Raw genomic sequence first — 72089 nt, forward strand, 5'->3', positions numbered from 1 at the left:
TGTTGTAGGGCTTTACGATCCCTGACCGTGCAGTTTCCAAACCAGACAGTGATACAGTTGCTCAGGATGCTCTCTATGGTTCCTCTGTAGAATGTTGTTAGAATAGCTGGTGGATGATGGGCTTTTCTCAGCCTACGCAGGAAGTAGAGCCGCTGCTGGGCTTTCTTGGCTAAAGAGTTGGTGTTGTAGGACCAGGTGAGGTTCTCTGCCAGATGGACACCCAGGAATTTGGTGGTATTGACAGCCTCCACAGTTGAGCCGTCAATGTTCAGTGGCAGATGATCACTCTTAGTCTTCCTAAAGTCAAGTGAAGAATCAGATATCAAAAATATTATCATTATTTGTGATCAGCAACCTCAAAATAGTATAAAACAACATCCGATGTGTCTATATTACTGAAGTTTCATGAAAAGGAGTAACTTTGATCCCTCGTATCCCATTAGGGGTCAAGGGTGTAGACGAAATGGAACTGCCCAAGATCCAAAGCAGACTACATTTCTTAGACATGGTGGTGGTCAAGAGGGGGTTTGTTATGGCTTTGGCATGTATGGCTGCCACATTATTGATAATAGGACTGCTTACAGCAGTAGAACAATGAATTCTGAGGTGCATAGAAATGTCTGATCAGCTTGAATTCCAGTAAATGCTTTCAAACTCATCGAATACAACAGGATAATAATCCCAAATATACTGCTGAGCCAACACAGGAGTTTTGCAAAAGCTAAAAAATGGAAAATTCTTGAATGGCCAAGCCAGCCACTCGATGTAAATGCAATTGAGCAGACCTTCCATATGCTGATAAGAAAACTTAAGGGGAAAAGCCCCCCTGAAATAAGCAGGAGCTTAAGATGGCAGCATTCGAGGCCTGGCAGAGCATCATCAGAGAAGACCCTCAGTATTGGGTGATGTCTATGAATCGCAGACTTCAAGGATACCCTAATTTCATCATCACACCTCCAATTTGCAGTTTCGTAATCATTACTCTGTCTGACACTCTTTTCACTTCCAAACACTCCTGATGTGCTGTTCCTTCAGAATAACTTCTACTCCATTTCTCCTCCCATCCACACCATGATAGAAGAATTTGAATCGACCTCCAATCCACCTGGCCTTACTCCCATTCCATCTAGCCTCTTGCACGCACAACCAACCTTCCTTCTCTCCATCATATCTGCTAACTCTCTCCTCTTACCAGTCATACTGCCAACATCCAAAGTTTCTACCCTCAGTTCCACTCTCTTTACATTCCTCCTCTCCTCCTGCCTCCGGACACGTCTTCCCCCTCTTCTTCTCCTTCTTCTTCTTCTTTGCCCAACAGTAGCCCAATTTCCACCAGCACCGTGTTGGCTAACAGTACCGGTGGCGGTCATTGTTAACTCAGGGCTCGACCGATCCGGTATGGAAATTTGTATTGTTGTCCGTATTTCGATTTGGCAAGATTTTACACCGGATGCCCTTCCTGACGTAATCCTCCCCATTTATCCGAGCTTGGGACCGGCACGAAGAAACACACTGGTATGTGCATCCCCTGTGGCTGGGTTGTGACAAAGTCCTAAATATGACGGCCCTTAAAAGACCTGCCATTGTTATGTCCCAGACATTAAGGTGCCCTGAAGTGGGGGACCATGTAGAGAAAGTGTGTGACTGTAATGTTGGCAAATCCCCTTAAATGAAAGTCTGTCATGTTCACTTTAATCATGATGTCTGAATTAGAGACAGTAGAGAAATAAATTAAAAGAAACATTATGGAGGGCACTGTATATCTCATGCAATTTATACCGTAAATGATAAAGGGATTTCTCATAGATGGAGTGCTTTCAGGATGAAGGACTTACTCAATGCCATAGGAGCCGCTGACTGAACCAACAGGCATATAATTTAATAATAATAATAATAATAATAATAATAATAATAATAGTAGCAGACAACTTTCCATTTCGTTCCTTTTTTGTTTCACTGACAGGATTGGCTAGAGAAGCAGATTTGTTAAGCTGGGCAGTTTATTAAGAGGGCATCGTGCCATTGTCATAATTTAAACTCTGCAGTGCTCACCATACACAGTGACAGCGGGAGCTCATCGCACGGCAGGAATGCGAGCACAGCAGTTGTTTCATTCGTTTCTCTCCTTGTGAAGTGTTAAGGCACCGAGAGCCATGCAACAGATGAAAGCCACACAGCTCAGCTGGAAGACCCCCAAAACGGCATGCACTCCCCCCACCCGCTCCTTTCATGTAAGTGAAGCCGTAGCCTGAGTCCATCTGTCTAACGTGAAGTCCTGCTACTCAGTCAATGTTCCTTGGGAATGTATTGGAGATTTTTTTTTTTTTTTCCCCTGATGCAGCAAACGGGCTGACAAGAGTCGGAGGTCCTGTGCCTGCAAAAAATATGCAAACTAAAGTGGAATAAGTCCCTGTGCGGGTCGGAGAAGTGACCTGAGCAAGTAGAGACCGAGCTGTTAAGCTGCCTGGGGAGAAGACACAGCAGACTGTCAAGAATGTCAGACGGAAGTGGCCTACAAGGACATGTGGATGCTCTGTATATCTCAGTGGAAGCTGTCATCGCCTTAGCGTCTGTCCTGGGAAACACACTGGTGGTGCTGGTGGTGAAAATAAACCGAGCCTTAAGGGATACCACATTCTGTTTCATCGTCTCCTTGGCCATGGCAGACATTGCAGTGGGAGCCCTGGTCATTCCGCTGGCCATCGTGATAAACATTGGATTCCGAACTCAGTTCTACACCTGTCTCTTTTTGACGTGCCTGCTGCTGATTATCACGCAGAGCTCCATTCTCTCCCTAATGGCCATCGCGATAGACCGCTACCTGAGAGTCAAGATACCCACGAGGTAAGGGGTCCGCACTTCATCAAGTTAGTTTGATTTTGATGATTCAGATGAGAGGGGGTTTAGGCATTAAAGCCTATGACTTGACGCTTCTGCGAGTCTCGACACTTTAAGGGGAAAGGTACTATATTTAAAAAAAGAATTGATTTGAAAATGGAATGAATACATAATTAATACAAAGTGCGTAGACCGCGTCCTTCTGAGAAAATTATTTTATGCACTTTTGTTATGTAAGAATAACTGCATTGAAATTGGATGACTACCGTAACAGTTTTTACAGTCCATTTGTGCTAAAACCACTTTTGTCATTTCAGTGAGTTTCAGCACTGTGGTAATGGTATGCTGTAAGAAAGCCATAATTCATTTTAATAAGTATTTAAATAGCATTTGTTCTCAACATGAAAGTTTTTTTTTTTTTGTGATGTAGAAATGTTCATATCTCTAAGTGCCCTACTGGGAAAGGTGCTATATAGTAAAGATTGATGACATTAACAAAGTTCTTAGTTTGGTTGAGACCAGGTGGCGCAGTGGTTAGTGCTCTCCATGCCTGCATGGGGTTTCCAACTCTTCTTCTTTCCATGTTTATATGACTTTTCTATTTTATTTTTACTAGACTTCTCCAATGGAGGTTTGATTTTTACAGCCCGATGCCATTTCTGGAGTCAACCTTCTCATTTATCCAGACTTGGGATTGGCTCCAAAATGGAGACTGGGTTTCTGCATGGGTTTTCCACTGAATAATCTTAATTTTGTACTCCCACGTTCTAAAAGATGCCCATGTTATGCAGATTTGGGATTCCAAGGTGTTCCTGTGTAAGTGCTAGCATATGCAGGTGCGTGAGCAAGTCCTGCTGCAGATGAGTCCTCCTTAAAGCCCAAGTTCCTGCCTTGCACCTAATGCTGCTGGGATGAGCGCCAGTCTCCTGCAGTGTTTTAGATCCATATCTATGACTGTACGATTTAACATTCTGTGGTGTGTTGATTCTGACTTTGGACTTCAAGCTCGGAGGCTGTGGAGCTCAAATCCCACTACTGACACTGTGTGATCCTGAGCAAGTCACTTCACCTGCCTGTGCTCCAATTGGAGAACCAATACAGAAATGTAATGAATTGTATCTCATAATCAGTAAGTCACCTGGGATAAAGACATCATTTTTAACAATGGGAAGGGTTCTACAGGGTGGCCCAGATCTAATTATGCAGATCTAGATTGTCACGATGACTTTGATTTATGCGGGGACGATTCCAGTTCGGCGCAAAGACGATTCTTCATGTCGTCAGTTCGCACACTTCTCGATGGTCCGGGATTTTTCGGGTGATTTTCTATGTAATAAAACCTAATAAGTTATAGCGTAATTAAAATTGCATAATTAGATCTGGACCACCCAATATATGAGAATAGCGGACCAGAAATGCAATGAATACGTGTAAAATGTTATCATTTATCATGCTTTGTGACAACAATGTTTATGGGTCCGACAGGAAGAGATTCTACACAAGAAGCGCTGATCTGAAATTGAATGAATATCTGATGTTGTTTATTTGTCATTTCATGTGATTTGTTCATTCCTGTGAGTTTGAAAAGGAAAGGCGCTATATAAGAATATGGGTTGAAACTGAATGAGTGTATCCATTCAAAATCAATAGGGATGGATGAGGCTGTTTTCGCATCAGGAGGACATGGCTTCAAAATAAAATTCATAATTTTCAAATCTTTTACGTTTCTCCATATACTGCTAAAAGGTTCTACTTATTTCTAATTGTTGCAGTTGTTTAATTATAGTAATGGGGAAGCTTTAGTATCCGACGTGTGCCTTTCTCTAATTGCATTTTGGGCCTCACGTGTCTCATATTTCTGCGCAGCTTAAACTCAGATCAATGGTCAAGACGGAGAAAGCTTTTAGGCAAATTAAAACTCTTCCCATCCAGATCTGCAAGGCCATTTAAACAAGTTGATGGCTTGGCATTTTTGGCAGCGCTGTACGAAATTCGATTTAACTAAGTACAAGTCAGAGTGAACTTTCACAGACCAAGAAATGAAATCTTTTCATTTAGATCTTAAGGCACAGTGGGTAGTGCTGAAGGCTCACACCTCAAGTGCCCAGGGTTCCACTTCAAGGTCTACATAGTACGTGCATGTTCTCCCTGTGCCAGTGGGCTCTGATTACCACCCACATCTGAAACACGTCCAAGAGAACCTAAATGTTTCAGGCTCAGTCAATATGGCAATGTGTCTGAGTTTTACGGGGTGCTGGACCAACATCTCGCCCAGGCTGGCTTCTATGAGGATGTTCAAAAAGTTTCTGTACTTTTATATTTTCATTGGAAACGGGGAAGGCAGGAGGAGTAGTAACTGGGCATTAAAAAGATGGTACAACTCTGGGAAAATAGCATCACAAACGAAGGTGACTATGTAGAAAGTGATGTCATTTGTTTTTGAAATTCTTAATAAATAGAGTTAAAAATAAGTGCAGAAAAGTTTTTGAACGTCCCTCGTATCTTCTCTGCCATGCTGTTGAGATGTATTTGGGGTCTCACACAACACAATACAGCCAAACGTTCATAACTATGGGTGGCAACAAACTTTGGGTTGCATGTTGTGTGAGTCTGAGTTATGATTCACACTAGTACTCAACGGGAAAGAGTCGCGTGTGGTTTGTGGGTTGTCTTACATTTTAAACAAACATCATTGCTCCCAGGACCCCTCCACCCCTGACATGATGACTGTCATCGGTGATTCTCCAAGACGGACTCTAGCGATTCTAGGTCTCGAAGACACAAAAAAGATGCAAAATTGGGTGACAAGAAAAGAAGGTTTAAGAACCACAGCACTACTGGAATCTTTCATTTCAGAAAACTAATGGATGGGTGGTTGTATTTTTTATCCAAAGTAGTGTGCAAAAGTCTGGACACTTTGGCCAAATTAAATGTATTGTTTATTTCTGAAGTAGAAAGTTAACGCTGTTATTAAGGTCAAGTCAGACGTCAGAACTGGCCGATGTTAAGAGTGGTGTTCCACAGGGGTCAGTGCTAGGGCCGCTGCTATTTTTAATATATATATATAAATGATTTAGATAGGAATATAAGTAACAAGCTGGTTAAGTTTGCAGATGATACCAAGATAGGTGGATTAGCAGATAATTTGGAATCCATTATATCATTACAGAAGGACTTGGATAGCATACAGGCTTGGGCAGATTTGTGGCAGATGAAATTTAATGTCAGTAAATGTAAAGTATTACACATAGGAAGTAAAAATATTAGGTCTGAATACACAATGGGCGGTCGGAAAATCAAGAGTACACCTTATGAGAAGGAGTTAGGAGTCATAGAGGACTCTAAGCTATCAACTTCCCGACAGTGTTCAGAAGCCATTAAGAAGGCTAACAGAATGTCAGGTTTTATAGCGTCTTGATCTGTGGAGTACAAGTCCAAAGAGGTTATGCTCAACCTTTATAATGCACTGGTGAGGCCTCATCTTGAGTACTGTGTGCAGTTTTGGTCTCCAGGCTACAAAAAGGACATAGCAGCACTTGAAAAGGTCCAGAGAAGAGCGACTAGGCTGATTCAGGGCTACAGGGGTTGAATTATGAGCTGAGCCTTTACAGTTTAAGCAAAAGAAGATTAAGAGGAGATATGATTGAAGTGTTTAAAATCATGAAGGGAATCAGTCCAGTGGATTGAGACTGGTATTTTAAAATGAGCTCATCAAGAACACGGGGACACAGTTGGAAACTTGTTAAGGGTAAATTTCGCACAAACATTAGGAAGTTTTTCTTTACACAAAGAACGATAGACACTTGGAATAAGCTACCAAGTAGTGTGGTAGACAGTAAGACGTTAGGGACTTTCAAAACTCGACTTGATGTTTTCTTGAAGGAAACAAGTGGATAGGACTGGCGAGCTTTGTTGGGCTGATTGGCCTGTTCTCATCTAGAGTGTTCTAATGTTCTAATGTCTTTGCTTGGCTCTTGTTTAAAGTGCTTCCTTTCGCCTTCTTTGTGTTCTTTTCATTAATGATCATCTCTGACGAAAATGAAATATATGTTAAATATCTCTCTATTATAATAAAATAATCTTGGGTCGAGACGTGATCTTCTCGGAAAGACACTTTGATGTCCCGTCTCTTTACAACCTTTGGAAGTAAGACCCGTGAGACGGTGACTTTTGCACATCACGCCCTACTTACAAACCATTTAAAACAAGTTCACGGACATCTAACCTCGCAGTTGTTGGAATGCTTTTGGCAAACACACTTCATGTGCTCTCAGCTCTTAAAAATTGTATGCGTTCTAGATGGCACGTCAACGACTAAGCGAAGAAGAAAGGGCAGCTACTGTATGTGCAAATTCTGACAATAAGGAAAATAATAATCAGCCCGGGCCAAGTGGAGTTGAAAACCTCGTAGGTCCAACCAGTGTCAGAAATAAAAGGCTTCATAAAGACATTCAAAAATGTTGGCACGATACACATGTAGAGCAGGTTAGAGATTATGAAAGTACTAAAATTCGAAGAATCAAAAAAAGAAAGTAAAGATCGAATTAGCACAAACAAACGGTGAAATAATGGAACAGTGAAAACTGATTGAATATATGGACATAGGTGATATGTCAGAAGTTTGTAGATATTGTAAGGCTTTAAAGTTTAAGTCGGAGACTTGTAGATCGTCTAATTCGTGTTGCCATCAGGGAAAAGTAGTGTTGCCTCCCAATGAAGAGGTGTATCCGCGAGAATTAAAAGATTTGTTGTTTGGTGAAAGTGAAATCCACAAACACTACAGGTAAAATATCTCAGTCTACAATAATCTGTTTGTGTTCACATCATTCAATGCTCAAGATTTACACAATAATGGACCATACGCTATGAGAATCTGTGGTACCGCAACAATTACACCTACGACAAGTTTAAAATCGAAGAAACCACAATTCGGTCTGATATAATTTTTACAATACGAGGGTAAATCAAAATGTAAAGGCAATTTAAATATGATATGGTAATCATAATGGATAGAAAGTAAAACAATGCACCATGTTTCTTGATGGCTTATGGGTAGTTCGAGCATACACAGCTTAACACTCTGTTATTAGTCAAATTGAAGCAAAGGTCAACTGAACATGGACGATGCGTTGCAGGATTGCACCATTGTTCAACAACATGCCATAGTGAAATTTCTTTGAAAATCACCAAACAGTATGTCGTATCTGTTAAAATTTTTCTATTTATCTATTATGTAGTACCTATGTGTGTTATTCAGTTCTTTTATGTTCCTTGTATTTTGTGGGTGGACACTCACTCATCACCAATAAGACATTGCATCAGGTCAGGTCAGGTTGGGAAGCATACATTGGTACAGTGCATTGACACCCCACAACGAAACTTCTCATGATCCCAGTTGGCAACCCCACCAGGCAGACATGCAGCCCAAACCCAACCTCCAGAAATGACCATCTATCTGCCACAGCCAGGTGTTACGTGGACGTCCCCTTGGCCTGGCCCAGCTGTGCGGGTCCTCAACAATCAGGGTCCTGCAAGCTGGATCACCCTTAGGGAATCATGCCACATGGCCGTAGTGACGTAACTGACACTCCCTCACAATGCAGGTGTGTGCCTCATTCGGGACTCCGTCAGCAACATAAAGTCAAACTAGTGGTACAAAAGGATTCCCTGCACCAAAGGAGTCCAGCCTTTGTCTCAGGTCACTGGATAGTGTCCATGTCTTGCAACCATGTAGCAAAGCAGGAAGCAAGAAGACTCTAAAGACTTGGAACTTTGTACTTTTGCACTGGTATCAGGAGCCCCACACAACCCTTTCCAGTGACCTCATGACCCCCCATGCTCTCCCAATCCATCTGATTTTATTGGAAGTGCCACAAGAGACATGAATGTCACTGCCGAGATATTTAATCCTCTCGATGAGGTCGACACTCTCTCCGCAGACAGACACACTGCTGATGGCCGTGCCCAAGAGGTCATTAAAGGCCTGGCTGTTGGTGTTTATCAGGACATTCGCCAACCCAGACACTCAGACTCCTCACTCAGTCTCTCTCTCTGCCTCCGTCCCTATAAAAATAAAGCTCAGATGGTTCTTGTGAATGCCTGCTGGTGGATTTTAGTGGGTCTCCTAAGTGTTGTGCTTCCCCGGATTCAGGCTCTGGTCTTCAATTTTTCCTGCTCTGTTACTTAGATAGTTCTAGTAGATTTCCATTTTTTGGCAACTCTTTTTTACATTTTGCTCTTGTTTTAAAAATTAACATCCACATTTATAAACTCTTTTATTGGCGTTTTTCATGGTTCCCCCTCTGCTATGAGATACTTGAAGTTTTTTTTTGAGATTCCTTATTATTGATTTTTTTAATTTAAGAAACCTGACCTCCCTCTCGAAGTCCAATCAGGTCTGAGGACCCCCTGTTTTCTTTGAGGTCAGGTTTGCCTTTGGGGTGAGATTTGTCTTGTGTGATATTTTGGATGCCTCACCCCCTTTTGCTCTTTTGTGCTTCACTTTGCTCTAAGGACCCAATCTATCCATTTATCGTGTTTGTTAATCTTTCAAGCCCCACTTCCCCTCTCAGAAAGCCAGTTTTAGCTCTCTACTCATTTTTAGCACTTCTGCTTCTCTGTTTTAGTCACGGCACCCTTACGTTTGTGGTGGGATGCCATCTACTGAAATATGAGACGCTCCTTTAAGAATACTAATTATCAGATTAAAATTTGTAAATAAGCTTAATGCCACATCTACTTATTGAACTTTGCCTTGATCGCTCATCTTTTCCCTCTTGGTGGTCCCAGTGCATTTGGGCACATGTATTCATTTTGTTTTTCTGTTTTGGCTTTCCGGTCTCTAATTTCTTGCTCAGTGTCAGTTACAATCCCTCCTTCACCACAACTTCTAATTCTGCTACGCCTTTCTGGCTTCAATCTCTCTGTGTCACAATGTAAGTTCATCTACAGGGTGAGCCAAAAAGAAGTACCACATTTCAAACATTTATTCTACAAAAACACTATAAGATAAAATACATTTCATTGCGACACAAGGAATGGTATACAAAATAGATTTTTTTCACTGTGTTTTAAAAATGAGGTCTTCAAGGTGGTGGCCATCATTAGTGATACTCTCTTCGAGACGATTTCTGAACACTCGCATGACCTGTTCAGCCATTTCAAGGGTAATAACAGCAATTTCATGCTGAATAGCGTCCTTGAGGGCTTCAGGGTTTTGTGGCCAGTGTGTGTATACCTTCGACTGGAAGAAATCGCAGAGAGCAATATCAGCCGAACGTGAAGGCCACCCGACATTACCGCTCAGCTTCTCCGGAAACATCTCCTGCAAAACTTGCATGAATCTCCACGCCGTATGAGCTGTTGCTCCATCTTCTTGAAACCAGGCATCCACCACATCCATTTCTTCCAGTTGGGGCCACTAAAAGTTCTCTAGCATTTCAGTGCAACGTTTTGAAGTGACGGTGACCGTTGCTCTGCCCTCCTCAAAAAAGTAAGGGCCTACAACGCCAAATTCTGCAACGCAGCACCAAACTATAACACGCTAACTGTGCAGGGGTCTCTGATGAAGTTCACAAGGGTTGGTTTCAGCCCAATAGCAAAAGTTTTTCTTATTTATGCAAACATCCAAATGAAAATGTGTCTCATCGCTGCACATGACGATGACATCTTGATGAACGGTCTGCAGAATGTTCAGCACAACTCTCTACGGCTCTCCCAGTCTCTCTCAGTGAGTTCCTGCACCATCATCATTTTGTATGGATGGAAATTAAGGTCCTCATGCAAAATCCTCCTCAGAGACGTGTTGGAAATGCCAACGGCAGAAGTGGACTGAACGTCTAGGAGACTGCAAAATTGATGCCCTTACAGTTTGTATGTTTTCAGGCGTTCGTACAGTTCGAGGATGGCATGGAGATTTTCTATTCAATGTTGTACCCGTCTGTCTAAATTTAGTGCCCAACTGAAAAATTGTTTTCCGATTTGGGATGTCACCATTAGAAGAAATGCTGAAGTGCGTTCGGAAGGTGAGTTGTGTAGTGATGACGGATTCGTTGTTTTTGAAAAACGCTTTGACAGCGAAATCATGGTGTGCACTGGACCAAGGCATGTTGCTGACTGAAAACTACAAGGGATCGCCAATCAAAGGACCCCCCCTCACTCCAACCCACTCGGCTGACTCTACGTCATGCAATGACCTTGAGAAATGTGGTACTTCATTTTGCCTCACACTGTATTAGGCCCAGGGGCTGCTAAATTGCTTCTTCCTCCCTGATTGAAGACCCTTGACTTAACCCCTCTGAGCACTCGGCTGTCGTCACTCTTTCATTTAACTTGCCTGGAGATATTTGCATTGACGGTTAATGGTGCGCCCAGCGAGTTCATGCAAGACTAGAAATTTGCTTTTCTAGTTATTAGCAGAAATTTGTGTCCCAGTGGCACCAGATTTAGTGGGTGGTGATGTGCAGAGCTGGTGCCACCAACATCTCCAGTGGCACAGTGCAGTATTTGGGACAGTGTTAGCATATGGGTATGTTAGGAGAGGGGTGGGTGATTTATTATTTCTTGCAATAATTTTTTGCTGCTATGTATTGTCTGTTCACTAATTAAATAAAAAAAAATGATGATAGAGGAAAACAATCTCCTTGCTGTAAGATGGCCTGCTGTCATGTCCAGCCATGCCCTTGATACCATTTAGGTAGACTGCCAACCCCTATGACCTAAAAAAATGGAAAGGGATGGATGGGCTCATTCAAAAATCTTCTCATTAATTCCCAAAAGGCAATGTTCCCTCTGTCAAAAGAAATACACACTACTCTGTAAGTCGCTCTGAAACAAATAAATACGTACCCAAAAAAATCAACATGATGGACTGCCTGGCCAGAGACCCAGATTACTCATGGAAGTTAAAATCTGCTACTTTAGCTGAGTGATTGTTTTTGGCAAATGTTTCACATGCAGAAAGAACATCATGACAAACTCGCAGTAAATAAATCTTTTAACCTTGCAATATTCTTTATGGAATTTATGGAACTACAGAATTTTAACCCAAAAAAGCATGGAGCCTTTAAAATGCTTTATCCACACATACTGCCGAGTGGAGTACATTAAAAAGAATGAGGTCCTAGTCCGAGAGATACAGTGGATCTGGAAAATATTCAGGCCCCTTTACTTTCTGCACACTTCATAGTGTTGTAGATTAAATTTTAAATGGACACATTTACCATTCTTGCCAATCAATACACACTAAACAACCCATAATAACAAAGTGAAAACATGTTTTTACAAAGGTTTGCAAATCTCTCCATCATTTATGTATTTAGACTTCTCATTCAGTGCTTAATTGAAGATCCTTTAGCAGCGGTAACCACCTGCAGTCTTCTCAGGTGAGTCTTTATAATTTGGATTTGAACAGTTCTTCGCATTGAGGAAGAAGTTCTCAAGCTCCATTAGTTTGGATGGGAAGCATCTGTAAAATGGACATCTTCAGGTCTCTCTACAGATGTTCAAGTCTGGGCTTTAGCTGAGGCACTCAAGGACACTTACAGAGTTGTCCCAAGGCCACTGCAGCACAGGGACGTGCGGTCTCACCTGTCATCATGAAAAGAGTAAAAATAATAATAATAATAATTATAACATAAAATAAATGTGTCCACTGGTCTTTGCTATAAATTTGTTTCAATAATTGTGATAATTTTTATGGTCAAAATCACTGAATGTGCGCATTTCCTGTTAGAAAATAGAGGAGAGAAATGCGAGGAACGGAAGCGATGAGCCTCACCTCACCTCGGACTGTGCTCTCCCTCACACACGGGGTTGATGCCTGCGATTGGTGCGTGCCTGTTACTGTCTCTCTGTATGTCGCCAATATAATGTTTGCAGACATGTTTATTATACACGCTGACTTTCCACAGTCTGCCTAATATCTTTAATGAATGTGTGTGACATATTTAGTCTTGGTGATCGGACATAAAACTGCAGTGAAAAGGCACAAGGTGAGGCAGACAGCACCGTGATGCACTGAAGGGGGCGTATGTGAGCCCAACAAGAGCTCGTTCCTGCTGTTCTTCAACTCAGAGACTCTGGCCGTCGATAAGTTAGCAATATCAGAATGTCAAGTGCACTGCAGCAGTCCGTTATTTTTTATTTTTTGTTCTGACTGACTGCCAAAATGGAAGATAAAGACTTTTAAAACTAAAGGAAAATAAGGAGGACTTTTACAAAAAAGCAATGGAGATTTTCATGGAGAAGGACAGGTGCATGGACTTCATTTACAAATAAAGGTAAGAATAAACAGCTTTCAATTTTATTAAAAAAATGGGATCAAACTAAGAAAAACAATCCAATATTTAAAAACTAAATCTTGACCTTAAATAAAATATTTTTCTGCTTTTCTTTTTATTCTTTTTTTAAACAGTCTGTATTAAAATTGATTAAAGCATAAGAATTAAAAGCTTTTAAAAACAAGTAAATATTTCAATTAAGGTCAAAATTGAAAAATGTTTTTTTTTATTCCCCACTCTATACTTTCATTTGTAGTAAATGAGTGTGAATTGTGGAATTGCAACGGCAAATTTAGAACACATGGAGGGTGTGGAGCAAATGTGCTCTCTCCGCTCTCTCTCACTGCTATAAATGTAATGTTCTTTCTCAGCCAAATATTTACCGTACCTATGTGGGTGTAATGAATGCTGATGAGATATGAAACATAACTAGTAGTCAGTGTGCAAGCTGCCAATTGAATAGTGAATGAATAAGCTACCCTTTTGGGTTCATATATTTGTAAATCAGACTCTGAAGGACTCAGTGCCTCACCAGCCATGAACATCACCACACGTTACTGTCGCAGCATTGTCTTGGCTGTATGCTGCAGAACACTGACAGAAGCGGAGACGGAGAAACTATCTATTCAGACAGATGGATATCTGAATTTGTATGACATCTTTAATAAAAGCATCTGTCACATGTAACCTAGTATCGATGAATAATATGGCGTTTTATTTTATAGTAAACTAGCTGTCCGTCACGGCTCCGCATGAAGTAGTGAAACAGGACAACCTTTAAAAATCATAACAAAATTAAAAAAGAAACGTTCTGGGCAAGCAGAAGGTAGATGCACTCCAACGTCAAACGTTGGCACTGTATCTGATCGTGTTTAGCTCTGATGGGTGAGCGTCCTCCGTGTGGGGAGAAAAGCACATGGTTGTGATTTCTCAAGCAAATCACCAGAGCCCCGCCCACTTCCCCCTCCCCTCAGCTCAAAGCATCTGTCAGATTTGTGCAGATAAATTGGTTCCGCAAGCGAACTATAATAATTAGTGATAATGAGAGAAGTTGCAAAATCAGAAAATCAGAAAAAACCTGATATAAATCCGTAGTCATGCAGACAGACAAAATTTGGATTATATACTGTATATATATATATATATATATATATATATATATATATATATATATATATATATATTGTCACGCGTGCGAGTAGGAGGCCGCGGACGGACCTTAAACTGCTTCAAAAGACGTTCGCCGGCAGGGAGTGGCGGGTACTAACCTTTCTCCTTTGTCTTCCAGGAAAAAAGACGCTCCGCCATTGTAACCTTCCCGCAGTACGTCCACTTCCGCCCTTCCTCCGCCATCTTCCTTGACGAAAGCAGTCCCATCCTCCCTCACGGTTCCTTCCCAGCATTCCTCCACTTCCGGCTCCTCCCCTATAAAATGGCCGCCGACGCCTCTGAACGGCGTCGCGCATATGAACTGTTTTTGTTTATATCTTTGACCTGTTTTTTCATTGTGGAGTGTCCGCAATATACGGGGCCGGAAAACCCCAAAACTTTATGCTGTTTGTTGCCTTTTCTTTTACAATATATATATATATATATATATATATATATATATATATATATATATATATATATATATATATATATATATGTTGTTTATACATATATATTATGATTTGGTTTATGTATAATTTATTTGTCGAACTGTTCCAAGAGACTGAGTTCGAATAGCAGCACAGTCAAGTGTCTGTGTGTGAAATTCAAATTTTCTCACCTTGTTACAGTGCTTTGCTCCCACATGTATGCATGCTAGGTTACCCTGTGACTCTGAATTTGACTGGTACCCACACAGTATATGGGTATGTGCATGAATGTGCCAAGCAATAGACTGGCCATCCACCATACACTTATAAAGATTTCCTCCACTTTTTCAATTAGCCATAACCCTCCACATATCATTGGCATTCCTGGCCTGGTGCCCGCAATGTCAATTTAACTGGGTTTTAGAATAATTATTAATCTGTAAATAAGGTGAATACCGAATGCAGCGTGATAAACTCGGTGTCGCTCAGTCACACATCTCAATTGTGCTTTTGTCATGGGATTTCCACTCAATTAATGTGTAACAGGCCAGGCCACCACAGAATGTGCCTTCAGTGCCCTCAGGTGACAACGTCCTATTCATTCAAAGCAAGGCACTCGCACCGCATCATGTCGCAAGTTAATCATTACATTCAGTTGGTAACTTTTTTTTTTTTTAACTTATCAGTTGACCCATAATTTATTTGAAGTTGGGGGGGTGGGGGGTGGGGGTTATAATTTGAGGAGTTGATTATTAATGCTGACAAAATATCATAGACTCACTCACTCATCAAGAAACACACATTTCCCATTTAGCAGGATGGAATGCTAAATTTTAGGTTTGTAGGTGTTCACTAAGTAAAACATTTCAAAATATTAATAATTAATATTTAGGGGTAACCCCCACAATATGAAAAAAACACCCCAAAATATCAAAAATGCTTTGAATGATTTGATCGATTTGGTGACATTTTAGAAAAATAAAGAAATTGCCCCATGAATGTTTTTTTTGTTTGTCAATATTTATTTCTATTATGCTGCACTAAGACTGTCCTTTATGCAAATGAGGTACGCAACACAAGTGATTGACGGGCCATGTGAATGGCAGCAGTAACCAATAGGGTGGAGGTACAACTGAAGGAGGAGATGCGTACTGGACAGGAAAAAAGAGACCTGATCACATTGTGAAAATGGAAAAAGAAACGTTAGTGAAACTGACTGAAGGAAAACTTTATTGCTTAAAGGTTGATCTTTGATGGCACATGAGACTTAAAAGAGATTCTCATTTATGTTTCCTTTAAGTATTAACTTTATCACAGAGGTTTCCCCTAAAAACAGCTTTAAACAAAAAGGAAACATGAGGTACAACTGAGGTAAAAAGAGTCAAAATTGAGAATTTGGTTTGAAAAGCATGTGATCTCTTTCTAGTTTTATTTTAATCTCTTCTATGACTTCATCATTTTTTTACTGATTATTCGAGTGATGCATTTTATCCAATGTGACATATAACTTTTGAGACAACTTTTTACTATTGGACCACAGGCAGATGAAGGGACTTCCTTCTCATCATGCACGGTGTCAGTAGAGGGATTTTAACCCACAAGGCTTGAAATCCAAAATCTTAACCACTATGCCACACTGCATGCCTTTATTTCAAGAATGTGTATGATCTACCTGGAGCACAGAAATATAAATCAGAGCGACTAATAGTATTAATCAAAAGCAAGGACTACATTTTTGTAATCATACTTAAGAGTTTTATTACCACAAATAACTGTCCACACATTTCAACATTTAATGCAAATACATTCAAATTTAAAAAAATAAATAAATAAAAATGTTAACACAGTGCTTTGAAAATCGGAGCCCATTGTGTGACTTTGCTGAGACCTTTGCTGAATCTCAAGAAGAGACACTTGTGAGAAATCCTTCTAAGGAGAAAAATCTGAGCAGTAGAAGAGCAGAAGAAAATATCTCCATTTTAGAAAATTTGAACAATCTAAATGAGAACAGGCCATTCAGCCCAACAAAGCTTGCCAGTCCTATCCAATTAATTCTTCTAAAAAAATATCAAGTTGAGTTTTGAAAGTTCCTAAAGTCTTAATGCCTACCACACTAATTGATAGCTTATTCCAAGTGTCTGTGGTTCTCTGTTTAATTTCAAATGTTTGTGTGAAATTTCCCTTCAACAAGTTTCCAGCTGTGTCCCTGTGTTCTTGATGAACTCATTTTAAAATACAAGTCTCGATCCACTGTACTAATTCCCTTCAGAATTTTAAACACTTCAATCATGTCACCTCTTAATCTTCTTTTGCTTAAACTGTAAAGGCTCAGCTCTTTTAATCTTTCCTCATAATTCAACCCCTGTAGACCTGGAATCAGCCTAGTCGCTCTTCTCTGGACCTTTTCTAGTGCTGCTATGTCCTTTTGTAGCCTGGAGACCAAAACTGCACACAGTACTCAAGATGAGGCCTCACCAGTGCATTATAAAGGTTGAGCAGAACCTCCTGTGACTTGTACTCCACACATCGCTATATAACCTGACATTCTGTTAGCCTTCTTAATGGCTTCTAAACACTGTCTGGAAGTTGATGGTGTTTAGTCCACTATGACTCCTAAATCCTTCTCATAAGGTGTACTCTCAATTTTCCGACCACCCAATGTGTATTCAAACCTAATATTTTTACTTCCTATGTGTAATACTTTACATTTACTGACATTAAATTTCATCTGCCACAAATCTGCCCAAGCCTGTATGCTATCCAAGTCCTTCTGTAATGATATAACGGATTCCAAATTATCTGCTAATCCACCTATCTTGGTATCATCTGCAAACTTAACCAGCTTGTTACTTATATTCCTATCTAAATCATTTATATATATTAAAAATAGCAGCAGCCCTAGCACTGACCCCTGTGGAACACCACTCTTAACATCGGCCAGTTCTGATGAGGTTCCTCACACCATCACCCTCTGCTTCCTGTGTCTGAGCCAATTCTGCACCCATCTAAAAACATCACCCTGAACTCCCACTTCTTTTAACTTGATGCCCAACCTCTCATGTGGCACCTTATCAAATGCTTTCTGAAAGTCCAGATAAATAATATCATAAGCTCCACTTTGATCGTATCCTTTTGTTGCCTCCTCATAGAATTCCAGCATGTTAGTAAAACACGACCTCCCTCTTCTGAACCCATGCTGACTGTTCAGAATAACTCCTGTCCTTGTCATGTGTTGCTCAATCTTATCCTTAATAATTCCTTCCATTAATTTTCCTGTGATGCTTGTTAAGCTTACTGGCCTATAGTTGCTTGGATCTGCCCTGTCACCCTTTTTATATAATGGGATGATATTTGCCATTTTCCAGTCCTTCAGAATCTCTCCAGTGCACAGTGACTTCCTAAAAATATGTGCCAAGGGTTTATATCTGTACTCACTAGACTCCATAAGAATTTCAGGGTAAATATTGTCTGGCCCCGTTAATTTGTTTGATTTCAGCCTATTTAATCTGAGCAGCACTTCTCCCTCTACATTCTCCAAATCCTTCAGTATCTCCTTAGTAATCCCATTTACCGCTGGGAGGTTATCTACTACCTCACTTGTGAAGACCTCAGAAAACTGTGAGTTAAGAGCATCAACTACAGTATTTCACTGTTCACTGTTCACTATTTCTGATGCATTTCACCTCCTCCTTGACTGTTCTTTTACTACTAAAATACTGAAAGAATCTCTTTGGGTCATCTTTCTCCTTCTCTGCTATATTCCTCTCTAACTGTTTTTTAGCCTCCCTCACATCCTTCTTAATGGTTGCCCTCATGTTCTCCTATGCCCTTCGGTTCACATTGGACTTACTAGTCTTTTATGCCTTATTCAGCTGTTTTTTTTTCCTTTGTAACTTCTTTTTTATCTCTTTATTAACCCACTGTGGAGTTTTTTTTTTTAAATTTCCCATAATTTCCAAATGTAGGTATGTACCTGTCTTGCATTAAACCTGGCCCACTACTCCTCATCTGTCTGTAAAGCGTATCCCAGTCTTTTCTCTTTAGACTTTGCCGCATTTGCTCAAAATGTGCCCTACCAAAGTTAAATGTAACCGTTTTAGTCTTTGCATCTTACAAAATACTGAGAACTGTATTATTGTGTATTATGGTCACTTGACCCCAGTGGTTCAATCACCTCTATGTCCTCAATTCTATCCTGATTATTAAAAAATACTAAATCCAGAAAGGCTTCACCCCGTGTTGGTGCTTTAACATGCTGTGTTAAAAAACAGTCACTGATTACTTCTAAAAACTAACGCTCTCGTGCCTCCGCCATTTGTAAGGTTATCGCAGTTAATATTCGGATAGTTAAAGTCCCCCATGACTATAATATCCCCTTGTAAATTTGCCTTTCTAATATTACTAAAAAGATGTGCATTGGAATTACTGTCTACATCGGGTGGTCTATAACACGCTCTCATTTTGGTTATCTGTTCTGTTCTATCAACTTCCATCATCCAGCATAATAGTTAACAAGCGCTTGCCTTTTGCTGTTGACTGCCGGCACTCTCAGACGGGCACCAGCTCTCATTTTGGTTATCTGTTCTGTTCTATCAACTTCCATCATCCAGCAAATCAACCATCGCTCTTCGACTAAGTTGCACCCACCCCAAAGCCCCTGAAACAGGCTCCTCGATCACAGTGCTGCAAACTCCAAGGGGAAAACGCTGGTCTTAGAGAGTGGCGCTTGAAATGCTCCTCGATCTTCACTTTAACACTTCAGTATAACTCACAGGGCATCGTCACGTTACGTATGTCCATTTCAAGCACTGCTTTGCCTTCACATTCACATCTGTGGACTTTAAATGAGAACTCCATACAACTGATCAAAATCACAAAAAGAAATGCTGTACCTGAGAGAATGGCATAAACAAGTGAAAATCGTAAACATCTAATAGTGATAATAATGCTGTATATACTCAAATGTCATACTATTCCTGATGATCTAAGCCATTTCCATTCAAAACAATACACTGTTGGCACGGTGGTGCAGTGGTAGTGCTGCTGCCTCGCAGTAAGGAGACCTGGGTTCACTTCCTGTGTGGAGTTTGCATGTTACAATACAATACAGTTTATTTTTGTATAGCCCAAAATCACACAGGAAGTGCCGCAATGGGCTTTAACAGGCCCTGCCTTTTGACAGCCCCCCAGCCTTGACTCTGAGAAGACAAGGAAAAACTCCCAATAAAAACCTTGTAGGGAAAAATGGAAGAAACCTCGGGAAAGGCAGTTCAAAGGGAGACCCCTTTCCAGGTAGGTTGGGCGTGCAGTGGGTGTCAAAAGTAGGGGGTGAATACAATACAATACACAGAACCGAACAATTCCTTAATACAGCATAATAATAAAAATTTTAGAAGTACGGTTTAACAGTAGATGATATGACATAATTAGGTTTGGATATTTTTAGAGTCCTGGAGACCTCATCCATCAAGCTGCCTCTCCATTTGGCCATGCCACAGTTGAAACGTTGCTCCGATGAAAGGACCCCTCTTTCCCATGATACCTGTGATCCTCCATCAGGGATGACTTTACCATAGATGGAACATAGATGTTCTCCCCGTGTTTGCGTGGGTTTCCTCCCACAGTCCAAAGACAGACAGGTTAGGTGCATTGCTGATCTTAAATTGTCCCTGGTGTGTGTGTGTGTGTGTGCCCTGCAGTGAGCTGGCACCCTGCCTGGGGCTTGTTCCTGCCTTGTGCCCTGTGTGGGCTCCAGCAGACCCCCGTGACCCTGTAGTTAGGATATAGCGGGTTGGATAATGGATGGATATTGAGAATAGCACCAATTAAGATGTACTGTATGGCCCAGCGTACATGAGAGCTTGTAGTATTATGGGATGTCAGGTGAGAGAAATAGATGCATGTGTACTAGTAATAGTTTGTATTTGTATTATACTGAATCAATAAGAAAGTGAGTGTTTATTGGCCAGAAGTAAGTTCATTTGTATTTACCTTGCATTGCTCATTTGTTTTACACTTAAGATATAACATTGTTCAAAGTGTACTTTTTAGTGTTTAGAATGTTTGCCTCGGTGTTATCAATTTAACTTTGTTGAATCTGTATATTGATAAACTTTATTGCTTTAATTTTCATACTGCTGACAAGTTAGTAACTAGACTCATTTGAGAATTATACTGACATCTAGTGGAATTGTATGTGTAATTTACTAATAGGTTTTTCTGTATCCTTTCTTTATTGCAGAGCACACACACACGCACACACACGCGCGCACACTCAAATACATGTACTGTATACGTCTTTATGTACCAGTCAGTAAATTAGCCTTAATGTCCTTCTGAGCAGCAGTGTAGCGTACTCTAAGTCCTTCACAAGTGTTCTGACTGACACCCCAGAGTGAACACCACATGTCCTGAGCGCCTCAAAGATACACCGTCATCCTTTGCTACAAATAGTTTTTGAACTTTGATTTAGAAGTTCATTTTGACTCTGGTGTAGGATGAAGCCTGGCAGTAATAGTGGATCTCAGGCTACCTTTATGCGCGACCCCTCTGGGTAAACAACAACAACAACAACATTTATTTATATAGCACATTTTCATACAAACAGTAGCTCAAAGTGCTTTACATATTAAAGAATAGAAAAATGAAAGACACAATTATAAAACAAAATAAATCAACATTAATTAACATCGAATAAGAGTAAGGTTCAATGGCCAGGGGGGACAGAAAAAACAAAAAAAAACTCCAGACAGCTGGAGAAAAAAATAAAATCTGTAGGGATTCCAGACCATGAGACCGCCCAGTCCCCTCTGGGCATTCTACCTAACATAAATGAAACAGTCCTCTTTGGATTTAGGGTTCTCACGGAAGGGCTTGATGATGATGATGGTCACGTAGACTTCTGCCTTTTAATCCGTCCATCATTGTTGGAGCATCATGAAGCTTTGAGTAGGTTGGTGGTGGCGCAGGCCACCACCACAAAGAAACCGGAAAAGAAACAGAAAAGAGAGTAGGGGTCAGTATGGATTTTAGAGCCACCATGAATAGTTATTTTGAGGAAATTGAACATATGGAGTATCAGGATTAAGTTAAATTACGATTAAAATGAAGTTATAAAAAGGCCATGTTAAAGTAATGTGTTTTCAGCAGTGTTTTAAAGTGCTCTACTGTATCAGCCTGGCGAATTCCTATTGGCAGGCTATTCCAGATTTTAGGTGCATAACAGCAGAAGGCCGCCCACCTCACCACTTCTTTTAAGTTTTGTTCTTGGAATTCTAAGGAGACACTCATTTGAGGATCTGAGGTTACGATTTGGAATATAAGGTGTCAGACATTCCGATATATAAGATGGCGAGATTATTTAAGGCTTTATAAACCATAAGCAGAATTTTAAAGTCAATTCTGAATGACACAGGTAACCAGTGTAGTGACATTAAAACTGGAGAAATGTGTTCGGATTTTCTTTTCCTAGTTAGGATTCTAGCAGCTGCATTCTGCACTCGTTGCAAATGATTTATATCTTTTTTGGGTAGTCCAGAGAGGAGTGCGTTACAGTAATCTAGTCGACTGAAAACAAACGCGTGAATTAATTTCTCAGCATCTTTCAGTGGTATAAGCGGTCTAACTTTACTTATGTTTCTTAAGTGAAAAAATGCTGTCCTAGTGGTCTGATTAATATGTGATTTAAAATTCAGATTACAGTCGACAATCACCCCAAAGCTTTTTACCTCCGTCCTGACTTTTAATCCTAATGTATCCAGTTTATTTCTAATAGCCTCATTGTATCCATTATTGCTGATCACGAAAATTTCAGTTGACGTTCCTGGCCATTTTGGAGGCCTCAAACCACTGTGGTCATTTTGAGTGAGTGAATCACTACTGCACTGAAGTAGGAGAGTAAATCAAAAAGTAAATGCAATTTGAAAATGACTCTGTAAGTGTAATGAATAGAAGCTGACGTAATACAACGCTTTCACGCTGGCTTATGGGTAGTTTGAACAAACGCAGCACAACACTCTGCTGTTAGTGTAGTTGAAGCCAAAATCAAATGACCATTGTGGAATTGCACCTTTGCTGTCGATTTCTTTGGGCAGATAGAGTGAGACCTGCTGAAATTCAGGGAAGAATGTTGCCTTGTACAGATCAGTAAGTTTTTCGGTAGCAATCTTGTACGAACTTTGCTGTTGTACACCAAATCATGATGCACTATGGTGTCTGCAGATCCGTCACTGATATCCAAATGTGCAGAAACAGCAGACAACGTAATCCATCGGTTTTCTTTGATGAAGGCAATCACCATGTTAAGGGTACGTTTGTGTGCACAGCATTGATGGTCGACAAGATTGAGCTTTGTCGGTTACGCTTGTACTTCATGCTTTTAAATCTTTCTACCCATTCAGAAACTTTTTGTTGAGTCTTGCAGTTTTCATTTCCATATTGAGCCAACACCCTTTGGTGAATCTCAGCAGGTTTCACTCAACCTGCCCAAAGAAATCTCACTACAGCGCATTGTTCAACACTAGTGAAATCAAACAGCAGGGCATCCATGCTCATTCAACCTTGGCTTCAACTAGACTCATGGCAGAGTTATGTACAAACTACCCATAAGCCATTGTGAATGTCTTGCATTGCATCAGTTTCTATCTGTTGTGGTTACCACGTCATTTTTAAACTGCCTTTTTGATTTACCACTATAATTCCTTTATGTTTTTTTTAGTTTTGTCCTATAAGATTTGATGTAGTGGGTCTCATTGACAGCTGTAGTATTGGCTTTTATTCTAACATCACAGGTGGCTGCAGAGGACTTTGATCAGGAAAACCTACTGCAGCCCACTACTGTGATGTGAGCGAGAGACGTAAATCTAAACGATTTTACCGATGTAATACGGATTAAATGCTTTACGCAGCAGCAGAAAAGATCATATGTGAACAAAGAATTAGGAACGAGGCTTTAGGGAGCAGTATTCCTTGTTTTCCACTGTAACGGCCAACCAAAGGCCTATGGGCATATCAATAGGCCTCACACAAGTGAAAGACAGAGAGGGAGACAAAACACAGGAAGAAAATAAACCAGCTAACAAAAATAGACTCCATTTATTGTCAGTCAATCAGTTTCCAACCCGCTATATCCTAACACAGGGTCACGGGGGTTTGCTAGAGGCAATCCCAGCCAGCACAGGGCACAAGGCAGGAAACAAACCCCGGGCAGGGCACACACCCGCACACCAAGCGAAAATTTAGGAACTCCAATACACCTAACCTGCATGTCTTTGGACTGTGGGAGGAAACCCACGCAGACACTGGGAGAACATGCAAACTCCACGCAGGGAGGACCCGGGAAGCAAACCCGGGCCTCCTAACTACGAGGCAGCAGCACTACCCACTGTGCCACCGTGCCGCCCATTAAGTAAAATCAATGAAATAGAATATAAAGGTAAATATATCAGCCTCTTAAACAATACACAATTCACAGTATTAGGAAAAAATACATTTGCTAAAACTGAACAAAGATGTCGGGGCTCCCTCATAACACGATGCAACAGTTCTGTTGGTTCTTAACAGAATATGAAATACTTTATGAAAATGTATACATAAAATTAATTTTTTAAAGGCTGAATCAACTTAATACTACTGTCGGTCAGTCAGTCATCTTCCAACCCACTATATCCTAACTACAGGGTCACGGGGGTCTGATGGAGCCAATCCTAGCCAGCATAGGGCACAAGTCAGGAACAAACCCCGGGCAGGGCACCAGCCCATCGCAGGACGTACACACACACACCAGGGACAATTTAGAATCACCAATCCACCTAACCTGCATGTCTTTGGACTGTGGGAGGAAACCCACGCAGACACTGGGAGAACATGCAAACTCCACGCAGGGAGGACCCGGGAAATGAACCCGGGTCTCCTTCCTTGGCTTGCAGCATTCATTTGTGTTGAAAATGACTTTTGAAGGGTGATGTTTCTTACCAAAATCTATTGACCAGTTGAACAAAAAGACCCGAATAGTTCAAATTACAAGTCATCTTGTGTTTTGCTCTTTCTACAGGTACTGCATCATCGTCACTCAGCAAAGAGCGTGGATGGCTGTCAGCCTGTGTTGGCTGCTCTCCATGCTGACAGGCCTGGTCCCTATGCTTGGCTGGCACAACGAGGAGGTGCTCCACTCCAAGGAAAGGAATGTCAGCTCAGGAAACATCATCTGTCATTTTTCCACGGTGATGCGAATGGACTACATGGTTTACTTCAATTTTTTCGGGTGGGTGGTCCTACCCTTGACCATCATGGTAGGGCTCTACATCGAAATCTTTTACGTGATCAGAAAACAACTGAACAAACGGGCCCAGTCGTCCAGCGATGCTAGCAAATACTACGGCAAAGAACTCAAGCTGGCCAAGTCCTTGGTACTGGTGGTCTTCCTTTTTGTCATAAGCTGGATGCCCCTGCATATAATGAACTGCATCAGTTACTTTTGTCCACAGTGTCAAGTACCAAAGAGCGCCTTATACATTGGCATTTTCATGTCGCATGCCAACTCGGCCGTGAATCCTTTGGTGTATGCTTTCAGAATAAACAGATTTCGAAGCACGCTCATCCAGATTTGGAAGAATTATGTGTTGTGTGAAAATGTCAGTGCAAGTTCATGCAATGTAATCTTGGAAAATGCCGCAGAGAAAAAAATAAACCAAAAACCTTAATATCTGGTCATGCTTGTTATTAAGGGACTGAATGGTCATGGAGAACCAGAATAAAGTCTCTATGCCACCACACCAACACCTACTAAAAGTAGAGGCCAGCCTCAGAGCCAAATGTTGGTTTATTGGTTTACTTATTGAACAACCTAGAAGTTTAGGAATCCTCAGGCATTTGGAGGCCAATTGTTTCTCACTTTACCGCCATTCCCATGGGTTCAGTTTATGAAGCTGGGCTGATGAGCCATTTCATAGATGGAGCAGGAGACCTGCTGTGCAGTATCTTTAACATTTTGATTATTAAAAAAAATATCTTGCAAAAACACAACATACAGTATTTTATCCTGGTGGTCCCAGTTTACTAACTTTGGCACAAGCAGGGGCTCTTTGTTACTCATTTTGGTGTGATTTCTTCTCTAGATCTAGAGAGGGAGCAGAGAGAGCCAGAGATAGGCAGGAGAAGGTGCCTGCTGGTCTTGCAAACACCAGGGTGGGAATGGCAAGGCCTCTATGGGGGGGCAATAAGCCATGCATGTGTGAGATATACCCAGGATAGTCATTAGTATCAGTGTAAGAAACCAACATGGAAACAAATGGTTCTAGAAGGTCCAGGGGTGCAGAAGCACTAGGGTCCTCATGGAGAGGACTTCTACAACTCAGGAAGTACAGTCATTCCAGGGCTTTGCTCTGATGTTTTAAGTATCTTGACAGCCATATACATATGGAGCACCACGACAGAAGGAGAGTGAGTGAACAGTCAGCTGACACATGTAGGAGAGTCCATGATCAGCTAGAGAGAGAGCTTTGGTGCGTTACTACAGCAGGAAAGTGTGAGAGCTAACACGTCAGCTTGACTGCAGTTCAGCAGCTACTAAACAAGGGGCTGTTGGTTTGCTTGTTTCGACTTTGTATGCTCCCTGTGTCCATTAGAACATCAGAAAAACTGTGACAGGACAGGCCATTCAGCCCAACATCTCTAGTTGGTTGTTAAAAGCAGAATGGATCCCTGGATACTTCACCTCAGTTTTGGTTGCTGCTGCTGCTGCTTGCTTGAAACATTGGGATCTTCCATGAAATCTGAAGACCTCCTGCTGAAACTGTATGGTATAAATAATAATAATAATAATAATAATAATAATAATAATAATAATAATAATAATAATATTAACAACAGCAGTTGAACTTATTAATCCATCCATTTCCTGAAGCCAATTTTCTTTATAATTACTTATGAAGAAATAGGAATGTGTTATTCATGTACCCATTTTGTAAACTCACTTTTCCATTAAAATGTCATAGCTGGCTGATCCATATACCTTCATCAATGGGCAAATGACAGGAGCCAACCTTGGCCAAGATGTCAGTCATTGCTAGACACCCTTGCTTCCAATTAACACCACACTCATCTTTATGGTATGAGAGAAAACTGGACCACCAGTAGAAAACTCAGATGAATGTGAGGACAATGTCCAAACTCAAACAACAACAACACAATGAGAATGATGAGATGGTTGGCATCCTTCAACATCTGCAATAAGATGCTGCAGATGTTCTACCAGACGGTTGTGGCGAGTGCCCTCTTCTACGCGGTGGTGTGCTGGGGAGGCAGCATAAAGATGAAAGACGCCTCACGCCTGGACAAACTTGTTAGGAAGGCAGGCTCTATTGTAGGAGTAAAGTTGGACAGTTTAACATCTGTGGCAGAGCGACGGGCACTAAGCAAACTCCTGTCAATTGTGAAGAATCCACTACATCCACTGAACAGGATCATCTCCAGACAGAGGAGTAGCTTCAGTGACAGACTTTTGTCACCGTCCTGCTCCACTGACAGACTGAGGAGATCGTTCCTCTCCCACACTATGCGACTCTTCAATTCCACCTGGGGGAGTAAATGCTAACATTACTCAAAGTTATTGTCTGCTTTTTTTATTTTTATTTTTTTCATTTTTTCATTTTTAATACTATTTAATTTAATATTGCTTCTTTGTATCAGTATACTGCTGCTGGATTATGTGAATTTCCCCTTGGGATTAATAAAGTATCTATCTATCTATCTATCTATCTATCTATCTATCTATCTATCTATCTATCTATCTATCTATCTATCTACTTCTATAGATCGTTTCTGTACAAAAAAGAGAGAATGACAAAGCCAGGAACTGAACTCAGACCACAGGAGATGTGAGGTGGCAGTGCAGGCCACTGTGCCACTAAGCTGCACCTGCGGTCAACACTGTGCCAGTGCAAGTGCAGTACAAGCAAATGAAAATATGCACAGAATAATGTACAGCATAATATTTAATCCAAAAAAAAGGCAGTTTTGTTCACTTTCGTAAATTATTTTCAGAAGAGTAAATCAAATAAAGTAGCTCCTATGTGAATCAGTCCTGTGAATGCTGGGCAAAAATGTCTTGAAATTCTGAAGTCCCACCCAGATCCATCAACCGAAGTCAGGCAGTTAATCACTCGATTGCCCTTCAATTACCTAGTTAGGGGGTACCTTAGGAATGGCAATTGCTGAGTATCTGGTGCCATCTAGTTAAATTTAACAAAATGACATCTTTGTCACTTTTACTATACCTTACACATTCCAGAAGCATGTGGTTTTGGTTAAATGACCATTCCAAATGTCCCTGTTTGATTGGATGTGAGTGTGAGTAGGTCCTGTAATGGGCTTGTGGCTGATGCTCTCATAGTAGGCTGCACCTCTCCGCAACCCAGATTGGAATAACTGAGTCTGACACTGTCATGATTTGTCACCTTACTATCAGCACACTACAAGCTGTGCTGCCCATCTAAGAAGGTTTGAAATCAAAGTAATAAAAGTAGAACTTAGTATTAACAGCCATTGGAATGTATTTTGTAATGCATGTTTTAATAGAGCAGATTGCATTTGTCACTCCAACAGATGTAACATCAGAAACATTTGTAGTTATAAAAGTCATTACTGCAAATGTTTGTCATGCGCCATCTGTTGGAGTGATAATTGCAATGCACATGTCTCTGTTAGGGTGGCGCAGTGGTAGCGCTGCTGCCTCGCAGTTAGGGGACCTGGGTTCGCTTCCTGGGTCCTCCCTGCGTGGAGTTTGCATGTTCCCCCCGTGTCTGTGTGGGTTTCCTCCCACAGTCCAAAGACATGCCGGTTAGGTGGATTGGCGATCCTAAATTGGCCCTAGTTTGTGCTTGGTGTTTGTGTGTGTCCTACGGTGGGTTGGCACCCTGCCCAGGATTGGTTCCTGCCTTGTGCCGTGTGTTGGCTGGGATTGGCTCCAGCAGACCCCCGTGACCCTGTGTTCGGATTCAGCGGGTTGGAAAATGGATGGATGGATGTCTCTGTTATATGCCACTTGGTATGGGCTTCAAAGAAGCAGTGTTAATGTTTGTATTGCGGCATCTGTTGGAATGACAAATGCAATGTGTTCTATTAAAACATGCAATGCAATTTATTACCACAAATGTTTGTGATTTTTGGAATTACAGACAAATATTAACCAGCCAGCCACAGATACACAGACACACAGATTCTTTCTCTTTTATTAAGGTGTATAGTTATTTTACCCATCTAAGATGGGTTGAAATTTAAATAATCAATGTACATCTCAGCATTAAATTTTGAAGTTCACTATTTATTAGAATGTATTTTGAAATGCACATAGTAATGAAATTCACTGCATTTTCCAATCCAACAGATGGCGCATCATAAACATTTGTAAGTAATAAAATTCATTACTACAAATGTCTGTGGTAGATTCAGTGAATATGTCTCTGTTATATGCCATTTAGTATTTGTTAAACAATGTTAATGTTTGTGAGACATAACCACCCGATGGATACACAGATACAGAGATTTGTATCCTTTTATTAAAGCGGAGAGCTGTGCTACCCATCTAAGACGAGTTGAATTCTAAATAATTAACTACCTTTTGTAGCACACCATCTATTAAACTTTATTCTGTAATGCATGTTGTAATAAAATGCATTGCCTTTGTTCAAGCATATTGTGCATCACAAACATTTGTATTAATGTAATGCATTGTTACAAATGGTTTTGATGCACCATCTGTTGAAAAGACAAATAAAATGCATTTTATTATAATAAATGTTTGTGATGCACCCTATGTTTGTATGACAGAGACATGGCAACCAAAATGACATACAGAAACATAGACTCTTATCCTTTTATTAAAGTGGAGAGCTGTACTACCCATGTAAGTTGGCTGGAATCTAAATAATTGACGTAGACCTCAGCATTAACATTTGCAGCAGCCATCTATTGAAATTCATTTTGTAATACATCATGTAATCAAAAGCATTACATTTGTCATTCCAACAGATGGTGCATCACAAACATTTATAGTAATAAAATACATTACTACAAATGTTTGTGATGCGCCATCTGTTGAAAAGAAACATGTAATGCATTTTATTGTTACAAATGATTGTGATGTGTCATCTGTTGGAAAGACGGAGGCACAGCAACCACAGAGACAATCAGTTGCACAGACACTTATCCTTTAATTAAGGTCTGTTACTTTATGTGACAAGGGACCACTTTTCAAGTATCTAATGCTATCTAGTGTGCATAGGCATTAAATACACAATTATCACATTAGTAACACAACTTTTACACTACAGACTGTTTAGCTGAGTGCAATTACAGTAGCACCAGTGCTGTAAAATTCCAGTAAATACGGCTTATATGTTTTAAGGCAATATTGAGGTTCCATTTTTTACTGTAAGGATGCTGGAAGATGAAAATGATTAGAAAACATATTAGTTTACTTAGAGGCAGCACCATAAGTAACTTACAACAGTCCAAAGTCAGCTCAGTAGTGTTTTAGATGTACTAGGAGCCAATGTGATCTGTTACAGCACTAACAATAACAATTTTTTATTCTTCTTATATATCCTCATTGTAGCTGCTGGTGAGTAAGGCAGGATCAAGCACGGGCCAAACACATGCTGAAGGAAATCTCTCAGTCTGAAAGTTCTTTTTAAAGGATTTAGTGAAAATTCAAAACAAACAGTCCCCACTAGAATAAAGCGAAAAGGTTGTTACTCACGTAGAATAAAAGACAAAAAGCTGGAAATAATGTCGCTAGTTCTTGTCAACTTCAGCTGTTTCTGTATCTAAAGATGCGTTACTTCTCCTTCAGTATGCCCTAAACATATGGCACTGCACGTTCAATAGAGCATGTTAACTTTAATACTATTGGGCACGTTAAAGCACGGTTTAAATCCGTGTGCCCTCCATGTCTAACTCTCGGCCCGGCAGGTCACTAACTGAGACTAATCTATGGTCAGAGAGACATGAAATAGTTCGAATATACCAACTGAATTCAGCTTGTGGGGGCTGCAAGAACCTCCCATAGACTATGCACCAATATAAAGGCAAACATTTAATATGACTTAAATAACTAGCAAATGGCTTTTACACTCATATACAGTACAAAGAGGACATTTTTTGGGACTGTTTTGATGTCACTACACTGGTTGCCTGTGTCATTCAGGATTGACTTTAAAATTCTGCTTATGGTTTATAAAGCCTTAAATAATCTCGCCCCATCTTATATATCGGAATGTCTGACACCTTATATCCCAAATCGTAACCTTAGATCCTCAAATGAGTGTCTCCTTAGAATTCCAAAAGCTAAACTTAAAAGAAGTGGTGAGGCGGCCTTCTGCTGCTATGCACCTAAAATCTGGAATAGCCTGCCAATATGAATTCGCCAGGCTGATACAGTAGAGCTCTTTAAAACACTGCTGAAAACACATTACTTTAACATGGCCTTCTCCTAACTTCACTTTAACTTAATACTGATACTCTGTATGTTCAATTCATCATAATAACTATTCACAGTGGCTCCAAAATCCGTACTGACCCCAACTCTCTCTTCTGTTTCTTTTTCCGGTTTCTTTGTGGTGGCGGCCTGCGCCACCACCACCTACTCAAAGCATCATGATGCACCAACATTGATGGACTAAAAGCCAGAAGTCTACGTGACCATCATCATCAGGTCCTTCCATGAAAACCCTAAATACAGAGAGGACTGTTTGACTTTAAGTGAGGTAGATTGCCCAGAGGGGACTGGGCGGTCTCTTGGTCTGGAACCCCTACAGATTTTATTTTTTTCTCCAGCCTTTGGAGTTTTTTTTGTTTTTTCTGTCCACCCTGGCCATTGGACATTACTTATTCTATGTTAATTAATGTTGACTTATGTTGATTTTTTATTGTGTCTTCTATTTTTCTATTCATTTTGTAAAGCACTTTGAGCTACATTTTTTTGTATGAATATGTGCTATATAAATAAATGTTGATTGATTGATTGTAGCCAAACTGGTAGAAAGCTGGATGCTAATTCTGTGGCTTCATCTGATTCTCCATTTGCAATATGCTGTATGTATACAGTAAACACTCACAGAGCAAATTATTAGGAACACGAGTACACCCGCTTACTGATGAAATGATCTAATCAGCCAATCACATGGCAGCAGCGTAATGCATTCAATCATCCAGATACAGGCCACACATTTCAGTTAATGTTCACATCAAATACCAGAATGGGGTACCAATGTGATCCCAGTGATTTGGAGCATGGCATGGTTGAAGGTGCGACTGCTTTGAGTATTTGTGTAACTGTTGATCTCTTGGGACTGTCAAACACAACAGTTTACACAGAGTGGTGTTAAAAAAATATGAAAATCATCCAATTCAGACTTATTGATGAGAGAGGTCAGAGAAGAATGGCCAGACTGGCTCAGGCTGACAGATGGGCTTTGCTAACTCAGATGACCACTCTGTGGTGAGCAGAAAAGCATCTCAGAGTGCACAACACGTCGGACCTTGAAGTGGATGGGCTACAACAGTAGAGGGCCACGAGACCATGTTGGGTTATACTGTTATCAGCCATGAGCTGAAAGCTGAGGCTACAGTGGGCACAGGTTCACCATAACTGGGCAGCTGAAGACTGGAAATAAGTAATCTGGTCTGATGAATCTCAAATTCCTGCTGTGGGACACAGATGGTAGGGTCACAATTTGGCACCAACATCATGAATCCATGCGTTGTGTCAGCAGTCTGGGCTGCTGATGGTGGTGGTATAATGGAGTGGGAGTTTTCCTGGCACATTTTGGGCCTGTTAATACCAATCAATCATCACTTGAATGCCACGACCTATGTGAGTATTGTCAGTGGCCACGTGCTTCCCTTCATTGCCACAACTTACCCATTTTTTAGCAAGATAATGCACCATGTCTCAAAGTAGAAGTGGTCTCAGACTGGTTTCATGATCATGACAATGGGTTCAGTGGTCTTCAATGACCTTCTGGATCTAAATTCAGTACATCACCTTTGGGACGTGGTGGATCGGGGGATTCACAGCATGAATGTGCAGTTGAAAAATCTACAGAATCGGAGTTGATATAATATATCTCCAAGGAATGATTGTACCATCTGCAGGAATAAATGCCAATAAGAAGTGAGTTTGTTTGAGAGCTAAAAGGAGAGACTACCCAGTATCGGTATAGTGGACTGAGGGTACATGCAGTGCTTTCCAAAAGCATTCAGACACCTTCACCTCGTTTCATATTTTGTCATTTAACTGCCATGTGCTAAAATCGTTTCAATTAATCTTTTCACTCATCAAACATCACGCAATAGGCCAGAATGACAAAGTGAGAACAGAACTTTAGGAATAAAAAAACTGACATATCGTACCATTTGGCGATCTTTTATTTTTCTCACACCCTTCTCTCTGAGGGCCGTATGGAGCTCTTTTGCTCTTGACATGAAAACACCAGACGTGTCATTGGCCAAGAGATCGACAGACCTACATATTCATTCAAGGTAGTGCCTGCAGATAACGGTGATCTACTTGAACAAATGACACATAAAATGGTGTATTCATTGTCATAATGTAAGTGGAAATCTAGGAGTTATCTTTGACTCTAGCATGTCATTTAAAGCGCACATTACAAAGTTGTCATGTTTGTTCCATATTAAAAATGTTAGGAAATTAAGGCGTTTTCCAAATAAGGGGGAATTCTAAAATATTCATTCATGCATTTATTTCTAGTAGGCCTGGCTACTGCAATGCGGTGTTCACTGGATGTTCAAACTGTTTTCTATACAGCCTCCAGTTAATCCAAAATGCTGCTGCAGAATTATTACAAGAGCAAGAAAATACGAACACATAACACCTGTTACTAAATCCTTACACTGGCTACTGGTTAAGTTTAGGGACAGATTTCAAAATCCACCTTTTAACATATAAAGCATTAAATGGCCGAGGTCTGGCTTACTGGTCTGAATTTATCATGACTTACAAACCTGAGCGCACATTAAGATCTCAAGATGCCGGTCTGCTTATGATTCCAAGAATTAATAAAATAACAGCGGGAGGTCAAGCTTTTAGTTACAAGGCCCCTAAACTGTGGACTGGTCTGCCTGCTACTATAAGAGATGCCCCTTCGGTCTCAGCTTTATATAATATATCTCACTACTTCAGTTTAGCATACCCTGACTAGAGCTGCTGATTAACTGTACAGACTGCATCTCAGTTGTTAGTCATTAGCACTAAACATAAGTAACATGATAGTTATAATTTGTTACTAACTCTCACCTGTTCTGTTTCTCTTCTCGGTATTCATATGTGGCACTCTGTGCCACGGCCCTCCTGCCAAGTTGTTTTGCCTGCCTAAGGTAAATTCATCTCTGATGGAGGATCGCAGGAATTGTGGGGTAGAGGGGTCCTTACATCGGATTGGCTGGCCCAGCACTGACTCTGCTCTGGAATAGCCAATAGGGGGAGGCAGCTTGATGGCTGAGGTCTCTGGGACTCGAAACAAATCCAAATCCTATTATCTGATATCATCTACTGTTAAATTCTGCTCTGTCCTTGTAATATTTCTATTGCACTATTGTATTGTATTGAGGATTACTTGTGTTCTGCTCTTTGTATTGTATTGTATTTACCCCATTTTTTTTGACACCCACTGCACGCCCAACCTACCTGGAAAGGGGTCTCTCTTTGAACTGCTTTTCCCAAGGTTTCTTTCTTTTTTTCCCTAATAAATATTTTTGGGAGTTGTTCCTTGTCTTCTTAGAGTGTCAAGGCTGGGGGGCTGTCAAGAGGCAGGGCCTGTTAAAGCCCATTGTGGCAATCCTTGTGTGATTTTGGGCTATACTAAAAAATAAATTGTATTGTATTATATTGGATTAAAATGCAGATTTGTCATGTGGAAAAAATAAGAACACCCCTACAAATCCGTCAGATCTGAATCACGTGTTTCAGATGAGGTGCCCATGATGAGAACCTCCTCAGGTAGTCTGCTGGTGGACCCTGCCTGATTTAAACCACAAATAATGAGGGTTTGTGACCGGAGGGATTTTCTGCAAAATAGGAAATGAAAATTAGTATCATAAAATGAAAATGTAATCTCTTTTTTGCAATTTCAATTTCAAAGTCTATGTTGGTGAAGAAGGTAATTTCATAGAAACAATTATCTGATCACATCTACATACAATTATAAAGATAATATGAAACAACAATATTAAAATAATGCAATTCAGAAATGTTTTGTACCTATACAGGCATATTTTGGAATTATTTTTGGAATGATATGTTCAATACCTTCTAGAATGGTCAGAAAATTGAAAATTTCATAATTTTTGTTTATAAATATGAAATTAATTGATCGATAATATGGTTCATATTTGTTACTTATATTTTCCTTAATGAGGTAGATTATAAAAATCTTACAAATGATAGAACAAAAGCATGAATTAAATTGAAATTACAGATTATCGAAGGGTTTCACAGTGAATAAAATAATCACTCGCATATCACCTTATTTTAAACAGTAATTGCAATAAAAAAATCAACTACAGGGGAATGAGACGGACGGGGAGGTGATGAAAACTGCAGAGGGGTACATTTATTACACAATACTACAAAAAACAAAGCGTCCCATTTCCACTTCAGTGTAAATAAATATAAATAGATAGATAGATAGATAGATAGATAGATAGATAGATAGATAGATAGATAGATAGATAGTTTATTAATCCCAAGGGGAAATTCACAAACATTATGATATAATAAAGGGTAATTTTTGTCATGTTAAATACTGTCATAAAATAGCATATTAATTACTTCGGATTGTGTGAGACGTTTTTGCTGTGAAGTTCGCAGCACGGAGATGAAACGATCAAAATCACGTGACTTAAACACAGACGAAGTGAGACGCATTCAGTGAATCGAAACGGCTACGGCCCAACGACAAAGAATTGTGGGAAGTTGAGTAGAAAAGCCCTGCCCATTGACCGGCGCTATTTGCATGTTAAAGTGAAAATGAAAATTCAGTGAGCAGCAGGTGGCGCCAGTGCTTTTAATTTCATTTTTGCAGCTCCACTGCTGTTCAGGCTGATGCAAATTGGGTTATTTCATTTTATTTTAAATTTTTGCAGCATTCTTGCGCTTACACTTTGAAAATGAAAATGCGAATGGTGTTGCTTTTTGACCTTTGCAGCATTCTTGTGTGTATTGTTTTTAAAAATTAAATTGCAAATAGTGTTATGTTATTTTCTTTTTAAGTTTTGCATCATTCTTGCACGTAGACTTTGAAAATTAAAATGCAGATGGGGTTATTTCATTTTATTTTAGATTTTTGCAGCGTTATTGCATGTAGACTTTGAAAATGAAATTGCAAAAGAGAGATGCCATTTTCATTTTATAATTTTAATTTTCATTTCCTTTCTTGCAAATTACATCTTGCCTGAAGAAGGGGCCTGAGTTGCCTCGAAAGCTTGCATATTGTAATCTTTTTAGTTAGCCAATAAAAGGGGTCATTTTGCTTGGCTTTTCGCTACTTTCTTGCAAAAAATCCCTCCCGTAGCGGACGCTCAATATCTGTGGTTAAAATCAGGCATCATGACATCAGCACCTGACTCGGATTTGATGGATCTGAAGTGGTGATAAATGCAGGGGTGCTCTTACTTTTTCCAAGTGACAAATCTGCATTTTAGTTAATTTAGATAATGACAATGAATACGCCATTGTATGTGTCTTGTGATTGCCATTCCCACACTATGAGCACGCAGACTCATCCTGCTTCACCGGAAAAAATCCCAACCCTCTTTTTATAAATCAGTAAGGAACTGAAGTGCTGTACTATTTGAAAAGAGAACAAATTTAATTGACGCCTAGAGGATCTATTCAAAACTTTTCTTTAAATATTCCAAAGTCTAATTAATAACATTTTAGTATAAGCATTTATATCAGGGAGAAGGCCATTTTTTTATTTCTTTTTTTACTTTCTTGTATACAAAGTATAGGGAAAGTTTAGAAATCCTCCAAAAATTCGACCTTGAGATTTGAATGAATCTCGATGTTTTAGACCTCCCTGAGTACGAAAAATACCATTTCTGTGTGTCTCTCTGTGTGTGTGTGTGTGTGTGTGTGTGTGCGTGTGTGTGTGTGTGTGAACATGATAACTTGAGTACGGTTTCATTTATGTCAACCAAATTTTGCATACAAGTACTTGGTACAAAACGTAAATTTCTGTCAAGTTTTGAGCTATTTCCACTAACCGGAAGTGGTACTTTACCGTTTATTCATGCGTCTGCAGTGTCCGATATATTCAACTTTACTTTTACAATAATTGTTCAATATACTATTAATTTGATTTGATTTGTTGTTGATGGTTCTTTAATGTACTAGAGGCGTTCAAAACGTTTCCGCACTTTTATAATTTCATTGGAAATGGTGAAGGCGGGAGGGAGGAGTAGTAATTGGGCGTTAAAAAGTTGGTATGACGCTGGGAAAATTGCATCGCAAACGAAGGTGACTACGTAGAAAAGTGATGTCATTTGTTTTTGAAATTCTAAATAAACAGAGTTAAAAAAAGTGTGGAAACTTTTTTGAACATCACTCGTACATAATATAAAAATATTATCATTTTCTTGCGGTTTACTCCTCAAATATCCATCCCCATATCTTAGTATACGAGAAAGTTGAGAGAAGAGCACTGCCGAGTCTTTCCTACCTGTTTTTACTCCTGGCTCTCCTCTTTTTCTCTCAGGTGGGTGCTGAATTCTGTTTTGTTAGGTTTTGTCTTTTTATGTTCTTGCTTTCTTTATTTAACTTTCTGATTTTTCTTTTCTTTTCTTTATTTTTCCAAATTTGACTTATTTTTGTATAAGTTCAAATTGATTGTCAGCTCCTCCTTGTGTGGAGAGTACTTTGAGTAGTGAAAAAATCACAATATAAATGTAAAGAATGATTATGTGATTGGTAGGGACCCTGAGGTGGTTTGTCATGTGGTGGGTACCGCAATGTGCTGTATCAGTGCCCACTCCCAACCTCCTCCTCCTCCTTCAATGCAATGTTATTTTGTTCAAATCAAATAAATAAAAAATAGAAAAAGGAATGTTAAAAAAAATCAACGATTATAATTGGATGGATTTACTTTTTCTCTGTATGTGATTAGTAACAAAGATAGTACTGAGTACAGAAATGTCAAGAAACAAAACTAAGCCTGAAAAAGAAACATCTAAGCCAGAAGTGCTTTGCTTTGAATTTCATTAAACTTTTAAAATGAATATACTGTACTGACTTGGACTGTAGAACTAATTTTTTTTGGTGTCAGTACCTGGAGAAGTATGAAGTCAATGGAAAATGTAGTTGCTCCATACCATGAATGGCTTTTGTATAACGAACAGCAGGCTTAGACACATTGTAGGTATTAAACATTGGTAAAGTGAAGCAGTCAGAATATCTATCTATCTATCTATCTATCTATCTATCTATCTATCTATCTATCTATCTATCTATCTATCTATCTATCTATCTATCTATCGATCTATCTATCTATCTATCTATCTATTATATAGTACATTTCATATCTATCTATCTATCTATCTATCTATCTATCTATCTATCTATCTATTATATAGTGCATTTCATATCTATCTATCTATCTATCTATCTATCTATCTATCTATCTATCTATCTATCCGATTACAACCACTGCTGCATTTTCTTGATTTATTGTTGATGGATTTGGGAATTATATTTAATAACCTCATTTATATTTTTGGAATGTCAGTGTCAAGAGTTTGTAAAAGACAATGTTTACTTGGAAATTTTTTGTTAGGCCAGGCCAAGATGGCAACGTTAAAAACGAGAAGAAATAGAGATAAAGATATGAAAACCACTGATGCTCTGTTAATGTTTAAGATCCTCCTTCATAGGAGATTGAGAATCGAATTTGCATATTTTAAACTTATTAATCAATTAGATATATTTAGAGAAATCTGGGCTGTAAATGATGTTTTATGCTTCTTGGACAATGAATGTCTAGTATTAAAGTATGAGTAGGAAAACAGTGTTATTAAATGTTGTTTCATTTTGACTGTTAATTTGACTGCAATTCTGTTATAATTGTTAATAAAGGTCTGTTTAAAATTAAAATTTATCTATCTATCTATCTATCTATCTATCTATCTATCTATCTATCTATCTATCTATCTATCTATATAAGTAATATGAAGAAGAAAAAGAAGAAGATGACAGTTACAGCATTGGGTCAGAATTGGGGACTGAGACAGTATTGTAGTGTACACTTTACGTGTTTGGCCACCAGATGGCACACTACCTACAGTGATAAATTGCAAACCTTTCATCCACCCTGGCACTAGAGACCCAAACTATGACAGGAGGCTTATTTAAGAGGGCTGGTCTTCATGCATAGAACCTGAGGCAGAGGATGTGGGATTTGGTACAAAAAAAGTGTTGCAACTACCCAGCTGTTACATAATACTTTTCTTTAATAAACACCATTCTTATCATTCTACAGCTATGTAGTAATTTTATTGCTATTCTGAGTGAACCACATAGAGAAAATACAAAAGTATACAACCGTTCTGAAATGTACTCCGGCTCAGGATAACACAATAGGTCAATGGTGAGGACTGCACCAGAAGCCTGATGCTTGACCAATGCAGGGCCTCGGCTACTTGTTGGCATGATGCCCATATTGATAAAACAGGGAAACTTAATCTAAATGTCTACCAGGCAGCCAGAAGAAATGCTCTGTGGCTTTATAGCGCTAGCTAATTTTCACATAAATAACACGAGTCTTTACATTTGTGATTTGGTACAAATTAAAGGTTGTAAATGAAAAAATAATACATAATGATTTGCTATATTCCAATTTCAAAAAGGTTGGGACAGTATAGAAAATGTGTGCTTTATCTGGGGGATCAGAGATGACGTTCATTCACAAGTGGTTTTCGGACTTTACACGGTTACATTTGATGGGATTCCTTGAATCTTTTGATAATATTGTGCACTGTAGAGGGTGAAATGCACCAAAAATCGTACCAATTTGATTTTGGGGAGTATTGTTCTCAAAGTGTCGGATTATTCTCTGATGCATCTGTTGGCAGCTTGGCAGGCCTCGACCCATCCTTGCTCTTGAAGGACTAGGCCTGTTTTGTGGCGACACCTTATATACTAGAACATGATCACCTCACCTGTTTCACGTCCCCTTGTTATTTCAACTTATCACATCATTATTAATCCTAAACTCCCCTGTGCCAGTTTGTTGGAACGTGTTGCCAGGCATCAATTTCAGGATAAATGTAGATCTTCAAACAACAATACAGTTGATTAGGTAAAATGTTGGCCAACCTTGTCATTATGGTGTTTTTGTCTGAATTACAAGTCAAAGTAAATTTACAAAATGACTCCTTTTTGCTGTTAACAGTATTTTCCATACTGTTGGGGTCAGAAATGCAACAGTAGATAGCTGTTTCTATATTTCTGTGATGCTCTCTGGCTATTCAGGTGACTCTCTCTCAGGGTGACACAGGGAGGCGTGTGACAATGTGGGTCCTGCTCCATGGTTCCCATTTCCTTTTTGGGGGCTCTTGAACCCGACACCATCGGTAACGTAACTGGATGAGCTGGACAGTGAGGACAGAATGAAGCAAGTCGATGGTGCAAAAAGGTGCAAGTGCTTTCATCAAAAACAACAAAACCCCAAAACAGTGTTCAAAATAAATAGTGCAGTGCTCCGAACATCATTAAATAAATAATCAATTAAAAACAAGTGAAATGCGGAGATTCAAATCCCATAAATTAAACAAGGTTAAAAACAATGGCTGGAAGCAGTTCTTTAAAACAAAACTCAGTGCCATCTTCTTCTGGCGGCTCCTCTGCTTCTCCCTTCTGGACCCTGCACCAGGGGAGTCGCCCTACCTGCAGCTGACTTCTGCCATCGGTCTGGAAGCCTTTTGGTCCCTGGCTCCGTAGAGCTCCGCCAGACCGAGACTTGGGTTTCCCAGTGACCAGGGCGCTCATGCTGGGGCATCCACGTCCCAAGCCTCCTGACTCCCGCTACCTTCTGTGGCGAGCCACCCTCCTCACTAATGCTCAGCAGGAGCCACCACTACCATCTGCTCCCGGGTGCCACTTCTCAGCTGCCTTCTGCTCTCAACAGTGAGCCTGCCTTCACTTGCTTGAGCGCCAGCTTTCTGCTCCCTGCTGCCTTCTTCTCCCATAACCTTCGTCCACTTTTCTTTTTTCTCACCACTCCACAACCACAGTCCTACTGTATATAATGGGGACGTGGCTCAGGTGTGGCGACTTAGCTGCTCCCGGCTTCAATTACTGATGCGTATGACTCTCCACCTGTGCACATAAGTGAGGAAACACCCGCATCACACAGCGTCCGAGAACCATGCCGGCCTCATTACCACGCGCCCACGGCGATTATCTGTTTAAACACTGGGCTTTTCTTCTGAGCCGTGGACCCGCCATACCACAAGGCAATGGAGGGGATCAAACCTGAGGCCTAATGCGTTCTCAATGCAGTGAGTTTGGGCACAATATATACAGTGAACAGAATGATCTTCAGACTGTAATGTCAAGTGGTAACAGCAACATGACATAATGCAAGAGTTCTTCTGTAAGATCTATGCAGAAGAGGAGATGGAACTTTCTACAAATGAAGTGTTTTTGTATGGATTTAATTACTGTACTTCCTAAAGTCCCTATTCAAGTTCCATGCAGTTTGTAAGCACACGTTACAGAACTCCTCTACAGTGAACATCTCGCAGGATTAACACCGTTTGAGCACAGGCGCATAAAGTGACTGACTCAACTGAGACAGAAGACTTGCGGTTTTCATGTTGACTACTTTGTCCCCTGGGTAGCACAATCCAGTCGAATTCATTCATCATTTCTATTCATTTTCTTATCCGCTCTTCCATTTGAGAAGCTTAGGGTTCAGATGGAAACCAACCTTGGATAGAGAGCTACATTGGATTCACAGTCTTCGGACCCCTTTACTTTCTGCCCACTTTACTGTGTTGCAGATTTCATTTTAAGCTAGCAGTTGTACCCACCTAGATGGGCTGAAATGTAAGTAATCAACATAGACCTCAGCGATAGATAGATAGATAGATAGATAGATAGATAGATAGATAGATAGATAGATAGATAGATAGATAGAGTGAAAGGCACTACATAATAGATAGATAGATAGATAGATAGATAGATAGATAGATAGATAGATAGATAGATAGATCGATAGATAGATAGATAGATAGATAGATAGATAGATAGATAGATAGATAGATAGATCTAAATCCCAAGGCAACACTATCAAATGCAGTGGGTATATCTTACCTCTGTTTTATGCCATTTGGCATAGCATTCATAAAAGAAGTGTTTAATGTAATGCACCATCTAGATTTATCTCTAAATATCATCCTGGAAGATGTCACCCTTTCGCCATCAGTAAGGGTCAAGATTCTTGGTGTGACTCTGGACACCTCACTTTCATTCTTTGAACATACAGTATATCTTCAACAAGCCAGTCCTGTCATCTCTTTCTTCATAATATTCAGAGGATTTGAACCTTCCTCTCTAATTTTGCCACACAACTCCTTCTTGAGGTACTGGTTCTCCCTCAGCTGGATTATTGCAACTCTCTCCTGGTGGGACTTCCTTCAGCTGCTATCAGACCTCCCCAGCTCCTTCAGATTGCAGCTGCTCGACTCATGTTCTCTATTCTATGCTTCAGTTCCTATACTCCTTTCTTTTGGCCTCTCCATTGGCTTGCTTTTGCATCAAGAATTCAATTCAAAGTTATCTTGGCCGACAGTTCTCTGAATGAATGATTAATTATTTGGCCTTACTGTCATTGTACAGGTACAACATAATGTAGTCATTGCAATTCCCTTGGGGTCAGGACTCAGGGTCAGCCATTGTAGAGCACTCCTCTTAGCCTCAGAGCCACCTGACCCTTAACAACTCCAATCCTTAGTCGCTCCATACGTCCCTTCAAGAAGTCTCCGCTCTGCTTCTGCCTGTCTTCTGACCGTCACTAATTTTGCTTGATCTTTCAAGACGGGACGATACTTCTCCATTCTTGCCCCAAAGCTATGGAATGATCTCCCTTTTATCTGCTTGAATGGCACCCAAGTTATTTGTGTTTAGGTGTCTTTTGAAAATGCACCTTTTAATGAAATATTTTGAAACTGCTTACTGTAATTTCTCTATTATTTGGTAATGCTGCTGAAATAACAAAGTGTTTAGGATGCTGATATCTGGAGTATTCTAGCTTCAGGCATAATAATGTAATTGTTTTAACTGCTCATTTTTTATCTTGGTCTCTGTTGCTTTTGATGCTTGCACCTTTATTCTTGTATGTATTTAACTTGCTTTGCAAGTTACCTTAGATAAAGTCATCTGCTAAATTAATAATAATCTCCCTATTATAATAAACTTTTTCAGAGAGGTTTGTGCCAAGAGATTTAACCACACCCATGGCTGGAAATAAAAGACAAAGAGTAGATGACAAAGTAGAACGTCCTAAGGAATTCAAAAACGTTGGCACGATACACATGCAGAGCAAGTTAGAGATAATGGAAGTATGGAAATTCAAAAGTCTCAAAAAAGTGATAGTAAAGTTCGCATTAGCGCAAACAAATGGAAATTATTACTCTGTGAAATAGCGGAACTGCGAAAAGAGATCGAATATATCGTTCAGATTTCAATTTTAAGTCGGAGACTTGTAGATCGTCTAATTCATGTTGCCATCAGGGAAAAGTCGTGTTGCCGCCCAATGAAGAGGCGTATCTGTGAGAATTAAAAGAATTGTTGTTTGGTGAAAGTGAAATCCACATACGCGAGCGGCAGAGACGTGAAGTGGCTGGAACAAAGCGTAGGCCGGGGGGATTAGCAAGTGAAGTGAGCAGGGTGTGAAGGCACCTAGTAATAATAATAATAATAATAATAATAATAATAATAATAATAATGGCGCACGGTGGCAGTGGTGGCGCTGCTGCCTCGCAGTTAGGAGACCCGGGTTCACTTCCCAGGTCCTCCCTGCATGGAGTTTGCATGTTCTCCCCGTGTCTGCGTGGGTTTCCTCCGGGCGCTCCGGTTTCCTCCCACAATCCAAAGACATGCAGGTTAGGTGGATTGGCGTTACTAAATTGGCCCTAGTGTGTGCTTGGTGTGTGTTTGTGTGTGTCCTGCGGTGGGTTGGCACCCTGCCCAGGATTGGTTCCTGCCTTGTGCCCTGTGTTGGCTGGGATTGGCTCCAGCAGACCCCCGTGACCCTGTATTCGGATTCAGCGGGTTAGAAAATGGATGGATGGATAATAATAATAATAATAATAATAATAATAATCTATTAGAATAACAGAGACATAGCAACCAGATGGGGCACACAGATGGACACACAAACACTCATCCTTTCATTGAGGTGGATGGATACATTTTCCAATTTTGACCATCAATCTATCAATCTCAATAACCTGCAATGACAAAGTTATACAATGCTTTCAGAAATATTTAAAAATTAATTAAAAATATGAAACTGAAATCTTTCATTCATGTAAGTATCCGGATCCTCAATTCAGTCCTTTGTGAAAGCCTCTTTGATAGCAATTCCAGCTTTGACTCTAATGATGTAAGTTTTCACAAGCTTTGCATACCTAGATTGAGAAGTTTATCCCACTCTTCCTGGCAGATCCCCTCAAACTCCATTAGATTGGATGGGAAGCATCTGTAAACTTCCATCTTCAGGTCTCTCCACTGATGTTCTATAAGGTTTACGTCTGGGCTTTGACTGGGACATTCAAGGATAGTCAGAGACTTGTCCCATAGCCGTTCTATTGTTTTCTTGACTGTATGCTTCAGATCATTGTCATGCTAAAAGATGAACGGTCTCACCAGTCTGAGGTCTGGCGCACCCTGATGTAGGTTTTCTTCAAGGACCGTGCTTGTTCAGGACTAAGTGGGTTAGAAAATGACTGAATGACCTCTCTGTATTTAGCTGCATACATCAAACTGTTTCGACTCAATGGGCTGCCATGTACATATGCCTAAGTAAAATGTAGATACATGCTTTAAGCATTTATTTTATATGTATTAATTAGATCAGCCTGACTAGAGCTGCTGATCACCTGTACAGACTGCATCTCTGTTGTTAGTCATTAGCTCTAAGACATAAGTAACATGATAGTTATAACTGGATATTAACCCTCACCTATTCTGTTTCTCTTCTCGGTACTCAAATGTGGCACTCGGTGCCACTGCCCACCTGCCAAGTTGTTTTGCCTGCCTAAGGTAAAGTCATCCCTGATGGAGGATTGCAGGAATCATGGGAAAGAGTGGTCCTTTCATCGGATTGGCTGGCCCAGATCTGACTCAGTCGTGGAATGGCCAATAGGGGGAGTCAGCTTGATGGCCAAGGTCTCCAGGACTCTAAACAATTCCAAATTCTATTATGTGATATTATCTACTCATCCACTCTGAGGCTGATTGGGGTGTTTGGCTGATCGCTCATTCATGTGCAAATATTAGAGGATCAGTCAGGTGCTTCATTCATTTATTCCTCAGAGTAGGTGGAGGATAGCATCTGCACTCAGTCAGGGCTAAATAGCGAGTCCGCAGGGCAGAGAGTGGGGAGATGAGATCAGGAGAATCAAAATAAAGAGAAAAAGATTCAAGGAAGAAAGAATGGAGGTTAAGAAAGAAGAAAGAGGCAGGATGGTGAGGGCCCCATGTCTTGAGGAAAGGAGGCAGGTGGTCGGGAGTAGGCCCAAGCCTGCACTCGAGTGTGGGCATGGAGAAGCGGCCCAGGTGTACGGCGCTTCCCTTTAGACACCGAGGAAGACGTGAGTTGGGTTCAACAGGGAGTCCTATTGATGCTGAAGGGCTCCTGTTAGGAACCCGAACCTGAAATTAATTGGATGTCTGCACCTGTCGGTGAGCATCTCCTCATACTGCAAGGTCCTGATGGGATAAGCTGAGGAGACGCCAGGCTTAAGAACGAGACATCGGGGCTCGTGTCTGTTTTAGAAGAACAATCCAATGGGGTTTCTTGACATTTTATAGTCTTAATTTAAGATAGTACATTATTACATAAGAAAAGATATTTGCCATGAAGTCTATTGATACATTGGCACTTATAATTATAAGGATTAAAAGGATAGGTTAGAAATAGCTTGCACTCTTTCTCTACCCCTCTAGCCCCCCAAATTGCCTCCCCACATGAGGCTGGACAACACCTCACAACGTCCTAGTCCTCTGACATACCTAGAGACAGAGCAGGTCCGAAACAAAACAAGCCCCCCAGAAGCGGTGAGATATGTATTGACAATACAGTCCAAATACTATAAACGTAAAATTTAATCTGAAACAGTCCTGAAAGAGTAAACCCAGGAAATGATGTTAAACAGTAGCCATGGATAAGCAGATAACGGGTGATGGTAAGCCCAAATACAGTAAACCACAGGGTATGATGTTGAACAGTCCCCTTTATCGACGTTTACGGGTTCAAGTGGTTCCCAGAAGCAGCCAAGGAATGTGGAGCCAGCCTGGACCATCACAAGGGCATGAATCATATGGTTCATTACAGGATATCAAGAGTTATTTTGATTAAGCCTTGAAAACACTTTACACAAAAATTAGTTAAGCAACAACTTAACGATAAAGATAATGTGATGTGCAAATATGATATGGCACTGGCTTAGCATCTTTCAGTCCCACTAAGTAGGCCATGCAAATCAATTAGAAAACGAGCATAACAGACTCATATCAGTTCAAAGTGAAAGAACAGATGGAACAAATAAATCTTTGTTTAACAATAACAGAATGCTAACATTTTTATTCTTTTCTTTAAAAGCATATCTGGGCTTCTACTACTACTGCAGAGAAGCTCTGAGACCTTACCATATAATTCAATTATTCTAACTTAATTATTTGCAGATTAATAGCGTAGTATGGGCCAAGACAGACTATTTATTTAATAAGGAAATAAGATTTTGATGCATGAAAAATAGGATATTTCCGGCACAGAATTTCTTAAAGTAAAGCTGTGACTTGAACAGTAAAAATACTGCAGACCGCTGCACGCAAAAAATGCAAAATCATTTCTGTTGAGTCAAATCTACTGAACTCCTGGAGTGATTTTAATTCAAAGCAAGCCTTCTAGCATTTTACTGGTTGGGGGGCTGCAGAGAGGACAGCGGTCTGAACACAGCAGCATCAAATGTGGAAAAAACGGAGACGTCACCAACATCCATCCCCGGTCCACCCTGTTCTGCAGGTTGAGGTGAGTTGTTATTACCATAATTGTGATGATGACCAGCAGGGCACATTTGAAAACTGTCCCAAATTCTTCATATACAACATGCACATTTTTCCAAAGCGATTGTTGCTGAAGCCTGGAAGCCTGCATGTCAGACAGTTAACTGAGTAAAGCATTTTACATAGGCAATTTCATTTTCTGATTTAATTTCATAATCATGAATGTGTCTACGGATTAAAAGAAGTTACCATTTGCTAACCCTAACATTAAGGTTTCTCTAATAACCCGCAAAATTATTTTTGAATTTTAGGGCTTTTAAATAGTTTATTTTATCTTGTATTATTTTTTTAAGACCTCATAATTAGTTTTAGAAAAACAAAATTGCTTTTAACTGTCTTAATTTTGCATTTTTAAGTATTTATTTATTTATGCAAATTTTGTACAGTTTTGATTAAAGTAATATTTATAAATATATTTTAAGAGTTTTTTTTATGTAGGGTGGCACAGTGGTAGTTCTGCTGTCTCGCAGTTAGGAGACCCGGGTTCACTTCCCGGGTCCTCCCTGCGTGGAGTTTGCATGTTCTCCCCGTGTCTCCATGGGTTTCCTCCCACAATCCAAAGACAGGCCGGCTAGGTGGATTGGCGATTCTAAATTGGCCCTAGTGTGTGCTTGGTGTGTGGGTGTGTGTCCTGTGGTGGGTTGGCACCCTGCCCAGGATTGGTTCCTGCCTTGTGCCTTGTGTTGGCTGGGATTGGCTCCAGCAGACCCCCGTGACCCTGTGTTCGGATTCAGCGGGTTAGAAAATGGATGGATAGATGGAGTTTTTTATGTAATGTTTAAGGATGTTTTAAAGAATTTTAAAGGCTCTGATAACCTAGTGTGAAGTGTTGAGGCAGAGGTAGTAAAGAGTTTCTATTTTCATAGATAAGCGTGCCTGTGCAATTTCTGTCCTCCAGGGGGCAGTACTTCTCTTTAACCCTAACCTAAGCCCAACCCTTCCCTAAATGTAGTGAAGTAAAAGTGAAAGTGGACTGTCATGCATGGGTGCCTGAGGATCACCTTATAGCCTTGAATAATTAATTCATTCATTTGATTTTCCACCACTTATTCGAAGCGGGATTGCAGGGGCAACAGTCTTAGCAGTGAGGTCCATACATCCTTTACCCTAGCCACGCATGCCAACTCATACTGGGTGATCCCAAGGTGTTCACAGGCCATCTGGGAGGTATAATCTTCTCTGTGAGCCCTGGGTTTTCCCCCGGGGTCTCCTCCCAGCTGGTTGTGCCCATAAAACCTTCACAGGGAGGCATCCAGGCGACAACTGTATCAGATGACCAAACCACCTCAATTGGTTCCTCTTGATGCAGAAGGTCAGCGGCTCTCCTTCAATGTCTGTGCTTTCCACCCTTTCTCTAAGAGAGAGCCAGGCTACTCTGCAGAGTAAGCTTATTTTGGCCACTTGTACCCGTGATGTCATTCTTTTGGACGTTACCTAAAGCTCATGACCATCGATGAGGGTAGGGACGTAGATCGATTGGAAAATCCAAAGCTTCGCCTTCTGACTCAGTTCCTTTCTTCACTGCTACAGTTCAGTATAAAATCTGCCCAAATCCATCTGTCAATCTCACCATACGTTTTCCCGTCACTCATGAAAAAAGACCCCTGGGTACTAAAGCTCCACCACATGAGGAAGTGCCTCACCTTCCACTCGGAGATGACAGTCCACCATTTTACTAGTGAGGACCCTGGCCTCAGATTTGGAGGTGCTGATCCTCACCCCTGCCACTTCACACTTGGTCTCAAACTGTGCCAATGCGTGCTGGAGTTCAGGTTGCGATGAAGCCAACAGGACCACGTCATCTTCAAAAAAGCATGAACACAATTCTAAGGTCACTGAACTAGACACCCACTGCACCCCGGCTGCACTTTGATATCCTATCCATGGAAATTACAAACAGAATAAGAAACAAAACATTGCCCTGGCAGAGTCCCACACCCACTGGAAATGGTGTTGTTTTTCCGAGTATGCGGACACAGTTGTGATCATACAGGCACATAATAGCCCCTTATTAGTCTCAGATAAGGTATGCAATAATCTGCTGGGACAAGAGGGGGCTCCATCATTTACAGCACCATCTCTTTTCTCCTCCCAAGGAGATCACCATTGCCACGCCCCCACTCAACTAAGCCACACCTCTTCTGGTTGGGACAATATAAATCTGAGGGCTCCCAGAAAATGGAGTCTCAGTTGGAGGAACTACGTCCCATATGAGTAAGCCCCCATACCCAAACCTACTTGACAGAGACGAAGGTTTAGAGAAGCCATTGAGGCTTAAAAGGCAGATTTTGTGCCTATTTTTTGTTGCGCCTCAGTATGCTTATTTTTCTTTCATTTTCTTGATTGGCAGATACACGGTGACCCGGTTGGCACCTCAACTTTTCTTTGACTCTCTGCTTCCCATTTGCCTTCCACAAGACATAACATAACTCAAGTACAACAGAATTGTTCTCAAGACATGCACAAGTACATTAACAAATGATTTCTACTTTGTCCCATTATAACACTGGCTGTGATGGAATGGGACCTTGGATGGGCAGACAGTTGGTACAGTGGACGTCTTTGTTTTTTCAGTTATCCTGGTTGTCCATAAAACTTACCCCAGTATAATCTCTCTATTATTAAAGAAAATCTTGAGGCAAGATGAGACAATAGCCAAGAGATTTATTGAAGTTGGTCCCACCCTCCTTTATACCATATCCAGTTAACGCCCCACACACACAGTCCTCTCACCTCTCACTCGTGTGAATGCTTTTGTCAGACGCAGATCCTGCTCTCTCAGCTCTTATAAATGTTGACGTTTTCCTCACTTTAAGTTCCCAAAAAAAGAAGACTTATTATGTCCAAATCTTATTGAAGAATTTCATCACGAAGGGTTATCAACAGAAGAAATGAGTACACGGGCAATCCTAGCTCCGAGAAACGATGAACTCAAACGAATTAACTCAAAAATTGTCGATTGGTTACACGCAAATTGGTTAAATGCATATCAATAGACTGTGCTGAAACAGTTGGTGGTGATGGTGCGGAAGATGAAAACATCAACTTACAATATCACGAAGAATATCTACAACCGTTAACAACATCCAGTCTTCCTCCACACAAATTACTGTTGAAAGAAGGATGTATTATAATGTTATTGCGTAATTTATGTCTGAGTGATGGGCTGTGCTATTGGACACGATTAGTTGTATTCAAAATTCGGACGTGTAAAATTTTAACAGGCGACAAGAAAGGTAATGTAATGCATCTTCTGCGGAAAACATCAGACATCAAAGGAGATCTTGATATGCCATTCGTATTAAAATGTTAACAGTTTCCCGTTAGAATAGCTTTTGCTATGACAATTAACAAATCACGGGGACAAACATTCGAAAAAGTCGTTTTATTTATTAGAGAGAAAGAAATTATATTCACTCACGGGCAGTTATACGTTGTGTTGTCACGATGTAACTCCAATCATGGAATCAAAATTCAGTACAATATTGATGAAATGTTAATTAAAAAAATAGTTTAAGTTTAAAAAGTATTTGCGTGTTAATTTCGAAGCCAAACAGAATGAAAACGTATAATGCAATGAATACCTCTAACACATCATGAAACATGATTTTCTTTCAATTTATTACGTTTCACTATTTTTTTACTATGGTTAATTACTCACTGTAATGTAAAATAGTTCTATTATGCATATGTAACAATTCTAATGAAAATAACAATCTGTTTGAATTGTACATCTGCTTCCCCATATGCGAGTGGCAGAGCCGCAAAGTGGCTAGTGTGTAGCGCCCGCATGGGGGATGGCGAGCAAAGCGACTAGGAGGCAGAGCCCCCTAGTAAAACATTAAAACAATCTTGAACACCATATGTCTATGATTAGTTTTCATTCTTGTGTCACAGAATACGTTCACAACACGATAAGAGACACAGGAAGCAAGCAGCATGGCCTCAGACCTGCCTGTAAAGGTGCTCATAGGTCAGCTGTGAGACATCACAAGAGAGCTGAAAAGATTAATGAGCTGTAAGCCGAAGTCGACCGACGGCAGTGAGCGGGCACTGTATTGTCATGTTAAGGTGGGAATGGGACCATCGATAACACAAAGCACGGATGTCAGCCGGATTGAATGCTCGGTTTGGGCTAAATTAGATGAAAACCAGATTTCAGTGACAAGCAGAAGGATGGAGGAAATGGAAGATCTTATATTATTGAATTTGCTGAAATGGACAGTAAAATGAATCCAGGTGTCTGAAGAGGACAACATGTGTGCATCTGTCTAAAGATGAAAGAAAAAGAATTTCATTTTCAGACCCCCAGACCAATTGTGAAAGGCCAGTCTTATTTGGATTAATTCTATGGAAACCAAGCTTTTAACTTTGAAAATGTCTGAAAGGCTATATAGACATCTCAAAGCCCATTATGATTTATCTGTCCTTAAAAGCCGTACGCCTGTATTATTTTTCACGGCGCCTGAAAGCACCTTGTCAGCGAAACAGATGAGCTGCATTTTACATTTAAACTTTATTAATAAGCCACAAAGCTGAGAATGATACCCATGTAAAGCAATATAAGTCACTTCTGGGTATTCTCATTAATGGGTGCTGTCATCCAAAATGCTTGCTGTGCCAAGTTTGCAGCGTACTTGACTTGTACTCGGTACACTTGATAGTAAAAGTGAAAGTGATTTACCGACTTGTTCAAAAATTGCAGTCAAATGGAGCTGAGAAAAATGGCAGATGTTCCTTCCAGAGTGAGAGAAGAACAGCAAGAGGAGCAAAACAAAGCAAGTTTATATGTATAGCACATTCTGTACCATTAGGCAATTCAGAGTGCTTTAGATAATAGGAATAAAATACAATAAAGAATGATACCAACAAATTATAATTAGAAAGACTGTAAAATGACAGAAACTTAAAACAATACATAAAATTAAGGAAATAAAATAGTGACACAGCAGTGTTACAATTCAATAACATCAAATGCAGAGGGAAATAGAAATGTTTTTACTGTATATACTCACGTTTAAGTTCTCCAGCGGATAAGTCAGGACTTCATTTTACTTCATTTTATAATTTCCGGTATCTTATAATGTCGGTCGTATAAGTCGAATGTGGAAAACTCATGCTACTGGTCCAAGAGATTATGATATGCTAACGCCCACCTGAGAGAGTAACCACGGAGCACATGGCCTTTCTCTGTTTTTATGTATTGTCCCTACGTGACCACACGGCAACACCCGAACTACTCCGAAGTGACGTTTGCACTGAATTGTGTTTTTTGTATCTCACACCCTCACACACCTTTATCATAAGAGCGTCCCTTATCTACGATGAAGTGTTCGATCAGAAGAAAATATGAAGCTCGTTTTAAATTAAAAGTCGTTGAAGTGGCGAAAGAAATTGGTAACTGCCCTGCTGTAACAAAATTCAGTGTATCTGAGAAACTGATGCAAGATTGGAGGATGCAATAAAAAATTAAGTGTCGGGGTCTGATTTTATGATTGATTTTTCAGGTTTCAAGACCCAACTTGCATGTGAGTATATACGGTAATTTTGATTTGAACTTTTCTACTGTTGGAACATCTCTAACCTTTTTTAGTATATGGTTCCATTTTTGTGCTGCATAATTGCTAAAAGCCATTTCACCCTGTTTCGTTCTCACTCTTCGTATAACCAGCTGTCCAGCACCTAAGGATCTAAGAGGCCTACTAGGTCTATCAGCAGTGAGACATCTCTGTGATGTGTTCTGGTCCTAAGCTGTTTAGTGACTTATATCCTAAATCCAGTATCTTAACAAACAGTCAATCCTATAGCTAACTGGAAGCCAATGTAGTGATCTTAGTACTGGGGTAATGTGTTCTCTTTCCTTAAATTTGGTAAGCATTCTGAATAAATCACAATTTCTTAGTAATCCTTTTGGGTAGACCTGAGAAAAGGGCATTGCAGTAATCTACGCTGCTGAAAAAAAAGGCCTGGATACGTTTCTCCAAGTCTGTTTTTGGACTCAAAATTCTGATTTTTGAAATGTTTATCAGATGATAGAATGCTGTAAAGTATTACACAGGAAGGAAGTAAAAATGTTAGGTTTGAATACACAATGGGAGCTCTGAAAATTGAGAAGGATTTCAGAGTCGTAATGGACTATCAACTGTCAGACAGTGTTCAGAAGCCATTAAGAAGGCTAACAGAATGTCAGGTTATATAGCGTCTTGATGTGTGGAGTACAAGTCACAGTAGGTTCTGCTCAAGCTTTATAACACACTGGTGAGGCCTCATCTGGAGTACTGGGTGCAGTTTGGGTCTCCAGGCTACAAAAAGATCATCGCAGAACTAGAAAAGGTCCAAAGAAGAGCGACTAGGCTGATTCCAGTGTGTTATAAAACTTCAGCATAACCTATCTGGACTTGTACTCTACAACAACAACAACAACAACAACATTTATTTCTATAGCACATTTTCATACAAACAGTAGCTCAAAGTGCTTTACATATTAAAGAATAGAAAAATGAAAGACACAATTATAAAACAAAATAAATCAACATTAACATCGAATAAGAGTAAGGTTCAATGGCCAGGGGGGACAGAAAAAAAAAACTCCAGACGGCTGGAGAAAAAATAAAATCTGTAGGGATTCCAGACCATGAGACCGCCCAGTCCCCTCTGGGCATTCTACCTAACATAAATGAAACAGTCCTCTTTGGATTTACATATCAAGGTGCTATATAACCTGACATTGTGTAAGTTTATTACTTTCCAGTTTGTGGTATCACTGGGTTTTATTTTGTTTATGTTTAATTACAGAATGCAAGGTGTCTGCAGGCTATTGTGTTGATGTACAGTTTCCAACCTTTCATTTAAAGCCGCTAATCCCAAAGCAAATTATTGTACATATTTTGCAGTGAGCGCTGCTTACTCAGCAAGTGTATTGAAGTTACTAGATTGTGTTTGATGTCCTACAAATACAATATTACATTTTTATATGTACATTTGGTTCTGGCAGAAGGGATGGGAGGAGGGTGGTCCAATGTCTTGTCAGAACTCAGGGGCCGTGGACTTGGGATCCATGTCTCCTTAACTGCTCTTTCACTTCCTACTGCTCAGTCTTTATTTTGAATATCCTTTTATTTTTATTTGCTGCCCTTCTTGAAGTACAGTTTTGGAGGTTCTCCGAAGCTTTTTTAAGCTATGATGCTCAGAGTACAGCACAAAATTTGCCTCTCCCCCGTTGAGAATGCTTCCTTTTCATATTAAATAGGAATTAGTCGGCATCAGCCGAGCGCTGCACTTACTAAGTAAAAGCTCTGGCAGATAACATCAAAGCAGTTCGCATGTCCTTAAGAGCAACCATTTATCTAAATGTTATGGTTGGCAGAGCGTAAATGGAGTCAGTAAAATATTACCAGCCAGAGCTAACATTCCACGTGGGCTCATAATCAGGGATTGCATGCTAGATATGCGGCGAAAGCGTATCACACCAATGGAGGTGCACGAGATAGCATGGGCCGCTTGGCTTTCGTGACAGGGCTAGAATCTCCTGCGTGCTCATTTTGTCTGGCGGAGTATTGCATACCGATAGGAACTGAAGCGTCAACCTCTCGTGCGGCATGGCATGGTGCCTAAAGCGTTGGAGTGTAAAGCCGCAAGGCTGCTGGATCAGACCTCGCCAATCACTGTGTCAACCTGAACAAGTCTGCCTGCACTCCAGTTCTAAGCAATTGAATTTGTGTAACGCTTCGAGATGACATTCATTGGGGAAAAGCAGTTTCTTAAATCAAATATTTGTCTTTCTCCAACAAAGGGTTTTACCATTGCTGATTCTTTTTGAGCATGTGGCTCACAATTTAGGCGTGTCATTTAGCATATAAATTCCCCAATCCTTTTTATTAATCTGCAGGTGATATAATCAAAGTCATATGCAAGGCAAGAGCCCACCCTGGTGGGATGCCTGCCCTTCACACTGAATCACTCCTTAACCTGGTCCATACTTCACTGCCATGAGACTGCTATGATCAGTAGTGTTTAAACATCTCTTGTAAGAATCCAGATTTCATTGACCCACTTAACTGCCAATGGAATTGTCATCTCAGGTTAAGGAGCACCGGAATCATCGGGTAGAAGAGCGCTTTCATCTGATTGGCTGGCCCAGCTCTGACGCAGCTGTAGACTGGCCAATAGGGGGAGGCGGCTTGTCAACTGAAGTCTCCAGGACTCTGACTGCGTCTGACTTGTCTCAGACTCCATTTCCGCTATCTGGCTGTGGTTCTACAATTAGCTGATGGACGGACATTATTGTTTTTAATTTGTTTCTATTTTGGTTCTGATGTATTTGAACAAATCTTTATCCTCATATGTGATAGTTTTGCATTTAGTGAGTGGTATAATCTGTTCTTTAATTTTGCCTTGAGACTTGTTGTGGTGGACCGCGCCTGCTCTTGATGAGCAGCGCTGTGTAAGAACAAAGTAGTTTGTACTGTTTTGATTTATTTCTGAGGTGGCCATGATATGCCAGCCATCCAGCTCTGTGAAGAGGATTGTAATAAGAATATAAGTTTAATGTCACTGTGCGCTGTACAAAAAGTATTTTATAAATCCACTCACATGTACAGGCCAGGCCAAAGTTAGCACGTAGGGGCTCTCAACATTTAGAACTGCTAGGCAAGCATTTGAAGAGAGAAGGTACAACTACGAAAATAGGCATTGTACTATTTCTGTATGTTACAGATGAAATGGAATCCTCTCCTTCCCTTGTTTGGAACCTAAGTAAGAGCCTGCACGTGGAGAAGACAGTATAAAAAGACTTGGACAGCAGGAAAACACTTTGAAGCCGACGGACAAAATGGTTATATCGTCATCCGTCCTGAAAACCCTTCCAACGTAGCGACGGAAAATGGCAGACTGTATAGGTTAAGATCCCACCTTGGTAATGTCTTGCTATGGCTTCCCGTCTATAATGCAGCATAAATCGACGTTATAGAAAGCCAAGTTATTTTCTCTTATGTGATTTTTACCGCCGTATCATCATGGGAGAGGTATCACCTTTTAATATCATATCTATATAGTTTTCGGTTACTTAAAATGCCGCAATTACAAAAGAACTTATTCCAACTAGGGAGCTATATCGCCCCCTATCGGAAACAAGGATCACTTGTGTTCCGTTTTGTGTGTTGTATTTACACCCAACCTACCTGGAAGGGGGTCTTTCTCCAAATTGCCTTTCCCAAGATTTCTTTTAAATTTTTGTCTTCATAGAGAGGCCAGACTATGGATGGGCGTCTGTCAAAAAAACAGGGCCTGCCAAAGCCCATTGAGGCATTCCGTGTTTGATTTTGGGCTATACAAGAGATAAATTGTTGCTGTTGTTGATGATCTGCACTCACCTAAAAGATTATTAGGAACACCTGTTCAATTTCTCATTAATGCAATTATCTAATCAACCAATCACATGGCAGTTGCTTCAATGCATTTAGGGGTGTGGTCCTGGTCAAGACAATCTCCTGAACTCCAAACTGAATGTCAGAATGGGAAAGAAAGGCGATTTAAGCAATTTTGAGCGTGGCATGGTTGTTGGTGCCAGACGGGCCGGTCTGAGTATTTCACAATCTGCTCAGTTACTGGGATTTTCACACACAACCATTTCTAGGGTTTACAAAGAATGGTGTGAAAAGGGAAAAACATCCAGTATGCGGCAGTCCTGTGGACGAAAATGCCTTGTTGATGCTAGAGGTCAGAGGAGAATGGGCCGACTGATTCAAGCTGATAGAAGAGCAACTTTGACTGAAATAACCACTCGTTACAACCGAGGTATGCAGCAAAGCATTTGTGAAGCCACAACACGCACAACCTTGAGGAGGATGGGCTACAACAGCAGAAGACCCCACCGGGTACCACTCATCTCCACTACAAATAGGAAAAAGAGGCTACAATTTGCACGAGCTCACCCAAATTGGACAGTTGAAGACTGGAAAAATGTTGCCTGGTCTGATGAGTCTCGATTTCTGTTGAGACATTCAAATGGTAGAGTCAGAATTTGGCATAAACAGAATGAGAACATGGATCCATCATGCCTTGTTACCACTGTGCAGGCTGGTGGTGGTGGTGTCATGGTGTGGGGGATGTTTTCTTGGCACACTTTAGGCCCCTTAGTGCCAATTGGGCATCGTTTAAATGCCACGGGCTACCTGAGCATTGTTTCTGACCATGTCCATCCCTTCATGACCACCATGTACCCATTCTCTGATGGCTACCTCCAGCAGGATAATGCACCATGTCATCAAGCTCGAATCATTTCAAATTGATTTCTTGAACATGACAATGAGTTCACTGTACTAAAATGGCCCCACAGTCACCAGATCTCAACCCAATAGAGCATCTTTGGGATGTGGTGGAACGGGAGCTTCGTGCCCTGGATGTGCATCCCACAAATCTCCATCAACTGCAAGATGCTATCCTATCAATATGGGCCAACATTTCTAAAGAATGCTTTCAGCCCCTTGTTGAATCAATGCCACGTAGAATTAAGGCAGTTCTGAAGGCGAAAGGGGGTCAAACACCGTATTAGTATGGCGTTCCTAATAATCCTTTAGGTGAGTGTATACTTCTAAATAGATGTTTCTGGGCTCAAGGATTTCAAATTTAGTATTAGTTTATCCATTTAAAGTGTATAAGACTTTTGTAGTGCTTTGCTGTAATGCCTCAGTTGTTTTCCTATGGGACTGCCATTTTGGAACATTTATATCTATTGTTGTTATGCTAGAAGGACTAGCAAAAATATTTTTGAGTTGAACCAAGAGATACGCCATAATCAGAAGGAAAAACAATGAGTCAAATCCAAGAGAACTGCGTTAGTATTGAAACGAAAGGCAAAAATTAAAGTGAGAACACAGCAAGCGAAGGGTCAGCCCAACACTCTGGCTGGACTAAGGAGTTTAGAGGACAAATACGTTCAACAAAAAGTTTCTTGTTTCTGCAAACTTGCACGAGGAAGCGATCAGAAAGATGACCAGGAGGTCACAACCTTTGAGGAAATGAGCAAAACAAAGTGGGTAGGCCTACTGACCTTGTCACAAACTCGACAAAGAGCCATAGCAAGGTTTGGGGCAGCCACCTGTATATTATTTCCTGGCTGCAAAATTCAAATAAGTGATAGCACTGAGTCCAAAACAGAACTGAGGGGACAGGGGAAAGGTGGAGGCTTTTAAAAGCCAGTACAGGAAGTGATGTCAAAGGGGCCAGGACCAGAAGGGTCTTCACCTATAGGCTCAGACCCGGCCAGGCGGAATTTCCCATGAACGGTCTGCAGAAAAGCGAGAAAAAGAGTCAGTGCACTCTGCCACATCCCGGTCTGAGTCGGAATTACCCTCATTCAAGCCCTTTAGCTGCCTCCCATGCACACGTGTGTGACCGCCTAACATCAGTAGAAACAAATAACGGCATCCATAGATAACCAGAGTGGTGGCAACAGCGCAAATAAATTCACAACACAAAATGTAATCAGGGACTCGGGCTAACTTAAAAATTAAATTCACTGCCTCGAATACCCCGAGAAAAGGACTGTAAGAACAAACCTGTTAATTCACAAGTAATCAAAAAATATTTTAAAAAACCTATTCATGACAATTGTATCCATGGTAATATTACCCAGCCTTCTCCAGTTTTCTCCAGCCTTTTCCTTCTCTTCTTGTGATGTTGTGATTTTTATTTTGACGGTCTAACGCCAACTTGTACATTTTGTATATTTTCACCTTTTATTCATCTGCCTGCCACTCGGATGAGTCAGAGGTGGACGATGCGTGAATGAGAACTCATACAGCAGCATCCTTCTTCTGCTGCTTTGGGTAAGCTATCCATAGAAGTATAAAAAAACTCATATACCTGGAACTTATTGGAAGAGGAAAGCAATTATTCACGCATGTACGAGGGGCGTTCAATTATAAAGAGGAATTTTCAGGCTCTGTTCTTATAAAAAGTGCAAGGTAGACGTGATTCTTTGGACAAACACACTCATATACAGTATGAACTTGTCGTTAGTAGTGCTAGCTGCTCTTCCAGTGAGTTGTAATCAACATGTCGGAGCAGGAGGTACACAGTAGTGCTGTGCAGTGCATTATTATTCAGTTTTTGACAAATGAAGGAGTCATTCCATCTCAGATTTATTCGAGACTTAAAAATCAGTTTGGGGAGGAGTGTCTGTCTCTCTCTCTCAGTCTGGAGTGTATGATTGGTGCAAGTCATTCAGAGAAGGACGATCATGTCTTCGGTCCGCTTAAAGAATTTTTAGGAGGGAAGAAATTCAAGCCAAATAACGAGGTTATTGACGCTGTGAAAGAATGAGTCAACATGCAGTCGAAAGACTTTTACTCTTCGGGGATTTAGGATCTTCCAGAGCACTGGAACAAGTGGTATTGCAGTGGCCGGTGACTACATAGAAAAATAGCGTGTACGTCATTTCATTATATTCAATAAATAAAGTGCAGCTCATAAATTCCTGTTTATATCTGAACGCCTCTCGTATAAGACTGAATTGATTGAACTAATATTATCTTCATATTATTATTGTTAAGAACTTTTATTACCAACTTGCAGCTAAGTGATGTTCAAACTAATTAGTTACACAAGACAGGCGCAGATTCCAAAAGTGATATGAAGATAGCAATGGATTTAGGAAAGGGAACTGCAGTTGTTCTTTGGCAAAATGAAGCCACTTGGCATGTACTGTGCTGTACCAAGAGGCTGACTGCGCCACAAACAGCAAGGACTGGGCAGGTTTACAGGTTACGCCTGCTGAAAGTGGCATAGCATGCAGTAGAATAAGATGGGCTAATGGTTTATCTGTGTCCAAATAACGGCTTTGTCTTTTGTGTATCCTTAAAATGAAATTAGACTCTTTAAGATAATTGTCATCTCTATTATTCCTGTTATACAATAAATCAGTTCCTTTCCATATTCTTAGTTTTCTATTTAATTTAAAAGAATTACTGTGTTTTAACTAATAGTAGCTAGATGGGAACAAAATTTTCTTTTGCTACTTATTGGGTACTACTCAATTGGGTATACTTTCAAAAATGTTAGGTTTTGGAAAATTCAACAACAATTAGTTACAGACCCTTCACCTCTAACACTCATCCATCAGTGACATCACTTGACTTGGACTCCGCTGTGCATGGAAGCGATTGAGTCACCTCAGGCCTATTTAGGGTTAACGTTTTTAACTATCTGGCACTGTAAACTGCTGTCAAAAGGCGCCTATTTAATGTACTAACACTAGCACATGTAATTGCGTCCCATTATCACTGTTACTGTATTTTTGAATATGATTCATTGTTACAAAACTATTTATTAAACAAAAATGTGATAACTGATTCTTGGATGAAGTAAGTAAAAAAATATGTGAAACGTGCCAACTTTCATGGCAGTTAACTTAGTCACCAAATGCACCGGAATGTTTATGCCACACATACAATTTCTAACTTGTTCAATTCTTACCTGAGTTTGAGGGATGTTGTTGTCTCCTATGATTTTGTTGACCTTCTGTAAAAAGTGAAATTTGCATTGGGACACATCTATCTATCTATCTATCTATCTATCTATCTATCTATCTATCTATCTATCTATCATATAGTGCCTTTCACATTATCTGTCTATCTATCTATCTTTAATATAGTGCCTTTCACATTATCTATCTATCTATCTATCTATCTATCTATCTATCTATCTATCTATCTATCTATCTATCTATCTATCTATCTATCTATCTATCTATCTATCTATCTATCTATCTATCAATATAGCCACCCTTCTTTCCAATAACAGTCATAAGCCTTTCCATTCATGGAGTCTGTCAGTTTCTTGATCTGTTGACGATCAGCTTTTTGTGGAGCACTGACTACAGCCTCCCAGACACTCTTCAGAGAGGTGTATTGTTTTTCTCCCCCGTAAATCTAGCGTTTAAGAAGTGCCCACAAGTTCTCGATAGGGTTTAGGTCAGATGAGGAAGGGGGGCCATGTCATTATTCCTTCATAGTTTAAGGCCTTTACTGGCTGGCCACGCAGTTGAGAACTTCGATGCAAGTGATGGAGCATTGGCCTGCATAAAAATCATGGTCTTTTTCCTGTATCACTGTTTGAAGAAAGTGTCTTCGAAAAACTGGCAGTAGGTTTGGGAGTTGATTTTGAGTTCATCTTCAATGCAAAAAGGTCCAACTAGCTCATCTTTAAAAATACCAGCTCATACCAGTACCCCACCTCCACATTGGAGTGGAGCTCTGTGCCCATTACTGATCCACAGGTCCATCCATCTGGTCCATCAAGAGTCACTCTCATCTCATCGGTCCATAAAACCTTTGAAAAAAATCTGTCTTCAGATATTTCTTGGCCCAGTTTTGATGTTTCAACTTATGTTTCTTGTTCAGTGGTGGTTGGGTTTCAGCCCTCCTTACCTTGGCCATGTCTTTGAGCACTGAACACCTTGTACTTCTGGGCACTCCAGGTAGGTTGCAGCTCTGGAATATGAAAGTACTGGAGGATAATGCGTTCCTGGTAGCTTCACGTTTGATTCTTCTCAAATCTTTGGCAGCTAATTTGCGTCTTTTGTTCTCAACACGTTTCTTGCGACCCTGTTGACTATTTGCAACAAAATGTTTGATGGTTCTGTGATCACACACCAATATCTTAGCAATTCCAAAAGTGCTGCATCCCTCTGAAAGACTTTTTACAATTTTTGACTTTTCAGAGTCAGTTAAATCTCTTTTTTGGCCCATTTTGCCCGAGGAAAACTAGCTGCCTAATAATTCTGCACACCTTGATATAGGGTGTTGATCTCCTTAGGCCACACCCTCCCTCATTACACAAATACACATCACCTGACGTGCTTAAATCCAATAAGCATTCAAGTTAATACAGCTTGGAGTTGGAATATACGCATTAAAAATGATGATATGGTCAAAATACTCACTTGCCTAATAATTGTGCACACAGTGTATTATACAGTGCCTTTCACATTATCTATCTATCTATCTATCTATCTATCTATCTATCTATCTATCTATCTATCTATCTATCTATCTATCTATCTATCTATCTATCTTTAATATAGTGCCTTTCACATTATCTATCTATCTATCTATCTATCTATCTATCTATCTATCTATCTATCTATGATTAATCCCAGGCAGCTGGTAAATTTTGCTGGCAAGGGGTGATGCCAAGAGTGAGGCTTACATGCGTAATACCTTCACAGACACCTTTACTTGTGATTGTCAAATCTCATTTCTTATGCCAGTGCAGTGAAGATTGAGTTTATCGTTAGAGCCTACAGAAGCTCGTGTCTGCATTGAGATCAAACCACAACTCTCATGCCCACAACATAAAGCAAACTACAAAGCTGAGAAGTTGTGTAACTTGGCTCGTAAGCACTATTGATACACAGCATATGGAGAAGTGCTGTTGCTGCATTGTAGTAGATATTATGTTTTAGTCAGGGGTCCTCCTGTGGCTTATGTTTAAATCCCTAATCTTTTGCTTATCTTATTTGTTCATGTCTTATCCTTTAAGTATTATCATTTACGTTTATTTTGCTATAAATGTTTAGCATTTGCATAATTGTGTATTTTTTGTTAAGTTTGATTATTACTTGTGCATGTTCTGCCTTGTTTCTTGTGCTTTGTGGGTGGTTACTCAAGAGGCGGGGCCACCTATCTATCATTCTTGATTGACTGCCCCAGTTTTATAAAGGCTGATGGGAAATGCAGTCCCTTAAGGTACATTGTATGCACTTGGTGTTTGTGAGTTCTTCTCTTTATAATTATTGTTACTTTGGATTTTCTGGCTATTTTATATTTTTTGGACTCTGTTTAAAGATTTCGACCTTTCTGTCTCATTTGGCTCTTTTAAACTTTTTCATATTACTAATTACAATTTTTTATAACACATCTTTTATTTTAAATAAGATTTGTATTACCATTTTTGTGATCAACCAGAGTCTTATGCTCGAGCTCCTTCTTGTGTGACTTTGCTTTATTTTTGTGAAATGTATTGTTGTTTTGCCAGCTCCTCGTTTATGGGCCTGCTCCAAGTGAAGGTAACAGTTCATATTTGTGGCCTGACTGGAATTAGTGAGTCTCTTCTGTGAAGAGCAGTGAAGATCCTGGGCTGCTTGAATTTCTGAGGCCTGATTTATTTTGCTTTGGAGGAAACTCCATTCATAGCAGTAATCATACTGATAATAATAATGCACTTTATTTATATAGCGCATTTCCCATGCTCAAGGTGCTTAGGTTCTCAAACTAAACACTATTACACATGTAGTAATTTAAATTCTCCACATCCCATTGCTGACACCAATAGAGCTGAGATTGTGTTTGTACCTCGTACACTTCCAAGCTCCTACCCTAACTTTAATTAACCTCAGCCTCTCTGTAAGTGACATTTTCATTCTTTTACTATACAGCAAACATTTTCTGTCATGGAGATGATGAGATAATTTCATATTTAACTCTTTCCTTAACTGTATTATCTTTAATTAGTGCATATTCAATGATAAGCTGTTTTGTTAAAGACTTTTAGTCTATAGTCGTGGCCAAAAGTTTTGAGAATAACACAAGTGTTGGTTTTCACAAAGTTTGCTGCTTCAGTGTTTTTTCAGTATAATGAAGTAGAATTACAAGCGTTTCATAAGTTTCAAAGGCTTTTATTGACAATTACATTAAGTTTATGCAAAGAGTCAATATTTGCAGTATTGGCCCTTCTTTGTTTTCAAGACCTCTGCAATTCGCCCTGGCAGGCTGTCAGTCAACTTCAGGGCCCAATCCTGTCTGATGGCAGCTGCCCATTCTTGCAGAATCAATGCCTGGAGTTTGTCAGAATTGGTAGGTTTTTGTTAGTTTGTCTGCCCAAGCCTGTGTGCTGTCCACGTATCTCTGTAATGATTCAACATATTCCAGATTATCATGCCAATCCACCCAAGATTGGCATCACCTGCAAACTTAACCAGCTTGTTATTTATATTCCCATCTAAATCATTTAAAATAGCAGCAACCCTAGCACTGCCCCCTGCTGGTCACCACTCTTAACATCGGCCAGTTCTGATGAGGTTCCTCACACCATCACCCTCTGCTTCCTGTGTCTGAGCCAATTCTGCACCCACCTAAAAACATCACCCTGAACTCCCACTTCTTTTAGTTTGATGCCCAACCACCTCTCGTGTGGCACCTTATCAAATGCTTTCTAAAAGTCAAGATTAATAATATCATCTGCTGATCGTATCCTTTTGTAGTCGCACTCACAAATGCCTGCTACTATTCCTGAGCAAGCTCTGCCCTGGTGGTGCCCGCTGCTGAATCAGATTTACGAGACGGTCCTGCCGCTTGCTCGGTTTTCTTTTGTGCCCTGAAGCCTTCTTCACAACACCACTGGAAATGGTGTTTTTGGGATTAAGTACACTTTCATGGCAAATAGGGACTTTTGCAATTAATTGCAATTCATCTGATCACTCTTCATAACCTTCTGGAGTACAGTATATGCAATTTTATTTATTATTTTTGTTGTTTATTTCACCTTATACAATTTCTTGTATTAGGAATTTGTTAGTTTTCGCATACCCCTTGGGGTCAGAGTGCAGGGTCAGCCATTGTGCAGTACCCCTGGAGCAATTTCAGGTTAAGGGCCTTGCTTAAAAAGAGTAGGATCTCTTTTGACAGTGACTCGAACCGGCAACCTTCGGGATACCAGCGCAGATCCTTAGCATCAGAGCCACCGAGGCAGCAAACTTTGTGAAAATTAATATTTGTGTCATTCTCAAAACTTTTGGCCACGACTGTACTCAGACATTTTGGTGCATTTCCTATCCATAGAAGTGAGAAGTCAAGCAAAATGACACCTTTACTGAAAAGATCAAAACATGCAAGCTTTTGAGGCAACTCTATTACATCTTTGCCTGAAGAAGGGGCCTGAGTTGCCGCCTCGAAGGCTTGCATATTGTGATCTTTTCAGTAACCCAATAAAAAGTGTCATTTTGCTTGACTTGAAATTATTTCACACAAGTGACCTACACTCACCTAAAGGATTATTAGGAACACCTGTTCAATTTCTCATTAATGCAATTATCTATTCAACCAATCACATGGCAGTTGCTTCAATGCATTTAGGGGTGTGGTCCTGGTCAAGACAATCTCCTGAACTCCAAACTGAATGTCAGAATGGGAAAGAAAGGTGATTTAAGCAATTTCGAGCGTGGCATGGTTGTTGGTGCCAGACGGGCCGGTCTGAGTATTTCACAATCTGCTCAGTTACTGGGATTTTCACGCACAACCATTTCTAGGGTTTACAAAGAATGGTGTGAAAAGGGAAAAACATCCAGTATGCGGCAGTCCTGTGGGCGAAAATGCCTTGTTGATGCTAGAGGTCAGAGGAGAATGGGCCGACTGATTCAAGCTGATAGAACATTAGAACATTAGAACAATCTAGACGAGAACAGGCCATTCAGCCCAACAAAGCTCGGCAGTCCAAGAGAGAGAGAGAGAGAAGAGCAACTTTGACTGAAATAACCACTCGTTACTCACTACATTCATAATGGCTAACATGTATAACACCCTAGTACTATCCGTAGAAGGTATAGGCTGTGAAGTGGACGGTAGTGTTTTCTTAATCTTTTAAGATTGGTGCAGAATGACACTCTTTACAGCTGTGCTCTGAAGATTAACGCAGCTGTTAAAAGCTCAAGCACTGGTGGGTACATTTGTCAGCATTTCTCTTAGTGAACTCAGGCTGTTCTTATGGCAGGGCTCCCTAATAAAGGATGGGCACTGGGGGCCATTACAGTGGTGATCTCAGTTGTTATTTAAAAGGAAATCCCCTAACACCCTCATAAAATCGACATGAAAGTGACTGAGTCAACTGAGCTAAAGAACTTCTGGTTATCTACACGGCCGGATTAAGACGAAATTGGACCTGATGCTGCAGCGTAAAAAAGGCCATTTTATCTCGCCATTGGTGCATGTGCATTCGACACTCACCGTACATGCGACGCAACCAGCCAGCCTTTATTGAACATGAATAATAATAACGACGTAGTATCGCAACAACTCGAGATCAACATCAAACTATGTAACATCAACATTCAATAGCAATTGTCTGAAAAGTGCACTTAATGCAAAAAACCTAACAATGAAATACACAAAATTTCGCAATTCTCTTACAAAACAGAGTAAGAAAAAAATAATTTGCAGAGACATTGGGTCAAAGTGACTCAGTTCAGGCTCTTGAGGGTAAAAATTTGTCCATGATTTAAATTTCATAACAGACCAGAATCCTGTCGAGGATTTAAAAAATTCTAAACATCCATGCTGGACCTGCTTTTAGTTTTACCTTTACAGATAACCATTTAAATAGCCACCGATTGTTACTGTACAACTAACTTTCAAGGTGAAAAATGTACGACGTGGCACTTACCGAATAATAATAAAGTGGCAGCAGTCACCATGATGGCGCCACGGTGGCGCAGTAGGTAGCGCTGCTGCCTCGCAGTTAGGAGACCTGGGTTTGCTTCCCGGGTCCTCCCTGTGTGGAGTTTGCATGGGTTTCCTCCGGCTACTCTGGTTTTTCTCCCACAGTCCAAAGACATGCCGGTTAGGTGCATTGGAGATTCAAAATTGTCCCTAGTGTGTGCTTGATGTGTGTGTGTGGGCTGGCGTCCTGCCCGGGGTTTGTTCCTGCCTTGCGCCCCGTGTTGGCTGGGATCGGCTCCAGCAGACCTCTGTGACCCTGTAGTTAGGATATAGCAGGTTGGATAATCAATGGATGGATGGATGGAATACCCAAGATATTGCAAAAAGCGCAGCTAAAATACTAAATAAACTGTTTAACGTAAAATTGATAGCATTAACTTGAAATCTTCGGTTAACAATAAGCACAACATTATAGTTACTTCACAGTGCAAAGAACAATAGTAACTGTATAATAAGTAATGCTGTATCTAGGCGTCCGAAAGTCGGACTCCAAATTTCATTCTAAGAATTATTTTGAGGTTAATATAGCAAAGGAAAACTGTTCAGCTTCCGGAAAATTCTCGTCCGTTTTCATCTGGGCCTATTTCAGGAATGGGCCTAATGTGGCAGCATTAATAGCACCCACCTTAATCCATCCCTGGTTATCTACAGGGGACCTGTGGTGGCTGCCCAGCATTGGCTTGTCCCTAAAATACAGAAAGATAGCAGCTTGCGTTTTTTGTCATTTACATTAAAACAGAATTACATCAAATTAATGAATGCAGAATAAATAATGATTGTAAAACACGTTTGCCTGCAGAGGGGAGCTTAAACAAATGCCTTGCACCATGCAAAGTTCCTTTGCCACGTTAAGTTATTCAACCTTAGAAAATGATGCAAGTTCAAAGGAAAAGAAATCAAGGAATGTAAGAATTATATGACTGCAGAGGGACAAAGGCAGATTTCAGAGCTGTTACCAAACACAACGCACAAACACATTCTCAAGACACAAACTGGGGCAGCTGTCTTCAAATGAGCAAGTGTTGGGTTTCGAGGTCGGCTCCGCGTACAAGGAAAAGAATCGAAAGAAAAGGCTCCCCTGAAATGGAGATCAAAGACAGGCAGCGGTGATCTTGAAGACACAATGGCTATAACAGAGTGCAACTCAACTCCAATTCACCAAAGGCTATTTGAGATCCTTAAAGCGGGAGCAGGATTCAAAAGGAATTGCCAAAAAAACAACAAAAAAAAGGAAGAAAAACTTTGCCATGAATATTCAGTTACTTCCCCCTGACGAGGTGCCATTGTGAGATTTGAATTGTGCGAAGTTGGGGGGGTTAGGGGGGGCTCATGGGTGATGGTTAGTGGAAGGTGGAGCGCAAATTGACACAAATGGGTCTTCACTGGAGCATCTGTTGTAATGTCTGAATGTCCGACTGCTCCAGTGTGGCTTGTTTGTGCGTTCTGGAACGTCTCCCATTCAAGTACATTGTGGCCTAATGACAAAAGCATAAGGCTGCAAGACCTGTCTAGTTTAGTTCCAGCTGTGATCTCAAGTCGCTTCACCTGCCTGCCCTATCAAATTCTATATACAGGGGCAGAGTTTGACACCGGACCATCAGCTGGAGGGGTTGCTGGTTCCATTCCTGCCTGCTGATCCATTATGTGACTCACTGAGAGCTGGACAAGTAATCCTCCAGACTTCCAATGTAACAAGAATAAACAGCCATTAATATAATGAAAAACCTGTAGGATAAAACAAAATAATTTAAGAAGCAGTTTATTATTTCACACAAGTGACCTACACTCACCTAAAGGATTATTAGGAACACTTGTTCAATTTCTCATTAATGCAATTATCTAATCAACCAATCACATGGCAGTTGCTTCAATGCATTTAGGGTGTGGTCCTGGTCAAGACAATCTCCTGAACTCCAAACTGAATGTCAGAATGGGAAAGAAAGGTGATTTAAGCAATTTTGAGCGTGGCATGGTTGTTGGTGCCAGACGGGCCGGTCTGAGTATTTCACAATCTGCTCAGTTACTGGGATTTTCACACACAACCATTTCTAGGGTTTACAAAGAATGGTGTGAAAAGGGAAAAACATCCAGTATGTGGCAGTCCTTTGGGCGAAAATGCCTTGTTGATGCTAGAGGTCAGAGGAGAATGGGCCGACTGATTCAAGCTGATAGAAGAGCAACTTTGACTGAAATAACCACTCGTTACAACCGAGGTATGCAGCAAAGCATTTGTGAAGCCACAACACGCACAACCTTGAGGCGGATGGGCTACAACAGCAGAAGACCCCACCGGGTACCACTCATCTCCACTACAAATAGGAAAAAGAGGCTACAATTTGTACGAGCTCACCAAAATTGGACAGTTGAAGACTGGAAAAATGTTGCCTGGTCTGATGAGTCTCGATTTCTGTTGAGACATTCAAATGGTAGAGTCAGAATTTGGCGTAAACAGAATGAGAACATGGATCCATCATGCCTTGTTACCACTGTGCAGGCTGGTGGTGGTGGTGTAATGGTGTGGGGGATGCTTTCTTGGCACACTTTAGGCCCCTTAGTGCCAATTGGGCATCGTTTAAATGCCACAGGCAACCTGAGCATTGTTTCTGACCATGTCCATCCCTTCATGACCACCATGTACCCATCCTCTGATGGCTACTTCCAGCAGGATAATGCACCATGTCACAAAGCTCGAATCATTTCAAATTGGTTTCTTGAACATGACAATGAGTTTACTGTACTAAAATGGCCCCCACAGTCACGAGATCTCAACCCAATAGAGCATCTTTGGGATGTGGTGGAACGGGAGCTTCGTGCCCTGGATGTGCATCCCACAAATCTCCATCAACTGCAAGATGCTATCCTATCAATATGGGCCAACATTTCTAAAGAATGCTTTCAGCACCTTGTTGAATCAATGCCACGTAGAATTAAGGCAGTTCTGAAGGCGAAAGGGGGTCAAACACCGTATTAGTATGGTGTTCCTAATAATCCTTTAGGTGAGTGTATTACAATGCAATAAAATTAAATTTTTGTATAGCCCAAAATCACACAAGAAGTGCCGAAATGGGTTTTAACAGGCCCTGCCTTTTGACAGCACCTCCCAAGCCTTGACTGTCTAAGAAGACAAGGAAAAACTCCCAAAAAAACCCTTGTAAGAAAAAAAATGGAAGAACCATTAGGAAAGGCAGTTCAAACAGTCGTGTAGCTCGAGTTCATGCCACTCGAGGCGGGGCGGTGCTTCAATTTGCTGCCCTCCAACATTTCTGAATATGTTCGTCTTCTTTCTTCTTCCACTTTTTTCGGTTGCTCCCATTAGCGGTCGCCACAGAGGATCATCTTCATCCTTATCGTCCTGTCCTCTTCATCTTGTTCTGTCACACCCATCACCTGCATGTCCTCTCTCACCACATTCATAAACCTTCTCTTAGGCCTTCCTCTTTTCCTTTTCCCTGGCAGCTCTATCCTCAGCTCTAGCATCCTTCTCCCAATATACTCAGCATCTCTCCTTTGCACATGTGCAAACCTACACAATCTCACCTCTCTGACTTTGTCTCCCAACTATCCAACCTGAGTTGACCCTCTAATGTTCTCTTTTCTAATCCTATCCATCCTTGTCACACCCAATGCAAATCTTAACATTTTTAACTCTGCCACCTCCAGCTGTCTCTTGCTTTCTGGTCAGTGCCTCCAGCCCATATAACATAGCTGGACTCACTACCATCCTGTAGATGTTCCCTTTCACTCTTACTGATATCTGTCTGTCACAAATCACTCCTGACACTCTTCCCCACCCAATCCACCCTGCCTGCACTCTCTTCTTCACCTCTCTTCCACAATCCCCATTACTCTTTACTGTTGATCCCAAGTATTTAAACTCATCCACCTTCACCAACTCTACTCCCTCATCCTCACCATTCCACTGACCTCCCTCTCATTCACACACGTGTATTCTGTCTTGTTCCTACTGACCTTCAATCCTCCAGAACATATCTCCACCTCTCCAGGGTCTCCTCAACCTGCACCCTACCATCACTACAGATCACAATGTCATCAGCAAACATCACAGTCCACGAGGACTCCTGTCTAATCTCGTTTGTCAACCTGCCCATCACCATTGCAAATAAGAAAGGGCTCAGAGCCGATCCCTGATGTAATCCCACCTCCACCTTGAATGCATCTGTCGCTCCTACCGCAGACCTCACCACTGTCACACTTCCCTCGTACATATCCTGTACAACTCTTACGTACTTCTCTGCCACTCCTGACTTCCTCATATAATACCACAGCTCCTCTCTCTTCACCCTGTAATATGCTTTCTCCAGGTCCACAAAGACGCAATGCAACTCCTTCTGGCCTTCTCTAAACTTCTCCATCAACACCCTCAGAGCAAACATCACATCTGTGGTGCTCTTTCTTGGCATGAAACCATACTGCTGCTCACTAATCATCACCTCACTTCTTAACTTAGCTTCCACTACTCTTTCCCATAACTTCATGCTGTGGCTCATCAATTTTATTCCCCTGTAGTTACTGCAGTCCTGCATATCCCCCTTATTCTTAAACTTCTTCTCCACTCCTCAGGCATCCTCTCACTTTCCAAGATTCCATTAAACAATCTGGTTAAAAACCGCCACTGCCATCTCTCCTAAACACCTCCATGCTTCCACAGGTATTTCATCTGGACCAACGGCCTTTCCATTCTTCATCCTCTTCATAGCTGTCCTTACTTCCTCCTTGCTAATCCGTTGCACTTCCTGATTCACTATATCCACATCATCCAGCCTCTTCTCTCTTTTGTTCACTTCATTCATCAGTCTCTCAAAGTACTCTTTCCATCTGCTCTACACATTTTCCTCGCTTCTGAGTACGTTTCCATCTTTATTCTTTACCACCCTAACCTGCTGCACATCTTTCCCACCGGTCCTTTTCTCCCTCCTTAGTGTCTAACCTCTCATACAACTTATCATACGCCTTTTCTTTATTCTTTGCCACCTCTCTCTTCACCTTGCGCCTTATCTCCTTGTACTCTTGTCTACTTTCTGCATTTCTCTGACTATCCCACTTCTTCTTTGCCATCCTCTTCCTCTGTATACTCTCCTGTACTTCCCCATTCCATCACCAGGTTTCCTTTCCCTCCTTCCTCTGACCAGATGTCACACCAAGCACCCTTCTTGCTGTCACCCTTACTACATCTGCTGTACTGTAGTTTCCCAGCTGTCTGGTAATTCTTCACTACCACCCAGTGCCTGTCTCACCTTCTCACTAAACTCAACCTTGCAGTCTTCCTTTTTCAACTTCCACCATTTGATTCTTGGCTCTGCCCTCACTCTCTTCCTCTTCTTGATCTCCAACGTCATTCTACAGATCACCATCCTATGCTTCTTAACTACACTTTCCCCTGCCACCACTTTGCAGTCTTCAATCTCCTTCAGATCTTCTGCATAGGATGTAATCTACCTGTGTGCATTTTCCTCCACTCTTGTACGTAACCCTATGTTCGTCCCTCTTCTTAAAATACGTATTCACCTCAGCC

At 40.6% G+C, this 72089-nt stretch overlaps 1 protein-coding gene across 1 annotated transcript; it reads left to right on the forward strand.

The window, feature by feature from the left end:
• Positions 1–1986: 1986 nt before the first annotated feature.
• Positions 1987–25413, forward strand: LOC120526244 (adenosine receptor A1-like). Its single transcript, XM_039749314.1, has 3 exons — positions 1987–2231; positions 2342–2844; positions 24750–25413. The coding sequence occupies exons 2-3, from the start codon at positions 2495–2497 to the stop codon at positions 25396–25398; spliced, it is 999 nt and encodes a 332-aa protein (XP_039605248.1). The 5' UTR covers positions 1987–2231; positions 2342–2494; the 3' UTR covers positions 25399–25413.
• The last annotated feature ends 46676 nt before the right edge of the window (positions 25414–72089 follow it).

This window comes from Polypterus senegalus, chromosome 3, assembly GCF_016835505.1.
Source record: "Polypterus senegalus isolate Bchr_013 chromosome 3, ASM1683550v1, whole genome shotgun sequence".
NCBI classification, from domain to species: Eukaryota; Metazoa; Chordata; class Cladistia; order Polypteriformes; family Polypteridae; genus Polypterus; species Polypterus senegalus.

Excerpts from the sequence above, each read along its gene's own strand:
- LOC120526244 (XM_039749314.1), top strand. The coding sequence starts at position 2,495 with ATGTCAGACGGAAGTGGCCTACAAGGACATGTGGATGCTCTGTATATC. Across the intron at positions 2,845-24,749 it reads AGAGTCAAGATACCCACGAG|GTACTGCATCATCGTCACTC; the intron begins GTAAGGGGTCCG and ends CTCTTTCTACAG.